The sequence below is a fragment of the Acinonyx jubatus genome, chromosome D2, assembly GCF_027475565.1.
Source record: "Acinonyx jubatus isolate Ajub_Pintada_27869175 chromosome D2, VMU_Ajub_asm_v1.0, whole genome shotgun sequence".
NCBI classification, from domain to species: Eukaryota; Metazoa; Chordata; class Mammalia; order Carnivora; family Felidae; genus Acinonyx; species Acinonyx jubatus.
The window spans coordinates 72,461,210-72,532,680 of NC_069393.1; the positions used below are offsets into that span (position 1 = coordinate 72,461,210).

At 49.9% G+C, this 71,471-nt stretch overlaps 2 long non-coding RNA genes across 2 annotated transcripts in view; both read left to right on the forward strand.

Annotated features, from left to right (window-relative positions):
- The first annotated feature begins 18,752 nt into the window (after positions 1-18,752).
- Positions 18,753-32,615, forward strand: LOC113600310 (uncharacterized). Its single transcript, XR_008292191.1, has 4 exons — positions 18,753-19,872; positions 20,975-22,706; positions 29,708-30,462; positions 30,685-32,615. It is a non-coding gene; the product is annotated as an uncharacterized LOC113600310 (long non-coding RNA).
- Positions 32,616-61,403: 28,788 nt separating this feature from the next.
- LOC113600312 (uncharacterized) overlaps positions 61,404-71,471 on the forward strand; it is a 13,527-nt gene continuing 3,459 nt past the window's right edge. Inside the window, exons 1-2 of the long non-coding RNA XR_003421320.2 lie at positions 61,404-64,805; positions 65,700-71,145. This is a non-coding gene — a long non-coding RNA (uncharacterized LOC113600312). The remainder of the gene's footprint in view (positions 64,806-65,699; positions 71,146-71,471) is intronic.

Below are 71,471 nucleotides of genomic sequence, written 5' to 3' on the forward strand. Positions count from 1 at the left end.
TCCTTTGGTTTACAGACTCCATTTCTCTCTCATTCTGTCATTTCATCATATGGTTCCTCATGTTGTTATGGAAGTTTCAGAGATAGAGAACAGTTGAAAAAAATTACAGTGGACACCCCTATACCCACTCCCCGGATTCTATAATTGGAAGTCTGCTCTACTGGCCTTGTGATATAGCTGTTCATCAGTTCACCCCCCAGTCTGTCAATCTATCGTATCTTTTGTTATGTTTCAAAAGCAAGTGTTGACATTGGCATAAGTCCCTCTAATTCAGCAAGAATATCACCAAGTAGAGTTTAATGTTTGCTTACAGTCACTTTTTTTTTCCTTTGAGGTAAATTTGCCTACAATGAAATACACGAATGTTTGGCGTACCGTGCACCATTTCATGAGCTTTTCCCAAGAATTTACCGTGAGAAACTTTAACTACACAGCACAGTTGCAAGACTTTTATGGCAAGCAACTGTATATGCACTACCCATATTTTTCCCATTGACATTTAGTAGTGCTGACTTTCTCACAGCTGTAACATACTTCTCTTGGGGTAAAGTTCAGATGCAATGAAATGCACAAATCTTAAATGTACGCACACACTGCGTACTACCAAAACACTACCAAAATACAGAATATTGCCTCAGAGAGTTCCCTCATGCCCCTTCTCAGCCCATCTCCACCCCATTTCCCTGAGGTAACCGCTACTGTAATTTTTTTTTTCACATGGGTTGGTTTTGCTAGAACTTCATAGAAGTGGAATCACGTAGTATGCATTCTTTTGTGTAAGGCTCCTTCCACTCAGCGTGCTGTTCTCGAGGTCCATCTTTTTTTATGGTCTTCCACTGGAGGACCATCCTACAGTTCATCCAGTCACTCTCCTGTTGATGGGTTCCTGGGCTGTTCCCAGGTTTTGACTATCATGAATAAAGCTGTTAGGAACATTCTTGTGCCCGTCTTCTTTGACTGTTGAGTTGCAGGGTCGGTGCCTGCTTCGTTTGACACGGCCAGAACTTTTCTCTGATTGTTGTATGATGTTGTACCACAGCCAGCAGCCTCACAAGGTTCCAGTGGCTCCATATCCTTGGCAACATGGCGGTGTTGTTGGTGTTTCTTAAGTTTTGCCCTTCTGGTGGGGGTAGTGGCCATCTTAGACTCTAAAAGAAAATTGGACTCGTGCTCTTACCACATTTTGGTTTTGGCTGAGGCGCTTGTCAAGAATTGTCTTTGGCTGTTTTGTTAATGTTTCTTCCATGGCACGTTTATGTATTTCTTGTTTTGTTTGCTGTGTTTCTCTTCCCCTTGGGGAGGGACGCACACCGACTGCACATCTCTTGTTGCCTAATTGCTATACCGTTTCTTTTTACTTAGCTCGTGCCTGAGCAGCTCTCTCCAGACATTTGTTTTGATCTAATAGAGTAGGCTTGGCTTCTAGACTTTCCTTCCCTCACACTTGAGGATCGCTCCATTTTTCTCCCCCCCTCCCCCGGTTACATTATTTTTTTTAAGTCAGGGTATGTCAGTAACGAGTTATGAGATATTAAATGATACACACGATCCGGTATGATACATACAATACGATACGGCAAAATCCATCCTTTTCCAGATGTACAGTTCTACGAATTTTGGCGATTTGGGCAAATATGCATAGAGGTGCCCTAACAACTAAGACAATATGCCGTTTCTCTCACCTTGCCAAGTTCTATCTTTTCCCCTCGTGGTCAGTCCTAGATCCCCACCCCCCATCTCTGGCAACCACTGCTGTTTCCTGTGCCTGTACTTTTGGGTCTTTTAGAATGTTCTATAAATAGAACCACACACCGTGAAACCTTTGGGATATAGCCTTTTTCACTCGGCACAACGCTCTTGAGATTCCTCCACGTTTCTTGCAGGAATCAGTAGTTTTTACTTGCTATTGCTTTGTTAGTATTTATTTATCGCTCAACTTTTTATTGAGCATCATGCCACTGTATGGATGTACCACAACTTGTTTATCTGTTCAGCGGTTGACGGACAGTTGAGTTATTTCCAGTGTTGGATGATTACAAAAGCTTCTATAATTGTGTGCAGCTATTTTTGTGGGCGTTTCTGTCCTGTGCTATATTTTGAGGAATGGTGTTTCATATCACAGTCACATATTCTCCTCTAGCACACTTCCAATTAAGAGGGGTCTGTGAGAGACTCCCACTTCTGAAGTTTTGCTAAATGCCCTCTCTCGGGCTCACCCCACCCACTTTGGGGTGTATACCATTCCCACAGAGGTCCTCTCGGCTTTGAATCATTTCCCCCAATTACCACAGAAGCCTGGCCCCCGTGTTTCTGTCAGAGACAGTCAGGGCCCTGATCATAACCCCATTTTCCTCTCATTTCTTTCCAGCAGCATTTTCTACTCTTCTCCAGTCAACGGAGGGGAAGTTGTGAATCAGCCTTCCGGCTTCACTTTAGATCTGATGGCACGAGGGAACATTCCCAGGATTTTGTTGGCCCCTGTATTAGTCAGCGTTCTTCAGAGAAACAGAACAAATAGGAACCTTATACTTATATCTATATTTATTATATGTGATAATGGAGGCTGGGCAGCCCTATGCGGTGCCATCCACAAGCTGGAGGCCCGGGCAGGCTAGTGGTGCCATTCTAAGGCCTGAGAATCAGAGAACCAGACTGCTAATTCCAGTCTGAAGGCCTGAGCACCAGGAGCCCTGAGGATAAATCAGTGTTTCAGCTTAATAGGGAGAGAGAGAGAGAGACAGAGAGAGAGAGAGAGAAAGAGAGAGAGAGAGAAAGAGAGAGAGAAGGAGAATCCCCTTTCCTCCACCTTTTTCTCCTAGTCAGGCTCTCAAAGGTTGGGATAATCCCTGTCCACACTAAGGAGGGCAGTCCTCTTGCCTCTGTGTGTCTGTTCAAACGTTAACCTTTTCTGAATCAGACACACCCAGAAATAATGTTTAACCAGATATTTGGGCATCTCGTGATCCAGTCAGGTTGACACGTAAAATTAACTATCTCTGCCCACCCACCCTCCCCCAAATGTCTTCTAGGGGTGTTGAGAGTGAGGCCAGACATCTTGCCGCACTGAATCATTTTACTCTCCTCCGTAACTTTTTGTTTCTTTCCTCGGCTGACGCTTTTGAAGTTTAAGGCTTTGGGCCGAGCCTTTTTCCTTGATCCCTGTTTTTTTTATTTTTTATTTTTTATTTTTTTATGCAATCAATTTCATCAGCGATTCGGGGAGGATGGTGCCATATGCTTCTATGAGCCATCCTAACTCAGAAATCTCTGTTTACCATTAAAAATCGCGCAGCTCTTTTTGACTTGTGTTTCCGTGTCCTAACCTTTCCTCTGGCCTCATCCTCCTCTTCAAGTCTGATTTTCCTTCCTGCAGATTTCTACTTTAAAATTTTATTGTGCTATATATAGGTTTACAAGTTGCTTCAAATGCTTTTTGGAATGTAGTGGGATATAAACAAGTCCAAAAGACTGAGCACGTATCAGAAACGGTCAAGGGTTACCCAAGACCTGTTGGATTCAGGAAGCAATTCCAGCTGAGACAGTGTTGAGAGGGGCCACAAATGCAAATGCCTCTGGAGCAAGGGAGGTCCAAATAATTAGTGAAACAGGCTGGTAGGGGCAATAGGGAGTGGTGGGGACTGTAGCAAACCAGGGAACGTCTGGCCTGCCTAATGATGGCTTCTTCTCCTCAGCTTTGGTGGATAGGCCAGCATGTGGGCTAACCTTGCCAGAACTTTTAGATATGAGGCAATTGGCTAGGCACATGTTTTGAACACCCACTCACTGCCTTCCACCATGAAATCCTTCCTTCAGACAAAATCTCAGATGGAAATCAAGTACCGATGAGAGTGAATGTGGGGCAGCTTATTTGGTTTGAGTGTGGCAGCCTGAAGCAGCGACCTTCTCAGGCCCCTTCTCGAAGGTCTCAAGGCTCTGGGAATAATTTGGAAACCTTCAGACTAGATCATGGGCAAGGTCCTTCCTCCCAGCCCTGATCTTGTCTTGTACCTTATGTATCCATGGGAGTAGTCACTCAGTGGCCTCCGAGCCCTGGATGTGGTGATTTGGCACATTACTTATTGACCTAATTAACTAACTTTGGGCATATATGTGCTTTGTAAGTGTAGAAATTATTTTCAAAGAGTGTTTTGCATCCAATGGACCAAATGCTGAGTGTGTGTGTGTGTGTGTGTGTGTGTGTATGGCAGCACATCTGTTCCCTGGGCTTTTATAGTTCCATGAAGGCCAAGTTGATCTTATGGAGAATGTCTAGATTTAGTGATAATTCTAGAACAAAAGTCAGCAAACTACTGCCTGGGTATCAAATTCCACTTGTAGCCTGTGTTTGTACATGATGTGAGCTAAGAATGCTTCTTACATTTTTAAAAGGTTGCAAAAAAAAAAAAAAGTGAAAGAATACGGGACAGAGGCCCTCTGTGGTCTTCAAAGTCTAGAATATTCTATCTGGCCCTTCACTGAAAAAGTTTATGGAACCCTGTTCTGGAATATCTCTTATGTTTTCATTTAGTCTGAACCAAGCAGTCCCAAGACTTTAACTATGCATCCCCTGTAGAAGCTGTATGTACGTGCTGCTTTTTCTGCTCCGAGAAGTCTGCGGCTGTTGACTTGTTCACTGTCTCTCCTACTGACCGGTGTGATCCTCCCTGTAGACAAAGGCAGATGAGGGTTTGCCTCCCTGTAGACAAAGGCAGATGAGGAGAACAAGGGCTACACCCCACATGTCTCTCCAGGCCTGCCCCCCTAAGAACCAGATTCCCCAAATGGCTGAAGCTGCCACAACCATGTTTGGGAACCTGCTGGCCTCCAGCTGCCCGAGTGGCAGCCATATGATGCACTTGCACGAGCAAGTCTCCAGAGCAGGGAAGACGTGGCTTCACGATCGAGTTCAGACGGTCCAATTCTCTCTGAACTCACTTGGGTCCCACTGATGTTCTTTGGGGGTTAGTAAGGGGCTTCTGGTGCTACAGGGGCCCCATCGATGTTGTTTCCACTTCTAAAACTCTGGAAGGCACTCTTGGGAGCCATTCCAGCCAGCCACCGAGCCTGGGGACCCCCACGTACGCTTCCCAGGTGCTGGCTTCAGGCGTTGCCCATGGCATCTTCCCCCCTCCAGAGGAAGTCGTTCACATCACTTGTGGCTCTGACTCATGGTCACCCCTTCTGGGTTCCAGGGGGACAAAACCACGCTCTGGTCAGAGCATTGCATCCAGAGTCAGCACATCCTTGTCCAAACCTGGTTTCAGCTCCCGCTCTCACCGTGCCAGTCATATTCCTTCTGGGGGATTCAGTTTCCCTATTTGGAAAAGGTGAAGAGGGGGCTAGATCCCTGCTTTTCAAATGGGAGTTTTCAAACCAGTGGACAAAAATCTTTAAGAGATACTGCTTTTTTTTCTTATTTGCATTTTAGAGACAGAGACAGAGAGCGCATGAGCAGGGAAGAGGGCTCAGCCTGGAGCCCGAAGTGGGGCGCAGTCCCACGACCCTGGGATCACGACCTGAGCCAAAATCAAGAGTCAGATGCTCAACTGACTGAGCCACCCAGGCGTCCCAAGAGATAGTTCGAAATATCCTATTTTTATTTTACTAGTTAGTCAAAATCATGGATGTACAAATTTTCTGGCCCATCTGGTTGGCCACCTTATACCCGGGCATGGCCATAAGATTTTAGTGCCCGAGTGTTAGCTGTGTTCAAGAGGATGTGGGGCCAATCAGGAGTGCACGCTCCAGTTCTCACAGACTAACGAGAGCAAGAGTGGATGTGGCTGAGTATTTGCATCCACCGAGGGCCCATGATGTCATGGCTTCTCTGAGAATGGAAGGTTTTTGCGATGGTGAGAAGCGAAAACCAAGCAGGAAAATTGAGTCATCACGCGGCACTCTCAAGGTCAGCCTTGCCAAGGATGAGCACGTCTGCACCCCCAGCAGCCCGTCCTGCCCTGAACAGCAGTGACTCTGCAGCAGCTGCCTCATTTTAATGTCATTCATAATTTTACTGTTTTTGTCATTTGGTTGGCATCCACTCCAAGAATGTTTTTTAGTTTTCTAGTTGTATAAGAGCTAACAGCTTAAGATGCTTATATCTAACCATACGTATATACGTGTGTGTGTGTGTTTAAGTAAAAACTATAATCAAAGTAATTTTGGTCAAACTTGGGGCCCTGTGGACATTTTTTTTCCCTTTTCAAAGCGATGTGCACCTTACCCCAGAATCAACGGTCTGGCACAGGGGTTGCGAACCGTCTGTGAAGGACCGCAGGTCGACATTTGGGATTTGCCAGTCATGCTGTCTTTATTTTATTGGAACTACTCAGCGGGAGTGCACAAGAGGCCATGGGGAATAAGTACGTGGTTGGGCATGGCTGTCTTCCAATAAAACTTTATTGACAAAAACAGGCAGTGGGCCGGATTTAGCCATCAGGACCTACTAGCTTACTGACGCTGGTGTACAAGACGGCCGAGGCACCTTCCTTCTCAGAAACTTGGCAAAGACAGGTTTTCTCCTCTGGTTTCTCAAAAAAAAAAAAAAAACAAACAACACAACAACCCTGCTTTCTGCTGCATAAACTCCCTGAGGCGCTCCAAGGTGAGTCGCTGACTGCCCTAGTGAGGAGGTAAGCTTCCTCCTCCATGCCAGTCCTTGCTTTGGCCCTGGGCTCCCGCTCCAGGACAGGACCCTGACTCAGCTGAGACTTTTTGCGTCTCTCCGGGTGGCCGCCTCTGCACCTTTGTCAGGGAATCATCCCGTTCCCCTGGCACATACACCTTGCCAACATTTGGATGCTGTTATCGAAATAATCCTGCAGCCAGCCTTAGGAAGCTGGGCCCTTTTATCTTTCTCTATAAATCACCCTCTCCCTCCACTTAATCCTGCCTGGCCTGCTCCTCTGAACTCTCTCCAATCTGTCTCTGGTGAGCTGGTTCTGAGCACTGCTGGCTGCAGGCAGCCAGGTGCAGCCTTGCTGAAGCTTCGGGAAAAGGGAGGGGTCCCTCTTCCATCTGCCAGGGATGGGGCTTTGCCCGCAAACCTCCGCACCTTTTCTCTGCTCTCTGCTGAATGGGGCCCAAGTAAGCAGTTTATTCAACAGTCGCCCAAGGTTTATTTACTGGGTTCCCCACCCAGTGTTAGGTATGTGCCAGGCACAGAGGGCACGGCAGCGAAGGTGATGGTGGTGCCAGGCCATCTTGGGGCCAGAGTGAAATGGATGAACACATGCACAAGATGCTTACGTATTTTCAAAGTGCTGTGGAAGAAACCGGTGGGAGTCGAGATGGACAATGGGGAGAGGTAGAGAATACAGGGATGTCTGCCCAGGGAGAGGCGTTGAGAAGATTCTGCAAGGTGGTGACACTCATGCCTAGGCCTCAACGATCAGAGGGAGCCAACCATGAAAACAGTGGAGGGAGGAAAAGCCTATACAGAGGGATCGCATGTGCAAAGGTCCTGTGGTGGTAAAGGGCATCTGGGCTTAATTACGTGAGGAGCAGAAAGGAAAGTGTCTGCTCAGAGACTCCTGCCTCAGAGATTTTAGGGCTGTTTGGGGAGATGGGCTCAGGAATGCCCTGGGCAGTGCGGGGAAGCACATGTACAGGCAGATGTGAATAACATGTGAATACTATTCACATAATGGCCTAAGATTCACATAATGAGCTAATAATCGTCATTATAATAGCTTCTCCTTAACCATGTGCTCGACACTTTGTTGAATTTATTGCATTTAATATTTAGGACAACCATTTGAAGAAGTTACGCTCTCTCCTGAATTTTACAGATGAGGAAACTGAGGCCCAGAGAGGTCAAGTAGCATGTACAAGGTCACACAGCTAATACGTGATGGAGTTGGGATTCTAACCCACAGCAGCCGGACTCAAAACCCCTGTTTTATTATCACTTTGATTCACTTTTTTTTTTTTTCTATTACCTTTGGAAATAAAGTCTCCTGCTCATTCATTCATACCCTAGGCAAGGTGCAGGCAATACAGAGATTTAACATCACAATATTTGCTCTTGAAAGCTCACGGTTTAATGGAGGAGACAGGTGCCCTGCTGGGGGTCAGCAGAAGGGACTGGGGACAGAGGGGGGTTGCCTGGTCAAGGAAGCTGAGTCTTAAAGGGAAATAATGGAAGAACGCAAAGTAATTTGGGGCAGAGCGAACGGTAAGGGGGAAGGCTCAGGGGTATAAAAACATCTTCCGTGTTCAGCGGTGGTCTTTGTGTCCTTTGGCCTGGCTGGAGCCCTGGGCGTGGGTCCAGGGATGAGGGTGCTTTCGGGGAGGTTGGTTGGGCGCACTAGGTCGGGAAGGGTGTTCTGATGCCAAGTGTATCCTGCCCCCGAGGGTAGTTGGTAGGCAAGGCTGGGGTCAGGCTGCCTGGGTTCGTACTCCAGCTCTGCTATCCAAACCTGTGTGGCCTCAGCATAATACTCAACCACGCTTTGCCTCAGTGTTCTCATCTGCAAAATAGGGATGGTAACAGTACTTCCTCGACAGAACCGCTGGGAGGCCGAACGAGCCAATTTTAGGCAAAGGGCTTGGGGCCGGGACTGGACACCAAGTAAGCCCTGGAGAGCATTAACTCTCGTTACCATCACTACCATGGTCAGTCGTGATGACAAGTGTGCCCCCTACGCGGCTCCGTGCACGCCGGCCTGGGGGCAGCCTCACCAGAGGCTGGAAGGCCAGTGAGGGGCTGCGGTACGATTCTGGGGAGCAGACAAGAGCCTAGACCGGGCTGGGGGCAGCGGGCATGGTGAGGACGGGCCTGTTCAGGAGATGAGCTGGAGGCTGAGGTGCCAAACCCAGAGAATCTCCAGAAGCCGGGCACAGGGTTGGCCGAGGGGAGACTAGGATCGGGCCAGGGATTCGGAGCTTGCAGGCTGGGGAGAAGGTGTTGCCAATCGCCAAGGCCAGGGGCACGGTTGGGGAACTGGGGGCCGTGGCGAGTTCAGTTCTGGGTAGGTAGCTGTGACGGGGCACCTGGGGGACACCCATGAGGGTGTGTGTTGGGCCCGAGGAGGTGAGACAGGCCGCACCGGGTGTGACGGCTGGGATGCAGCAGACCAGGCATCCGGTCTGGTCTTCCCACCGCCCCAGTTCGCCCGGGATGGCTCCCTCCACTGACTGCTCTCAGGGCAGGCACGCAGACTTCTCGGACTCTCACATGGCCTTGACTGTGGCCCGCACCCCAGCTCTGCACCCCTGGACCACTTGGTTACAGCTGAGTTCCTGGCCCCTGAGAAGGGGGAGCCCCCAGCAGAAAGAAAGGCAATTCCACAGCCCCTCAGAAAGGGCATCTCCAAATCACTGATGGGCCACCAAGGCCATTTCACAGGGAGGTGGGCAAGTGGCCTAGAACTCGAGTGAGCTAAAAAGAGGGGTGGGGTGGGTGGGAAGGGAGTCAGTGCCACGGGGGCTGGGGAATGTTCTGGTTTGTTGGGCTCCCAGGGTTGTACTTAACAGGTAGGACTGTGGACCCTCAAAGAACACAGACGTCCCCCAGCCCCAAGTTCACCATGTCTCCCTTGGCAGACCCCAAATGCACTGGGGACATTCAGAGCCGAGGGCGTGCGGAGAGCAGCTGTTTTTCACTCCCTCCTTCTATTGTCCAGTCCTGTGCTCGGCGCCTTGCACACACGATCTCATTTGCTGTGAGGGTAGCTGCTCCTGCGGCTGCTTTATAGGGGAGGAAACAGAGGCTCAGAGAGTTTAGGTAACTGGCCTAAGGTCACACAGCCGATGGACAGTAAAAGGTAGCCTCTTTGATTTGAAAGCTCGTTCCTGTTCTACTTCCCTGTTTCTGTTTTTCCGCTTCATCCACTGCTTCCCCCGGTGGCTAACTCCCCCCCTCTGAACCTCGCCCCTGTGGCTAACTCCCCCCACCCCACCCCTGTGGCTTCCCCGGGCCTGACACTGGTTGGTGCTCATCTGCACGTACAACCTCGGGCTTCATGCTCCCTGTGCCTATTTGTGCTTCTGACGGCAGGTGAAAACCGGTGCCTTTAACATGCCTTCGCCAGGCACCTGGCTTAGTGGGAGGGCCCAGAGTCTGTGGATTACGGTTGGCATTATTTTGGATTGGAACCCCCAATGGCTCAGGTGGTTCCTGCTGAGCCCGCGGGGCCGGCATCTTCAAAGTCCCTCTCGGTGCTGAGCTTACAAGTGGGGAAGAGATGCCTACTGCGTGCGGAGGTTCAAATCCACCGGGAGCTTGCCCGGGAGGGTGCTGCCGTGGGCGGGGCAGCCCAGAGAGAGTGGGCCTCTGTCTCCTCGTGGCCTCGGCCGGGAGGACCCGGGCCTCCCTGCCCCGCCTCCCACCTGTCTCCCCAGCTCAGCCGAGGTGCGGAGCGCGGGGGGCCCCCGGGAGGGCTGGGAGCTGAGCTGCAAATGTCCGGCCCCGGGCTGCCCTCTCTCAGCACGTGTGATGCATTAGGCCCCGACGGCTCCCCGGGGACTCCGTTCCCATCGTCTCCTCCGCAGCAGCTCCGAGGTGCTGGGAAGATCAAAATGAGCGCATTCTCGGATCACGTGCTGAAGGCTTGTTGGACTTGGGCCGTCCCGGCTGGGCCGCAGGGAAGGAGGTGACATTTGAGGTCTGAGTGAGAAGAGAGGTGAGCCCAGGCAGAGTGGGGCTCGCAGAGGTGGAGCGAGGGGGGCAGGCACCCAGCAGCCGTCAGTAGCCCGTCAGGCTAGCGTGCGGGCTCCCAGGCCTGAGCGAGGCCCCGATGGGGCTGCCCGCGTCCCTCGTCTGGGCCAGGGCCCGGCTCCCTGGGTGCCAGGCTGTGGATCTGCTCCCCAGGAGGCAGGGGTCTGGCTGGCTGGGGCAGTCAAAGCCAGCACATTAGGGACCTGGAACGATCTGTGGAATCTTGGGCACTGATGGCATCTGAGGGGCCACAAACAGCCTTCCCCATTCCAGACCCCATCCTGCCTGGGGTGCGGCCAGGCCTTTCCTGGGGATGGAGACCACAGGGCCATGGGGACCATCATGGCCACCAGCTTTAGCTCATGCCTGCCCCCAGGCTGGACACTGGCCAGGTTTTTCTGTGAGCGATTAATTCTTTTACTCCTTTATGTTAAAAATGTACGGGCCGGGGGCGCCCGGGTGGCTCAGTTGGTTGAGCGTCCGACTTTGGCTCAGGTCGTGTTCACTCGGTCCGCGAGTTCGAGCCCCGGGACGGGCTCTGTGCTGCTAACATCTCAGAGCCTGAAGCCTGCTTCCGGTTCTGTGTCTCCCTCTCTCTCTGCCCCTCCCCCGCTCATGCTCTGTCTCTCTCTCTCTCTCTCTGTCAAAAATAAATAAGCATTAAAAAAATGTATGGACCATTCATTTCACGCTAAGCGCAGGGGAGATAGGCAAATAAGTTTCCATTCTTGCCCTCAAAAGAAGACAGATGCATACATCAGGACAAAATAATAAGCTAGTTAGAGCACATCTTCGTGTGAAGCATTTTTGGGGCACCCCAAATTCGGCAAATCTCCCCTCACAGCAGACAATATCCCTAACAAAATGCAGTCAGGCTCACTCAATCCCTTCTGATCCTTAGGAGTCTATAAGCATGGTGCTAAATGCATTTTGAGTTAGGAATCTCTCCAGCTCTCCTCTGGGTTCCCCCCCCCCCCCCCAGTGTGGCACAGCGTGCCCAGAATCTCTAGGGCTGGGACACGGCCAGGAGCACGGAATGCTGCTTGAGTTGAGATGCGGGTGCCGGGCGGTCGGCTAGGTGCGCTACCTATAAAAACATAGTTCTCACGGTCCAGCCCTAGAAAAATAACAGAAATGCAGCAAAGCCTCCTGGACTACTGGCGAACAGCTCCAGACAGCTGCGGTAGGGGCCCTGCACGACCAGCTGTCTCCGAACAGCTCAGCCTCGTATTCCGCTGCGGTTCTGTCCCTGGGGCCTGTGCACACAGGTCAGCTTTAGTATACTTCTTTATTTTTTTTAATGTTTATTTATTTTTGAGAGAGAGAGAGAGCACGAGCAGGGGAGGGGCAGAGAGAGAGGGAGACACAGAATCTGAAGCAGGCCTCAGGCACTGAGCTGTCAGCACAGAGCCCGACCTGGGGCTCGAACTCACCAACCGTGAGATCATGACCTGAGCCTAAGTCGGACGCTCAACCGACTGAGCCACCCAGGCGCCCCTAGTATACTTCTTTTTCTCAAGGACCACCTCCTCTCCTGGACAGGAGAATTCACATTTGAGGGGAGCCACGGCCGGACAGGGGCCCTTAGGAGAGCCTTGCTTGGTGGGGTCACTCGTGGGCCTTGGCCTCTTAGCTTCTGGGCTTGAGGAAGCTGTGTGTATCCAAGCTCTAGGAGCACAGCTCTCATGAGGGCCGTGAGACCAACCCCTGCCTCCACTTGCCCAAGGGAGGCAGGAGTCAGGAGGGCCTGCTGGACCCCCCGAGTCAGGACTGTCCACTTCCTGTCGGGTCACCAGGCCTTTCAGCTGTGATCATGATCCATGGGAAGGCCCAGAGGAGGGCTGAACTCATCTTCATGGAGAGGGGAGAGGGCAAGCTTCATGAGAAACCCCACATCGGGGGCACCCTCAGAGGAGAAAGCTCAGGTCCCCTCTCTGCAAACCAGCCCCACTCAGACACTGTGCTCACTCCAAATGGCTGCCCAGTCTGTGATCGTCTGCTCACACCTTTTTCCCCAAAGCAAATGCCAGGCTTGTTAGAACCCTCATTTACATTTCATTAGGAGGTGTCAGGCTGGGTGTTAAAGAACAGAGCTGTTCCCTCCCGGAATCAGGGTAGCACTCGGCAGTAATTCCCCAGCCACCACCTCAGGGGACTCACCTCCCCTTCCCAAATCAGAGCCTACAATCATAGGAACCAAAATACAGCCTCCATTTACTGTGCGTCGCGTTCGGCACTGGGCCCTTTGCCCATGTTTTTGCCCGTTCTCAGAACAAACCTGAGAAGCGGGTACTATCATCTCCGTTTTGCATGAGAGGAAACCAAGGCCCAGAGAGGTAAAGTGACTACTCCAAGGCCACACCGCTAGGAAATGGCAAGGCTGAGCTTAGGCAAACCCGTCAGCCTGCCTCCAAAGTTCATGTCCTTTCAGTTTTCCAAGCTGACTCCCGTCTGAAGGGGGCTCAAGTGTGATACTTGCCTGCATCAGAAGATCTTAGTGTGGACTCTTGAAAATGAAATATGAGAGAGAGGGAGGGAAGGAGGGAGGCTGTGTGTGTGTGTGTGTGTGTGTGTGTGTTCGGGAGATGTTCCTATGCTTTCATCAATTTCTTAATCCCCCCCCCCCAAATCATGGAGCTCAGTGGTGGGGTTCTTGTCTCAGAAGGCACCATGTGAAATTGCCAAGGTGTCCCTCACCATTCTGTGGGAACACGGAGACCTCTGTGGGATACATACCTTCTAGAAGGAAAGTGCCACACGGCCAGTCTTCTACCCTGCCACAGAGGGCATAAATAGTTGGGAATCTCGTGGAGTAGAGGCGCCCGTGGCTTTACGTCAAAGATAGGGACCAGGGGCTCAGAGAGGAGGGGAAAGATCCCGTTCTTTCCTCTTTATTCCTGGGGGCTGGCAGAGACGGAGCGGTGAGCGGACTCGAAGGGCCGCGCCGGGCCTCTCCTGCCCATCCTCGAAAGCCAGTCTCTCCTCAGGTTCGTAACAATTTGTGCTTTATCCCATTTCCACACGCAAAATGTGTTTTGGCATTTTTCATTAGATTTTTAAGGCTCAGATTGATGAGGGCGAGGTGAGAGCCAGACACGGGGGTAGAAGAGACAAAAGTTTAGTAATGAGTTCGAAATTTACAAAACACAGAAGCCAATATGGCTTCAATACACGATGTGACCCTTTCTAAGGCTGGAAATTACTCTTCCAAAATCGTTCTGGCCTGACTTCAGAGTCGAGTGGATGCTGGGATACCACAGATTGACTTTGAGAAGTGGGTTGGCATTGCAAGAATTTTTTAATTTCCTGTAACTCACAACAATTTTCTCCCAGCGAGACTTTAGAATCACCCCTGCAATGGTGCGTCGACTGCATTTTCTGAAGGATCTGCTGCTCGAGCCGGCTCCTGCTGGAAGAGAAAACCCAGGGAAGGCACGCCACAAATGGGATTACCTGCAGAAAATCGTTAAAAAGTTCAGAAAATGTTCCCAGGTAAATGAAGGAGCAGCTACATAAGCTTCTAGGTTTTAAAAAGCCCAGCAAAGATGGCATCCTTTACACTTTCTGAGCTGAAAAGAATTTGGGAGAAGCAGATTATTAGTAATGATTTTTAATAGCTTCTTAATTAGGCCTTCAAACGAGTTTTTCAAAATCCCCAAAGGTGTCCAATTTGCATGACATGTTTTTACTTTTCTGTGCATTTCATTAGCGGGCCCCCCACAACTTTAAAAACCTAACAGCAAGACGGCATTGCAATGATTTCAAAAAGGTGGACAAAAAAAAAAAAAAAGAGAGAGAGAGAACTTAATTATTCCTCTAAAAAAGTCTCGTGCGTCTTCTTCCGGTTCAGCGGGGTCCCGCCTGTATCTCGGGCCACTCATTACAGCTTATCTGCCTTTCACAAATCACTAAACAGATCGGCGAGGGGGAAGGTGGTTGTGGAGGTTGGGGTCTGCTGGAACAGAGCCGCAGGGCGGGGGAGGTATCGGGCTGACGACCCCTTCTTCTTTCCAACAGCAAATCCATTACAATAATGGGCTTGGGAGCCATCAGCGGGTGAACAAGCGGGTCAGGAGGATCTCGACGTGTGGACACTGAGCCATCCGCACTCGGCTGCTTTTTACAATGTGTGAAGCGAGGCAGAAAAGCGGCACATTTGATTGAGAACAGAGGAGAGGGGCCGAAACCAGCCTCGCCTTTGCTCCGGTTTCCGGGGGGAGGTTGCGGGGGGAGGGGGGGGTTGGGGGGAGGCGGGGGTGGATTTAGGGCTGGGGAGCCCGGGACCACACTTGGCAGCTGAGGGCGTGGGGCTAAAAGGTGGGCCTGAGACCCGGAAAGAGAGGAGGGGGAGCTCATTAATGTTTGGCCCTGTCTGCCCCCGCACTCCCCTTTCCCTTCCCCCACCCCTGCTGCCGACAGGACGGCCGTAAGAACAAATAGCAACAGTATCTAGAACTTGCTTACCATGTGCGAGGGCTCGTGCTAAGTCCCCGGCTTGAATTTTCTCCTCTTTGCCCTGGCATCAGAATAAGCCCTGGTCTTAGCTCCATCTCACAGATGATGAGAATTTAATAGCTAACTTGTTAAGAACTTACCCGTGCGGCAGGCCCTGTACTGTATGTGTGTTAAGTCCCTGAATCACCGCAACACCCCCCGGGGGGGATTGGTTCTCTTGTTGTGCCCATTTAACAGCTGGGGAAAGGGAGGCCCAGGCCGTGGGCACACAGCTGGTGAATGGCAGCAATGAGATTTGAGGCCCGGCAGTGGGACACCACCTGCTGTCCTTCAAGGCCTCCTTCCTGCCAGGAAGGCTTCCCATGGATCTGCATTTCTCTCGTTCTCGGGCCCTGTTTTGTGATATGTGCCGTCTTCGGAGATTACGAAGCCCCCGGAGATCAGGGGCCATGTCCTTTCCCCACGGTATCGGCAGCATTATTCATCCAGCCCAATGTCAGGCATGTAGGAGGTATCTAAGACACATTTGTTGAACAAAGCGTATAATCCAAAAGCAGCTTTAGTTCTGAACGTGAGCGTCGGGTCGGACTGTACTTTATCACATATGACGTTGTTAGGAGCTCAGGGACGGGTGATTCGTTTTTTGGTGTCAACTCGATGGGGCCAAGTGATGTCCGGAAAGCTGGTGAAACATTATTTCTGGGTGCGTCTGTGAGGGTGTTTCCAGAAGAGGTTGGTGTCCGAACTGGCACATGGGTAGACATGATTGCCCTCATCAATGTGGACACCATCCAGTCTGTCGAGGGTCAGAATAGAATAAAAAGGCAGAGGCGGGGGTGAATTCGCTCTCTTGCTTGAGCTGGGACATACATGTTCTCCTGCCCTTGGACGTCAGTGCTTCTGGTTCTCAGGCCTTTGGACTCAGATTGAGACTTACCGCATTGGCTCCCCAGGCCTTGGGGTTTGTACTGGGCACACTGGTTTCCCTGCACTACCGTTTGCAGAAGGCAGATCATGGGCCTTCTCAGCCTCCAAAATCGCATGAACCAATTCCTATAATAAATCTCTCTCTCTCTCTCTCTCTCTCTCTCTCTCTCTCTCTCCCTCCCTCCCATATGTGTGTGTATACACATACACACACACATGCATGCATCTATATAGTCCATTGGTTCTGTTTCTTTGGAGAACTCTAATATAGGGCCCGATATTGCTTATTAGATTTCAAGGTGATTCGTCTTTTTTTCTTACCTACTAATGGAAACTTCTCTTCTGAAGTCACGCTCATTAGCACTCAGAGTCTGCCGTGGCAAATCTTTCCAAAATAGCCCCAAGTATATTTGTGGGAGGGAAAGAAGCTAAGTGAGGTACAAACATATTAAGGCTCAGCATGTGGCGGGGCCTTGAAATAAAGCAGGGGGGGCAGTGGCAGCCTTTCACCTGTCCTGGAGTGAGGATGGGGCATGCCAGGCCCTAGAGGGGTTGGGTAGATTTTGTGTTTAGTGGGAGAGCAGCGAGGAGAACCAAAGAGGAATGAGTCAAAGTCAGGTGGAAATTACACGGTGTGGGTTTGTCTGTTTCCTTCGGGGCTCTCTCCTCGTTCATTTTATTTTATTATGTACACGTTTTCTTCATTTTCTCACCTTAATTTGTCCACCAGCCTTTGAGGTAGATATAATTCCCATTTTGCAGATGAATAAATTGAGACCTAGAAAGTGTCATTCCAACTGCAGTCACACAGTAAACTTGGATTCGAATCCAGACTTCCCGATGCAGAACCCACGGACCTCATGATGCCACTGCTGTTGCTTTAAGCCTCCTGGTTCTACCCTTTCTTCAGGAACGAGAAGGGATGCTGGAGGCTTCTGAATGGGTTCAAAATGTCACACGTTCCCCAACTGGGTTGGCTGCCTAAACACCTACCAGATAGCTGACATTTTACTATTAAGGAGATGCCTTAGGGTTAAAATATCGTCCACGGTAGTTTCTTGCTACAAGACCCAACAGAAATGCTCTGGACTCTGTTGGCAGATATAGTCAAAAGCCCGAAAAGGGGAATAATGAAATCTCCCTCAGAGGGTCATGTAATAATTAAATGAAATACCGAACGTAAAACTCTGGCACAGCGCCATCATCATCGTCATTATCATCACCATTGTCACCGTCACCACTGTCGTCGTCATCATCATCATCACCATTATCAACATCATTGTCACCGTCACCACTGTCACTATCATCCCGGTCATCGTCATCACTGTCATTGTTACTATCATCACCACCATCACCTGTGTCATCACTATCATCATCATAGTCATCGTCACCACCATCATCACCATCACCACTCTCCACATCACTGTCACCAGCATCGTCATTGTTATCGTCATCGTCGTTGCTATCACCTCTGTCATCATCACCACTGTCATAGCCATCATCATCATCACTGTCATCTCCATCACCACTGTCATCGTCATTGTCATCACCAACATCGTCATTGTCATGACCACTGTCATCATCATCATTGTTATCATCATGTCACCGTCACCACCATCATCATCATTGTTGCATCACTACTGTCATTGTCATCATGATCATGACCATCGTCGTCATCACAACTGGCATCATCATCGTGGTCATCATCGCTGTCATCAAATGTCACCTTCTACAACCAGATGTCCTGACCATTCCACCAAGTAAGTCCCTCCCTTATCATGTCAGCCATGTCTCTTTCATTTGCATATGTATTTGTTTACTAGCTGTCTCTCACAGCAAAATGTAAATTTCATGAGGGCAAAGATCATACTATTTTGCCCACTACCTTGTGCCCAGTGCTTGGCTCCGTGTCTGAAAGGAGGTTGCGGGCGAGGAAATGAGCTCAGAGAGGAGAAGTGGCTTGCTTAAAGCCACACAGCAAGCAGACAAGGTAAACCTGACCCCTGGTCACCACCCTCCCCAGTAATTACACCTGCTTCTGAGGGCCATTTAGATTGTTGAGGAAACTCAATGAAATAATCGTGTAGGCAGCTCAACACAATGCCTCATCGCTGGGACTCAGTGACGATCGGTAGTAATGATCTCTGGTGTTACTATTATGTTGTGACTCCCTCCTCTCCTGCGAAGAAACTCTGAGCCCACAGTTGGGTCCTCTATGGGGCCAGACTCTGGGAAGATGGTGGCTTCATGATCTGGAATCTTCTCTTGCCCCACACTTCTTTCCCATGCCTTCTGCCTACCAAGTCCCCACCCTCGTCCCCACTCTGACAAAAGTGCTTCTGGAAAAAGGACTCAGCACCAGGTGAAGAAACCCTACAGGGCATCTCAGCTCCTGCCCTCTTTTCACCAACAATATACTGAGGCCCACAGAGGTTAAGGACTCGGCTACACTCACATCGCTCATCGGAAACAGAACCCTTCGTGTATATTGTCACTGTGCCTCTTCTCTCCAGAAAAATCCATCATGTCTAGGGGCAAAAATACCATGGGTCCTACCAAAACAGTGGTTCTTGATCCGGGATGGTTTCTCTCCCCAGGGGACATCAGGCCACATCTGGGACATTTTTAGCTGTCACAACTCTGGGGATGGGGGTGGGGTGGGGTGGGGGTGGGGATCTGCTACTGTCATTAGGGATAGGGGCAAAGGGTGCTGCTAAAAACCCTACATTGCTCAGGACAGCCCCCATAACAGGGATTCTCCTACCCCAACTGTCAATAGAGCTGAAATCGAGATATCCTGTACTAAATGAATTTCAGAGATGAGAAGGGAAATTCATTCTGGGGTCAACCATTCTGCTCCCCTTGGAAGAGACAGAATAATAACGACCCAGACCAGGAAGTCTATTTTACAAAGGCAAAGGGCTGTCACAAGCATTGTTTGATTCAAGGCTCACAATAACCCCAAAAAGATAGATACGATGATACTAGTACCGATATGGAAACAGAGACTCTGAGAGCAGGTAAGACCCTCCCAGGGTCACAGACGCCGGAAGTGGGCGGGGGCAAGGCCGGAAGCCAGATCTTCCGATTGCAAGGCCCTTGTCATCGACACTCCAGCTTCTCCCGGTTCTGCGGCCAGGCCCTGGAACGAGAGCCGCCTGAATCTGGGGAAGGAGGGACCCATGACCGTTTAGATGAGAGACAACCTCCCCGCTACCTAAAATAAATTAGGCACTAAATCCCACTTCACTGGGTCTCGCTGATCAAAGGAAAGGATCATCAGGAAAAACAAATCCTGGGGCTTGGGAACCACTTCAGCATGAGTGTGAAATTTTAACCGAGAGTGTTCCGCTGGGCAGATGGGCGGCAGTGAGCGAGGGCGGTCAGCTCGCGGCTGACACCAGTTGACAAGTTTGTGGACGCTGGGGATGATCCGACAACTTGCTCAGAGTTGAGACTATGTTCGGTTTCTCCTTGAGGAGAAAACAGTCTTCTTGCTGCCCGTCCCCAGGTGCCTACAGGCAGTGCGTAGCTGGTTTTCCAGCAGAACTGGCAAAGGACCGTGAGCTGCTACCTCCCAGCTCCTGGCACTGGGGTGACCAGGCCCAGAGGGGCCTGACTTAGCCAGAGGGTTCGTAACGTTCCATTCTGTGAGGTCTTCTGCAGAAGCGAAGGGTCAATCCCATGCCACCTTCTCTTCTTCATCCTCACACTTTGCCAAAAGACTTCCATGTGCGTGCATATTAACTTTGAGTGTAATTACAACTGGTCTTATGAGGCTAATTGAGTCATTATTTGCCGAACACCTGCCCTGTGCTGGAGATGCAATGGTGGGCAAACCACACAGGCCCCAGAACTCACGCAGGTTATCATCTGAGATGTGGGGAGGGGAGGGTGGATACACAACCAGTATGTCACAGGTGACAATGGCATCGTGGAAGATAGATCTACTGGTGGCTAGAGCATCAAGGAAGGCTTCCCGGAGGAAGGGACATCCGAGCTAGCATTTAAAGGATGTCTAAGAGTTTGCCAGTCAGAGTAACTTATCCTACCCTTAGAACCTCTTCATTCAAACCCCTCCATTAAGGTTCTCAGAACACAGGACAGGGGACCACTGGGTGGTGTGGGCAGAATGGCTTCCCCAGATGAGCTGAAGTTTCCTGTAATTTCTCCCAGAGGCCTGGCTTGGAGTAGAGGCACGTATGTGAACGGAAGTAAGATTTTGCTCATTTATCCACCGGCCAGTACAAATAAACCAAGCACCTACTGTGTTCCCGGCACCATGCCAGGCAGGCCCTGGGTTTGCAGAATGAGGAGCGCCTGTGCAGCTGGGGAGACAGATCATGGGATGATTAGAACACAGAGGGAGGTGGCACCCCTAGCGTCTACATGGGCACTTTTCCTGCCCTTAAATATGTGTATGTAGTAAAAGGCAACGCATTTATCAAGGAATGAAAACGTTAAGTAGTAAATGCTGGTAAGTAACAAGTAATAGTCACTAGCTAATGCTGTTCCCTGAGCCTAGATTCTTTTCCCCCCACTGAGTGGCCTGCTTTGCCCCTTCTTGAGTGCAGGTCTGTCTTGGGTGAAGCTTTCCAAGTTCCTCGGCCCTCACCCTGGCCCTCCCGCAGCCTCCGCGGCAGATAGCACAGATTGCCATCACACGTTTGTGTCGTTACTAATCTATGTCATCCTCCCTCATGAACCTGCAAGGTTCTCGAGGGTAGAGACGGATTCTGTTTTGCATCCCCAGGGATGCCTGGCATACAGCAGGTGCTCAGTACGTGTCTGTTGGACGAATAAACAATACATAGACACTGCGGATATGACCACGGTGAGAACGTTGAGTTGTTCAGCCTCCTTCTCCCTAAGAAACCATTCAACGTATTCTGAGACTCCCCTTGCCTTTAAACCTTCTAAACATTCCTACAGGGCTGATGTGAACAGCTCCGATCTTCGGGTGACGAGATCAAGGCCTGACACTCCGGGTTCACCTGTCAGCGGGGCTCAGCTGGGCTGAAGATGCCACTTTCCTCTAGTTCGTGAGTTCTGTGCTTGAGCGGCGTCTTAGAATCACCCGAGGACCTTTGAGAAATGCCAGGGTCCGGGACATACCCCCAGAGATTGCGATTCAGTTGCTGGGATGGACCTCGGCATCCGTGTTGTTACAGCGCTCCCAGCGGATTTCCATGCATGGCTTTGGTGGAGGACACAACTCGAGCTACAGCCAGAGAACCAGAGGGCTGGGCTCTACTTGAATTTTACCTAGGAGGCACCAGAAGCTCAGAGAGGGGTAAATCTCACGGAAGGTCACACAGCAAGTGGGAAGCCCAGCCTGGATGAGCCCTCTAGAGTGCCTATGGGGCTGTTTCCTTGGGCACGGGGAACTTTCTCTTGAAACCCCTCAGCCCATCAACTCGAAGGCAAGATACCTTTTAGACAGAGGGAGGGTGGCCACCCAGGCTGAGCCTCGGAGCCCCTGCACCCTGCCCACCCTGATGGAGGGACAGCCGGAACTTCCTCCAGGCTCACAGATACCTCTGTCTCCCTTCCACTCTGTGCCCTCACGACCCCTTTGTTGGAGCATGGCTGAGTCGCCGTGGCCCATGATGGAGCTGGGGCCGCTTGGGGACAAGAGACCATCTCTGAGTCTGGAACCTAGTCATGGGCAGCCTCTTCTGGATTTGAGTTTCTGGAGCCTTGTGGAGAAAAGGCCACACTTCACAGCCCACAGAAGCGAGGAGAGGCCTCAGTTATCTGCCCCGGCATACCCATTCCTGGCGGGGGATTAGAACACTCCCACCCAAGTGGGACTCCATGATGGATGTCGAGAAGCAACCAAATGTCCCTCATTAATCACCAGCCCCATCTGGCTCCCCGCCTGATGGTTTTCAGCTGACTTGAAAAAGACCCAATTAGATGAAAACATTTTGACAATTTATCTTGTGGCATGAACAGGTCCAGATTGAGGCTATGATTTCATCACTGGGGAGGGAGGAAGGGATCGGGATGTGGGTCATGCACAGAGCTCGGGGGGACGTGGGGGTCTCCCCCAGGAGCCTTCCTGTGAACCAGAGTGCAGTCCGCCTCCCGCTGGCTGCTGGCCGTGTCAGTCCCGGGGCCGGCCGGAACCGCAGGAGGAAGAGCGTCCTTTGGTTCGGGTGGAAAAGGCCCGAGAAAATGGACAATCGGAAATAGTCGAGCAGCTTGGCCTGCGGGGGGCTTGAACGGGAAGCAGAAGTCGGGATGTGACCAAGGCCGGGCCTGGTCCAGCCCTCACACGAGCAAGGTGCCTGGGGACCCAGCCCAGAGACAGGTGACTCAGATTTGGCCTCCTTGAGGTGTGCCTGGCAGAGGCCCCCGAGATTCCCACACCCTCCTTGTAGAGCTGGGAACGTGCCAGTGTCTCCGGAATGGCCCATCCACGGCGGGTGATTGTTTCCATGAGATCACAGCTCTTCGTTCTTCAAAACCGTGTTTCCAGCCGCCTTGAAGGTCCTTGTGGGTGGCTCGCCAGGAAAGCCCCCAGCGGGCTACCTACCGCCCCTTGGAACTTGTTCATGCCCTCTCTCCTCTGCACGGGGGAGCTGCCTGAGGACAGGAAAAGCAAACCAGGGTGTCTCTCCCACCAAGTTCATGTCTGCAGCCTGCAGGCCGACAGGAGGTATGCTTGCACACGGTGGGGGTGGGGCGGGGGGCGGGATTTACCTCTCTGGGCAGGACTTCTGCCGGTGGCCAGCCTGCCAGGCCCGGGAGGGCCTCTAGTAGGCCAGCCTGCCGCTCGCACTCTGGGAGGCGGCCTGGGTGGGGACCTGCCCTGTGACTTGCCGGGCAGGGCTGGCAGGGAGATGGGCTTCTCCTCCGGAGCTGCTCGCCCCACTCGGCACTCATCCCTCCCTACCCAGCAAGCACCCGGCACACGGACGCCCCACCCCCTCACTTGCACGGGTCGAACCAGACTCTTCTCTTTCACGGCTTGGTTTGTTGCAGGTCGGCGCGTACGTGCGCGCATGCACACACACACACACGCGCGCACACACGTGCACACAGCACACACGCACACACACACGGAACAGCAAGTCACCCAGGGACCCCATCTCAGGCGCCTCTCAGTTCCTGTGCACGCGTGCGCTCACATTTGCACACACACATGTGTACTGCGCATACATTACCTTTCATCCGGACATACAGCTGGTTGGGGGCCAAGCCTGGCAGGTGACCAGACACAGCCACTGTCCTCGGGAGAGCCTGTGTGTGCAGGGCAGGCCAGCGGAAGCCTGACCTGCGGAGTCCACCTCCCAAATAGATCTGTCAACAGGTCCCCCCTTGACTCCAGGCTGAGTCTTATTGGCATGACTTCCGGAGGCGGGGGGGGGCTCAGCAATGCTTGTTTTGTTCGTGTTTTGGGTGGAACCAGCCTCCATCTTTGAAAAATGGTGATAATCTTTGAGAAACACTGGCTTACGTGATCACCGGGAAGTCTTCCGGAGCTCCCGGTCTACGAGCCTTACTTAGGTGTCACTGAGATGTTACTCATGCGCCCGGAAAGAGCGCCCAGCTGCAGCACCGCGTTATCGGGTTTGGTTGATGCATTACTCAGGTCCTCACCCCCTCCCCCCTTTTTGCAAATAACAGAAACCCACCTCAAACAGGCTTGAGCAAAAATAAATCAATTGGTTTAGGCAATTGGGAGGATGGGGAAGAGTGCTTCTGGGAATTTGGACGGCTCTCAGATGACCTCTTCACCTCTCCACGGATGTGTCTGTGTTGGTCTTGTGCTCTTAGACACCTGCCCGATGGCCAGCGACTCAAGAGACAAACCCACAGGCTTTGTTGTCTTAGGAAGAAAAGCTAGGCCACCTCTCTTTCCAGTTTGGGGGGAAAAAATGAAGGAGATCTCTGATTGGCTCATTTGGAGTCAATGTGCCAGCCTTAGGCGCAATCACTGTTTCTAGGTGAGGTTCTGTTGTGATTGGTCTACCGTGGGTGTGACCCCACCTCCCAGGCCAGAGTGTCAGTATCTTTCTCAGGGATTCCCCGAGGGAGAAACAGTAGGGAAAGAAACCACAGGTGTTTATTACAGTCGGCCTCTGATGCCCCCCAACTCCCACCTCCCCATCCCCTCCAGGATATGAGCAATAACAGGCAGTGAGTAGCTGGGGATCTTTTCTTGGGATAATTGTCCCAATTTGCAAGCTTCTTGGCAAGCTTCTGTTCTAAGACCTATCCTTCAGGCTCCTAAAAGAGGTATCCCTCCACCCCCCCCTATTTCCAAGGGACATGGGGGACTGTTCTCGGGACACACCCAAGAGGGAACTACATGGAACCCTGTTTACAAATTTAGCTGGAGGCCAACCTCAGCCTCCGAGCCATTTCTACATGTGCACTCCCAGAAATACTGGTGCAGGCTTTGGGTTTCTGCCCCCACAGGACCCCGCTGTGTCATGAGCTGAGCTTGTCAAGTATCACGTCTTAACTAGTCGGTTCAGGGGTCAGCTGGGCACAGAACTCCCCTGTCCTTTTTTGGATCTCCGTGTGCACTCATTGGCCGAGGCTCCTCATGGCAGCTGTCACTCCTTCGTTGGCCAAGTTGGAAAGTGGTCCACGTTGAACCCACCCTGGAAGCATGAACCTCTCCAGCCCCCAGGATCCTGATGGATGACCTTACGGTTGAGTCAGTTAATACAGGGAAAGCGTTCAAAGTCTTTGGACGTGGGATCGTGCACCATTTGACCCAGGGGATTTTTTTAAATATAATTTATTGATTGACAAATTGGTTACCGTACAACACCCAGTGCTCATCCCAACAAGTGCCCTCCTCGATATCCACAAATACGGTGGCCCCGAGGATTTTTATGGCATTTCTGGGTGAATTGGCTTGGGCAGACTACTAATTGGATTAATAACAATAATGCAAATGGTGGTGGTGGTGGTGGTGATGATGGTGATGACGATAAGGATGATGATTGTATGTTATCATGATGCATGGTAATTATATCAGCAAGTTCTGTCGCTTTTAAGCACTTCCCATGTGCCAGCCACTGCATTTATCCCTTCTTATACAGTGTCATTGAAAACTTAAACACCAGTCTTGTGAGGTTGCCATTTGGCAGACATGGAATCCAAGTTTCCGAGAGGTTGAGGAACTCCTTGAAATTCACACAGCTAGTCCAAAATTCGAATCCACGTGTGTTTGATTCCAAAGCCTCTGCTTTTGACTCCTGTACCATATACTTCAAAGAGCTGAAAACTTGAAACTACCCAAATGTCCATCAACAGGGGGGTGATGATATCCAAACCATGGAATATTAAGTAGCTGCTTAAAAATCACGTATGCCTGTATGTCCTAATATGGAATGATTTTGAAGACGTGGGCAAGTGAGGAAAAGCAAGTTGAACAAGATAAGTAGAGGATAGCTTCATTTAAGTACTCTCCAACCACACAATAGGACAGTGGAACTTTCCGTGTTCGTGCACGTGGACGGAAACAGGCCAAGGAATATGCACCACCTGGGGAGTGAGGCTTGCTGTGGGGAGGGAAGTGAATTTGGGTGAGGGCCAAGGGTTCTTTGGCTTGATCTGCATTTCTGGGAATTTTTAGATGGACCTGGCTTCTTGCATTCACTGCATAATTAGAGAGGAAAATTGTGTCCTGGCTAGGAGTTTGTCTGGATTTACCTCCTGGCTCTGTCATTATGAGCTGTGTGACCCCAGGCAAGGCACTTATCTCTGTTTCCGCATCTGTAACATGAGAATAACTGCCAGGACCACCACCATCAAAACAATAACAACAACTACTACTATAATAATAATAATACATATACCTGTACATATCTCAGAGGATTAATACAGGGTTTCCCAATCATAGCATTGCTGATATGTTATGCTGGGAGATTCTTTGTTTTCAGGGGCTGTCCTGTCCATTGCTAGATGTTTAGCAGCATCCCTGGCCTCTCCCCGTTAGATGCCGATCGCACCCTCTCACCCCAATCGTGACCATAAACATGTCCCCTGGAGGGTGAAATCACGGCAGTCGAAAACCACTGGGTTCACGTGATGGTAAAATGAGTTAATCCGCGTTAAGCGCTGAGGACAGAGCCCGGCACAGAGTAAGCCCCGGGTAAACGGTAGCTCCCACTAACCCCAGGGAGAGAGAAGGTGAAGGGGACGACTTTCTCCTTCAGCCAAGCGTGGGTGTAGGGGAAGAATTCCGGGCTGGAAGTCAGCTGCCTGGGGTCTGCATGTGCCCCTGCCCCTCAGTGCTGGGAAACTTCGGGTTCACCTCTTGGGGCCTCAGTTTCCTTATGTGTGGTAAATTCAGGTCCCCAGGGAGCACCTCCCCTCCTCCACCTCTCAGGGCCCCCTACCCTCTTCCCTGCATGGCGGCCTAGGCTGCTGGCTCGGCTGTCTGGGAATCCAGCTCCGACGCGGCCCCCTCCCTCCGTCCACAACTGGGGAGCAGATGCCGTCCGTGAGGCTGTTGCCCAGACGCAGGTGGTACCACCTGCCACAAGTTCCTTGATTCCTGATCGTCCTACAATCACTTTTGGCCCCGAAACAATTTGCTGGGTGAAGGGAGAGAAGGGCCTGGAGGGAAGGGAGGAAGAAAGGGAGGGAGTGGGGGGTGGTTCAGGGTTAAGAGTGGCCTTTGAAGTTTGCAACCATCTTATATAAAACATCCTCAGTCACTCTCCATTTGGATGATGTCAGGAGAGCACATTACCATCCCGAGATCAAATGCAACAGCAAGAATCACTTGTTGCTCACCAGGCTACAGTCATATATCAAGTATTCCAGGCACACGCAATTCGTAACTTTCCCCGAAACAGATTGATATTTTCCTCTTCCACTTTCTGGGAAGAAGACATCTGACTTTGCTTTGAGCAGACTTTGGGAGGCGGTGGGGAAATTAAACCAGCGCCCATTGTCTTTGCACGAGGCTGGCCATGCAGCTGACAGCGCGGTTCTGTTTCTTCTCTCCTCTGTGTTCACTTGGCCATAGGCCGTTTGCTCTCGGCGCCACGCAACGGACAAGACATCCAAATTATTTGCTCAGGCCCTCGAGAATCTGACCCAAGTGATAAATAGAGCAGGAGGAGTTGTTTCCTCGTCTTCTTTTTTAAATCTCCTTCTGCTATGTTCTTGTCTTTTCCTTTTTCTCTTTGGTTGTTTTGGACTCGTGTTGTCTTCCTGGTGTGGAGGTCCTCGAGTCATCAAGTCCCTCCTGAAGAAACCGTAAAACTGGGCGAGGGGATTTTTTTTTTCCCCTCGGTTTTGCACCCCAGAGAACTTCAGACTGCCAGAACCGGAAGGCCCCTTACATATCACCAGGGGCAACCCTTCCGCCTTACAGACGAGGATATCGAAGCCCAGAGAGGGGAAATGATCAGCTGAGGGTCACACAGCCTTGACCTGGAGCGATGTGCTCACTGTCTCCAGGTGCCACTTTTCTGATTTGTCAACAGGGAGAGCAGTAAGAGCTCCTTTCCCAGAGGTGAGCGTTAGGAAGCCAGGAGAGAACGGAAGGCCTTTCAGCAATTGTGAGGTGCCGTCCCAAAGCGAGGCACTCAGACTCCTGGTTCGGAACGGTCAGGAGCTGAAATGATGAACTGAAGTTGAAATGGACTTCCCTACTTTTGTGGCTCTCTTCCTTATTTTACAAATCTGTGATGACCGCACAGAGCCTGAACTTGGAGCAAAGGCAGGCAGATTTCGGAGACTCCTAGGTGAGCTGGGGTCACCATGTGTCCCGTGCAATGAGGCAGGCGGGAGACTGAGAGGCAGACTGGGGTCCCTGAAACCAGCTTGGGGAAGAGAACAGGCCAGTGCTGACCTCACCCCGAAGGCTTCAGTTATCCGGAGTCTACATCGTCTCCTTACGGAGAGAGATGAGTCATTAGAATCGGTTCCTCTGTGCCCTGTAGTCACACGTGGAGATATGTGCAGCTGCCCTTGAGACAAGCCGAGTGCATAGGAGGCAGTGGGGCCTCAGTGGTTTGCATGTGGTCTATAGCCAGTGGCCTGGGTTCAAACCCCGGCACGATCAATTACTAGCTGTGTAAACCTGGCTAAGCTTTTCAGCCTCCCTGAGCCTCGGCTTTCAGCACTTAAATGTGTTTTAGAAATCATAACTTAATGCACACATAAAAGAGGACACACAACATGCAAATGAGCGATGAATCCCTGTGAACTCACTTCCCCAAAATACACCTTTCCAATATCTTTGTATCCTGGATGGCTCTCTTTCCTTCAGTCCCCTCCTTCCACCACAGAAATAACCATGATCCTGAAAAGTGTCTACGGTTCCATTACTTAGAAATGAAAAACAATTTTTTTATTATTTACGTATGTACCGCTAAGTAACATAGAGCTTATTTTTGCTTGTGTGTGTGTGTGTGTGTGTGTTTTCTTTTGAGCTTTAGAAAGGTTGTATCACACTCTCGGAGGTCTGTGGGACTTGCTTTTTTTCCTACTTGAAATTATATTTTTAAGATTCATCCTTGGTATTGTGCGAGGCTGTGTTTCATCCATTGTCTTTGCTAGACACTATCCTATGGTCTGAATATAAAATAGAGCACAATTTATTTATCCAGTTTCCTTCTGATGGGCATTTGAGTCTTATCCAGTTTTGTTGTGTTTTTTAAACAACTGTTAATACTGCTTCTATGAACATTTTAGTGTGGGTCTTCTACTGCACCGTGTGTAAGTTTCTATTGGATGGATCTATAGAAATGGGATTGCTGGGTCTTAGGGAGTAGAGATTTCAACTTTACGGGATGGCAGTGGGTGGGCACCGGGGCAGCTGAGCCCCGGTGGAGGGCCCGGCTTAGCCAGGCTAGGGCACAATGAGACGCAGCCCAGCCAGGGAGCAGGGCCTTGCAGAGGAGCAGCCTGTGAGGTGGTAAAACTCGCTCCATTGTGTGAGGCCGGCTGTTCTCCAGGAACTCTCTCTAGGACTTATAAAGAGTTGCTCACGGGCGCCTGGGTGGCTCAGTCGGTTGGGCTTCCGACTTTGGCTCAGGTCGTGATCTCGCGGTTCGTGAGTTCGAGCCCCGCGTCGGGCTCTGTGCTGACAGCTCGGAGCCTGGAGCTGCTTCAGATTCTGTGTCTCCCCCTCTCTCTGCCCCTTCCCGACTCATGCTCTGTCTCTGTCTCTCTCAAAAATAAATAAACATTAAAAAAAAAAAAAGAGTTGCTCAGGTCTTATGAGGGCACCAACCGAATTGGGTGGCCCCAACTGCCTGGCCTGGTCCCTACCAGGACGTTCCGAAGAAAAATGTAGGGAAGCAGCTTCCCATTGCTGGGGTCAGGACTCTGGTTTTGGGTTAGATTCCCATTTTTCTCATCCATTTTATCTTGGAGCCCAGGACAGCGCTGACCTGACTCAGCTTCAACGCCCATCTCCAGCCCCAAAGCTCCAAAGCCGACCGGCAGTGTATGGCTGCAGAAGAGACCTTTTCCTCTTACCCCAAAGCCGCCCCCTACCCTGTCCTGTCTCTAGGTAAAAATAATGACTTTGTTTTTCAAAGCCAAGAACTTCTTGGGCTATCCCAAGCACAGGGCATGTCTTCAGAACGTACGTGTGACAAAACTCGTGTTCTCCTGTGAGCTCAGCATGTTGGGCTTTGGAAGATTTAATTATTATTCTTTTCTTTTCTTTTTAAGCGGCGGCTGATGCTTTTCCCTCCTCTCTGTCTCTGCCGTTGACAGCCCGACACCCAGGAAAGCGTGCAAACCCAGTTATCCACAGCTGTTGCCAAAGATATTTATCACTTTTCAGCCCTCCACGTGACTCCTAGATGAGACACCCAAATGCACCTAAATGGGGCCCTTTTCGCTTCCCGTTTGAAGTAAAAATTTCCAAGCAACATCTGACATCAGGATAATGATGACTCAGACTTTCCGACACTTAAGCCCAGATCCACATGTCCAAACATCTAAGATGATGTTACGTGGTATATGAGTTCTGCCCCTGACTCCAACAGGCTGTTCACCTTGTGGCATCTCCAAGGTCCTTACACGGTGCCGTGGTTCTGGAGGTCTCGCTTACGTGCCGCCTCAGTATGGAGTCGTGGAAGGGACTCTAAACTAGACTGGAAGAGTGCAGATCTAACCCAGAAATGCCAGCAAGGGGTTGCGCTGTCCCAGGCACTCTCCTGGCCTCTCGGCATTGCAGTCTGGTCATTTGAAAAATAGTCAGCAGTTTCCAAGCATTTTGTAAAACAAAGATCCCTTTGGCCAAACCAAATCTTAAATGGAGCCCCAGTGTAGGGCAGATAAATGCCGCGCTGATTTGGTTGAGGCAGGACTGGAGCCCCAGAGTCCTACTCGCTCTCCTCCTTCCCGGTGCAAGAAGCCTGAAGGTCACTCTAGGAAGCTTTAGGGCTCCATGGAACACAGTTGGAAAACCACTGAACTAGGTAAGCCCACAAAGTGCTTTTACCGCGGATGGTCTCTGAAGCGGTGGTGAGATGGCCTGGCTGGGGATGTGGAGAGTTTGGGGCTGAATTGTGTCCCTCCAAAGTTCATATGCTGAAGTCCTATCTCTCAGGGCCCCAGAATGTGACTGTTTGGAGAGAGGGCCTTTAAGAGATAATGAAGTTAAAAAAATTTTTTTTAATGTTTATTTATTTTTGAGACAGAGAGAGGCAGAGCATGAGCAGAGGAGGGGAGAGAGAGAGACGGAGACACAGAATCCGAAGCAGGCTCCGGGCTCCGAGCTATCAGCGCAGAGCCCAACGCGGGGCTTGAACTCACGAGCTGTGAGATTGTGACCTGAGCTGAAGTCGGACGCCCAACCGACCGAGCCACCCAGGCGCCCCAAGAGATAACTAAGTTAAAATGAGATCACGAGGGCGGGCCTGATTCCCATATGACTGGTGTCCTACGAAGAGGAGATTAGGACACAGACACACACAGAGGGAAGACCGGGAGAGGACACGGCGGGGAAGGACCGCCACCTAGAAACCAAGGAGAGAGGCTTCAGAAGAAATCAAACCTGCCAAGACCTTGCTCTCGGACTTCTAACCTCCTTGACTAGGAGAAAATAAATTTCTGTTTAAGCCACCCAGTCTGTGGTACTTTGTCAAGGCTGCCCTATGAACTAATATCATAAAAGCGGAGGGGAACAATTTCCCCTACGGGTCACCATTTTAAGGAATCCTACTTATTCCACTCTAAGATGACGAGGAAACATCGTATATCTCCTCTCAGACAGTCTGGGTCCATGTTCTTCACAGAAGAGACGCACCTGTGGTCTCCCAGGGACTACGTCCCTGTCTTTGGGAGGATAAGTGGCCTGTTCTTGAGTCTGGCCATGTCTAGTTGGGGGGGGGGGGGTCTGAGTTCTGCAGGCATCCACAGGAATGGTGATGCTGGGCTTGGTGACCGGAACGTCAGGAAGACCTCCCTCTGGCTCCTGGTCTGTCAAAGTCTGGCCACGGGAACATTGAAGGCCTGCTGGGAATATAACCCAGGTTTTATTTTTTCCTGAACAAACTGTGCTAACCTAGTGCCCAGAGTAATAATAGTTATCGGTGGTGGAGGTGTGTGAAACTAGCAATTTTCACTTCGCAGGAATTTGGGAAAATCACAGTTTTTCACCTTTGGAAACTGCCATTTGGTTTCATGAAAACTTCTAGGTGAAAAGAAATGTAAGAGAATATTTTCCAGTTTTCGTGAACTGGATTTTGGCAGAGGTGGGAACTCTCGTCAATCTCAATGGCAAGAGGGTCCATCGTGGCATAGGACTGCAAAACAAGTTGGTGGAAAACAAAAGGGGTGTGGAGAGGCCATGCGGTGCCCTTAATGTCCTTCCAAGGGCCTCTCTGGAGAAGGGGCAAGGCACGGCTGACACCAAGCTCTGGAAAAGCAAAGAGGGATGTACGACTTTGGGACAAATCACTGTGTTCTTTGGCATCTTGCCATGGGGTGTGAGGGAAAGGGGTAGGCTTATTTATCATCTCGTTTATGAAGGTCTCTTACCTTCCAATCTCAGCGATTGGCTGTGTTTATGTGGCTCATGCCTCCTTGGGGTTTTAATCATGTGGGGTTCATTCATTCAGCCACCTGCGTAGTTTCCCTTGTACATCACATGCGTGTGGTCACAATAGACATTGCACAGGTGTGTGTGTGTGTGTGTGTGTGTGTGTGTGTTTTGGAGGTGGGAGGAAGATGGTAAAGTGGAGACAAGGCATACAGCAGTAGAATAAGACGTCACATCTTTATACGTGAGGAACTGGAAGTCTGTTGGAAGAGACAGAATTCTTGCTCAGGAAATAGCTGGAAAAGAGTGGTGGGGCAGGCAAAGATACAGGACTAAACAAATGATGCCTGCTGAATTGGACAATATGACCCAAGAGCCTTAACATTGTAATTGCTCTTCTGAGAAACTATCCTAAGGAAACAGTCAGAAATGCAGTCAAGGACATTAAGATCTTCTCTGTGCACTTATTTACGAATAGTACGATGGTATCCAACTTGGGTATCAGCCTAAGCTGTAACAGTGAGTGGGATTGGTTCAATCAATGATGATCCAGCCCAGAGGTCGGTAAACTATGGCCCTTGGGCCAATCTCGCTCTCCCTCCATCAGGTTTTTTTTTTTTTAATCTTTTCTTAAATTTTTTTAATGTGTATTTTTGAGAGAGAGAGAGAGAGAGAGAGAGAGGGAACGCACAAGCGGGGGAGGAGCAGAGAGAGAGGGAGGCACGGAATCCGAAACAGGCTCTAGGCTCTGAGCCATCAGCACAGAGCCCGATGCAGGGCTCGAACTCACAAACCGTGAGATCGTGATCCGAGCCGAAGCTGGACGCTCAACCGAATGAGCCACCCGGGCACCCCACTCTCCATCAGGTTTTGTAAATAAAGTTTTATTGGCACACAGTCATGACCATTCCATTATGTATTGTCTGGGACTGCTTTGGCACCCCAATGGCAGAGTTGAGTAGTTGCCACAGGGACCACATAACCTGCAAAGCCTAAAATATTACTCTTTGGCCCTTTCATAAAACATCTTCTGACTCCTGGTCGAGCCATATGAGAACACGCCAGGCAAGCATCAACAATGAATAAAGACTTTTTTATTGTCACGCATATGTCATGATGTTAAGTCAAAAGAAAGTACGTGATTTTTTGATATTAATAATAGTAACTAACATTTGTTAAGTGCACATGAAGTTCTCAGTACTGTTAAAATGGTGTTTACAAGGACTTCTTAATAACAGGAGAAAACGCTTATGGTATAATACCAGGCCCCCCAAAAAAGCAGGATGTAAGATGTTGATATCAGTAATAATTATATTTATTAAGCACATGTTAAACTCCAGGCGCTGGGCTCATCACTTGACATATCATTTCACGGAGCCTTCAAAAATGCCACTTGGAAGTTACTGTTACTTACAAATCAAGTACGGAGATACACAGAGCTCAAGTGGTTTACTTTAGGGACCTACCTGGTTAGTGAAGGAGCCCGAATTCAAAGACAAGGAGTGTGCCTCTACACAGAGAAAGGCCTCGAAGGAAATGGGGCAAATGTTAGCATGTGTATGTGTGAGGTGGGAGGAGAGCTGTAGAGATGAGGTTGTCTTTGGCTGGACGTCGCCGAGAACTTGGAAAATATCAGCTCGGGCACGTGCGGTGTTGCTTTCTCGCATAAGCAGGAAATCCGGGGGAGGCAGCCAGTGCTGCATCGGAGGCTCTCTGACCCCACGAGCCACCCGCATTCAACCAGCCTGAGCATGTGAGTTTTGTCCTCAGGCTTGTCACTGGTTTGTCCGGGTGACTGCTCCACTAGGTGGGTCATTTTCTGCATTCAAGGCAGAAAGAGGGCTCGGGGCAAGGGGCCAAAAGTGTAAGTTGACTGAGAGGTCCCTTTATTGAAGGGCTTTCCTCTAACTTCCCAATAGTAGCTTTCGCTTCTGCCTCATTGACCGGAGTGCGGTCACATGATTACCCACAGTGGCAAAGAAGGCTGGGAACTGGTTTTCCAGCCAAGCACACTGCAACCCTGAACAAAATTGGGATTTTGTGAGTAAGGAAAAAGGGGAGCGTGGAAAATTGGGAGTCAGCTTCCAGTGTCAGCCACATGGATGGATGGTGGCCAATTTTCCTTTATTCTTTCTGGAATTTTCCTGGATAAATCTTGCTGAGTCTGAAGGCAGGGGGACGGAGGGGAGGTGGGGAGAGAAAGTGATGGGACAGACATGGTGTCTTAGTCCATCGGGGCTGCTACAACCCCATACGATAGACCGAGTGGATTATAAACTAAAGAAATCTATTTCTCACAGTTCTGGAGGCTGGGAAGTTCATGATCAAGTGCTGGCAGATTTGATGTGTGGTGAGACCTTCCTGATTCATGGACAGCTGACTTCCCCCCGGTGTCTGCCCATGGCAGAAGGCATGAAAGAGGTCTCTGGAGTCGCTTCCTATAAGGACAGTAATCCCATGATAAATAAAGACTGTGCCCTCGTGACCTCACCAACTTTCAAAGGCCCTATTTCCAAATACCGTCTCATTGGGGGTTAGGTTTCACCGCAAGAATTTGGGGGGGGGGCATACCCATTCAATCTATAGCAAGTAAGGAAATCAGGGGAAGCTTCTCAAGGAGACATATTTTATGGGGTGACTGGTGAAGTTGGGAACCTCCAGCTTCCTTTGTTATGCAGGAGAGCCTTGAGTTTTGGGGATTATAAGAGAAGTCCCAAGACAGTCTGTTTGATCGGCTTCTCCCACCTTGGGTAGAAATGTGGACCCCTGGGGGGGATCAACCCTGCCTTTCCCCCTACCCCTCCCACCCCCACCCTGCACAGGCCTGTGGGCGGGGCCATAGCACATGGACTCAGAAGCCATGGAGACCCACTGATAAGGCCAGGAGGCCAGGAGTCCGGTCGGGCCAAGGGGACTTTGGAAACTATAGTGGGTAGAATTTCACATGCATTAAACGATGTAGACTGCACGAGTTCAGTGAGGGGTCCTTCAGTGGAAGCTTCTGGATTTGAGCCAACCCTAGATCCTTGCTTCGCATGTGCACCATTCAAGACTATATCCCAGCCCCTTCCTTCCAGATGTCGGCCCCCTGTGCCCTACAGACCTTTCTGCCCTGAGGTGTAAATGGCTGTTATCAGATACTTTCCTGAAAGCAGGTGCTGAGAGTTTAAAGGTGGGGACTGAGGAGGGAGATCCCAGAGGTTGCTGGCGCTGTGAGGGGGGTGAGAAACCTGGCTCTGACACTTTCCAGCTCTGACTCAGTATTCCCACCTGTCAAATGGGAATATAGTTAAAGAAAGACCAGAGGTGGAGAGCCTGGCAGGCAGCCTGATAACAGTAGGGGCTAAATATGTCTGCTCCTTTGTTCCCTTCCATCCTTTGCCTGAAGGGAGCGAGAGTGAGGGCCTGCACGTGGAGATGGGGGGCACGGGTCCCAAACTCAACAGATGTTCCCAAGGGCCAACCTCACGGCTGGGCCCGGAATTCCTTTCCTGTACAAAGCACCAGGTCATCAGGGCTCACCATTGACTGACTCGGGCCGTGCAACCTAGTCTCGGGACCCATCCTCAGGAGGGTAAGGGGCTTGTGCAGTTCCTGTTAAATTGCTAAGTAGCCGCTTGGAAGGCCCTGCCGGTGTTTGCCGGGAGAGCCCCGCGGCCTCCGGGCTGCCGACGCCGGTGAGCGAGAGGTTTCGTGCGCTGTAAACAAAAACTCAAGGTTTCTTCACGTTGGCTGAGTCTCTCGTTCATGCAGAAAATGAGACATGATATCAAAAGCACATGGGGCTCAGTGGTATTAGGCAGCTTTTATGGGCCTGTCAAGTCCTGGCTCAGAAGAGGGGGCACTTCCTTTACCTGATATCTTTAGTAACTTTCGGATGATTAGGGTTCCTGGGGCCCAGGCCCCAGCAGCTTTCCAGGGACACAGTAACAACTCCCTTTCTAGACAGGGCCAGGAAGCTAGTCTCTTCTCTGGGGCGGCCGTGTCCGGGGTGGGCGGGCGTCTAATAATGTCTAACGGTGGTGCCCGCGTCCCCGACTGGGTCATCATCCAGGCGTGCAAGAGTCTCCCCGAGCTTGGATACACGGAGAGTGCCCACTGTGCCGTCGGGTGGGGTTACAGCGCTCTAGTCCTCCTGCTCTGGCACGGACCTCAAACATGTCCCCTGTAGACAAACACATTGATCGGGACGAGTTTGAGGCTCTATCTCATGCTGGTTGTCCAAGTGAAAGCCGGGGAGCCCGGCCCCCCAGGACCTGAGGTTGAGACAGAATAGCTATTTGGAACAGTTTCCATCAGAGTCCCACGAACCGTATCAAGGTAGCTGCTGAACTCGGCAATGTGAGTCGGTGAACGGCCATGTTCATTGGTGGGATTTGCCTGTGTGCTGGGGTGGGATCTGACCTGTTTTCTCCAGGTAGAGCTCGGTTCAAAACGGAGGGCTTTAAAGACCCTTAAATGCCTAACAAGGAGACTTTTGTACGGACGACCCCCGGGGGGCTCTGAAGGGTGGTACACTGCGTTCGCCCAGAGAAGGGCTGCATTTTTTTAATGCACACAAAGCCGTGGTCCTGGCTGGCACCCTGAGATGCTGGCACAAAGGGTGTTAATAGAGGAAACCCTAGTAGCTAAGTTGGAATGTGCACTCCTCCTTGCAAAGCTTTTCTTTTTTCTTTCATTTAAAAATTTTTTTAATGTTTTTGAGAGCGCGAGAGCGCGCGAGAGAATGTGAGCAGGGGAGGGGCAGAGAGAGAGAGACACACACACACACACACACACACACACACAGAGTCCGTAGCAGGCTCCAGGCTCTGTGCTGCCACCATGGAGTCCGACACGGGGCTCGAACCTATGCCCTGTGGAACTGTGAGATCATGACCTGAGCCGAAGTCGGATGCTTAACCGACGGAACCGCGCAGGCGCCCCAATCATTGTAAAGCTTCTCTGTGGGTGCAAGCAGAACTCCAAGTCACTCTTACCTTCACCTGCGCTTGTAAGATACTGTCTGTGGACCTCCTGCCAGTATTCTAGAAATATGTGCGCTCTTTGATACGACTTTTTAGTTCTCAGGTATTTTCGTTGCCGTTTGACAGATCAAGAAATCGAGGCTCAGAGAAGCTGTGTAACTCATCTAAACACCTGACGCGCCACAGGTGGGCGTGAGGATTGGCACCCACAAGAGACAGACGCCAAGGCCAACTTATTGGAAGCCTTGGGCTGGCAGCTTTCCAGGGTCCCTTGAACAAAAATGGCTCACAGATGCTGGGGCCACCTTTTTAAAACACTAAAGATATATATGTAGATGTAGATGTGTACATATGTATATATAATTGCGAAACACAATTTACGTATAGGAAAGTCCGTAATACATACACTTGACATGCTAACGAATTACTGTAAGTTAACACTCACGTAGCTTCCACTTACGTTCCCGTATGAATACCCCAGAGGCCCCCGCCCCCCCCACGTCTCCTCCCAGACACTCTCACAGCCCTCTGGTACAACCACGAACCCGATTCTCCTACAGAAGTCACGTCTCTGCTCTTTTTTGTTTTATCAGCTAAGCAGATGTGCGTAAGCAGCGCAGCTTTGTTTTGCCTGGCTTTTGAACTTCATAGCCCTGGAATCACACGGCGTAGACTCAGCTGTGTCTGGTTGCCATTATCCAGCAAGGTATTCGTGAGAGTCATCTAGATTCCCAACGGTTTGTGTATTTTCCTTGCGCTGCCGTATTTTATGATAGGACTATTCCGCGGCGTGTTTGTCTCTTCCTCTAGCGACGGACCTTTGGGTTGTTTCCAGTTGGGGCATTCTGAGGCTGCTGCTGTGAACGCGCTTACGCGTGTTCCTACGTCTCCGTTGAGGGAAATCTCAACATCATGGGACACACATGTCCTAACGTTGGCGGATACTGACGAAACGTTTCCTGAAGTCAGGTGCCCGTTTACACACCCAGCCGCCGTGGGTGAGACGTCCAGTTGGCCGACGAACCCACCAACTGCTTTGTGCGTCGGTCTTTTGGACTCTAGCCATCTTGGTGGGCGTGTAGTGATAGCCCGCTGTGGTTTCGGATATATTTTTTACGATTCTATTTGTTCTGGTGAAGCCCAGGTTCGTTTTCTTCAAGTAGACGCAGGAGGAGACGACCACTGAGGATTTCGGGGCTGAGCTCCGTGCACCTGGAAAAGAAAGTGGTCTTGAGAAGTTGCCCTGTGGAACATCCATGTGGGTGTTGGGGCTTCAGGATCAATGGGCATGTGGGCACCTGGGCGTGGAGGACAGGCTTCCTTCTTGGTGGCCCTCTGCTGGCTCTCTCCCCTCGCCCCAGCCATTCCTGTCATTTCCTTGTCCCGATGCCTCTGAGTCACCCGAGATTTCTGGGGGCCGCCAACAGTCATAGCGGCTGCTTCCTGGGCTGCCCCCTGGGCTTCAGTTTCCTCAGTGGAAAGAGCGGAGCTGGGGAGATCGAATGCGATGATGCATGCTCGCCTGGCACCGGGACTGGCACAGAATAGGTGCTCGGTTACCAGGCTGAGACTATGCTGTGGCACGTGAGGTATGTGGGGTGCAAAATGTAAGGCCCCCGCCTCGGATGCCGCCCCTGCACTTGCCCCACCCCCAGAGTGAGTGCCTCCGCACGTTTCCACCTTGGGCATCTCACTTACCTCCTCCTCGTCTGGGCCCCGCTCAGCTGTGAGGCCCCACTGATCCTCGGACCTCGGCCGCCCGGAGAACTTTCTCTAGAGCGCGCTTTTCAGGCCACTCATTATGAATTTCCAGCGGATTCCAAATTTGAGGATGTTTTACACAGCACTCATAAAACATGGTGTGGAATAGGACAGAAAATATTAAAGTTCATCCTCTGTCACAGGGGTAAGTGCTGATTCAGGGACCTAGGTCTCGGTGATACGTATGTACAGGTGCACCAGGTCACGGTGTATGACCCATGGGTCACCGTGAGTCACAGTAAAAAGGGGTTTTGAAAAATGCCACGTTGTCACCTCTGCACCGTTGATGGTGCCCGGGACACCGCCCACTTCTCCTTCTGCCCCCCCTCCTTCACCTGGCAGGTTCTGGCTGCCCCTCAGACATCCCTGCCCGAGACTCCTCCCCTCTGAAGCCTGCCTTAACTTCCCCATCCGCGGTACCTCTGTGCGCCTCAGCGATGGTCACCGCTTGATGCTCTTGGGCAATGAGGTTGGCAAGCGGAGGGGGCCTGGAACCTCTGGGGTGTGAGGGCGAGGCAGAGGACACAAAGGCTTGTACGGCCCTGTTTCTCTGTCCCTGAAACGTTGTCACTTAATGCTGCACAGCTAGGCCAGACTTCACTGGAGAGATGGGAGTAAATAACAGAAATTGCAAAACTGGGAGGGGATGATGCGCAATTCATGGGATTCCCACAAAGGTTGTCCAGAAGAAAAGCACCAAGATGACCGTGCATAGTGGGTATGAGCTCCTAGCCGGGGTGGCTCCGTCTTGGGATCCTCCCTGGCCTGAGAGCCCGCCTCTACCTGTAAACCTTCTAGATGAATTTCCGCATGTCACAAGGGAAGCTCCGCGCTCTGCTGGCGGGATCGGCCCGGCCCTGGGATTCACCCCCTCCTTTCGGCAGCCGGTCCTTGAGCTTCCATAATCCCTGAAGCTCATTCCCAGGACCCGGGTGGTTTGGTCAAGTTTGAAAAAGACACGTGTGTACGCATGTGTGTGCATGTGGGTGTAGGTGTGTATGCGTTTGGTAGAAGCCCAGAGGGACTTGAACGGGACAGTTTGGGACGGGGTTGGCCACACCAACTCAGGTCTTGCCCACCGGGGGAGGCGTGAAGGGATAGTTCTTCCCAGTCATGCTGTGGACACCTGGGACAATATCCCCCCAACCCCCAAACATAAATACATCTGCGAATGAATACACACACACACATACACACAGCAAACACTACCACAACGACACATGTATAATAGATGTGTGCATCACACATACATCTATGCATATGCACAAACTCACACACATGTAACCACATGTACACACAAATATGAGAACATAAGCAGACCACACACACACAGGCACACACACACCTGTATCTCTTTCAATGATAAATATTAATTCTCAGAGGTCAAAACAGTCTAGAATATTCTAAGGGGTGCAGACATTTCCCCCAAGGCAACCTCATCTGCACGGACTCCTGTTCTCCAAGGGAAAAGCCTTCTGGGCGTTAATCAAGGTGGTCTCAGTTTCCTTTAATCCTTCTTTGGCCAGTCCCAGCCTGCCTACTGGGATTTGTCTGTGTAAGGAACTGGCACCCGTCTCAGGGCCATGTGCACTTAGAGCTTCACAAAGACCAGGTAGAAGTTCAAAATTAACTCTAATTTGCATCCCAAAGCAACTCATCTCCTGAGCAGGGCATTCTCCCGAGAGTGGAAGGGAAGGAGGCAACACGCGGATTTATGATCCTCCTGTACCAGCAAAACCCTGGAATTTCTGCTTTTATTACGCAGATAGTCATGAAAGCTTAGACGAATAAATGAGCGAATGAATCACGTAACAGAGGTTTTGGAATCCAACAGACGTGGGCTTGACTCCTTGCTCTATATTTGTGTGGATTTGGGCAAAGCACTTAATCTTTATGAGCCTAAGATCCCCTATCTGTAAACAGACGTAATAATACTGCATTAGTTAAAGACGAAGCTATCGTCGTAAAACAAAGAGCTGTCAAAATAACAGCGGCCCCCCCAAAAGTTATGTCTACTTCCCTCTCATGCATCGCTCCCGGGTGAATGGCCACGGTTGATAGGCAGTTTTGCTCATGTGGTCATTCCAGGACCTAAACACCTTCCATCTTGTTGCTCTGCCTCCTCTGGGCCATTGTTCCCATCCACGTGGTCAAAACCAACATGCAGGGAGGAGAAAGAGAGAGAGAGATAAGTAAGGGGCTTGCCGTTGGAGTGAAAAAACATGACACAAAAATCGCACAAATGACTTGCAGTAACATCCCACTCATCTGAATGTAGTCACGTGACCAGACTAGCTGCAAAGGAGCCTGGGAAATGTAGTTCTTCGGCTGGACAACCATGCGTTTGGCTACAATTCTCTTTCTATGGAAGAAGGAGAGATTGCTCTTTGGTGGATACCTGGCTGTCTTACCACAAGGAGCCATGTCGGAGGGCTGGGGTGAGGACTGAATCAGGTAATGTGAATAACGTGCAAAGCACGGGGCCTGACATACAGTCTGCCCTTGAGAAATGGGAGCTATTAGGTAATAATTTCAAAGGAATTCTTTTAAAATGAATGTTATAATAATGTAATCGGGACGCCCATTTACTTGGTCCTTTGGTGGGGCAGGGTGGTACGGAAAAAACAAAGGGTCCAGTCACAAATGTTTGGACGAGACTCAGGGAGTTTACGGCCTAGAAGGCAACATCAGGTACATCTCAGGGTGGAGTCTTAGAAGAGGTATAGACAGCCTAGAGACGTCCCTCAGATAGGAGGGTCGAAGGATTTGGCAATGGCGGGAAGCCACGGCGATGAACGTCGGGCAATGTGAATTTGTTCTCATGCCCTTGCTAAGTGCTGCTCGTCCCAACCAGGAAGTGAGTTTCCAGGCCCGTGAGGGAGAAAGCCAGCGGGACATGCGTGGTCAAGGGGAAGGCTGCATGGTGGAGGGGGACACCTCCGTTCTATGGTTTCATCCCCGCGCAAATCTCCTCGCCTTGCGAAGCTTCGTTTTTGCCCACGCACAAAATAAGGACCCCGACAATGCTTCCTCTCAGGGGTGGTTATGGGTCCAAAGCAGGATAATGGGTGTGCTGTAAATTCTGAAAGCCTCTACAGATGTGAGGAATTAGGGTAATTAAATAAAAGTGGGGGAAATCCATCACCCGCAGTCAGGTGTGTCCCCAGCCCCGCTCGGGCTCATGTGGTGGGTGGGTGGAGCCCGCTTACCTGTCCAAGAGAAATGCCTTCCCGTCCCCCCCGGGAGTGGCAGCAAAGCCGTCACTCTCAATCAGAATTTCCTTTCTGGAAGCGGCTTCCTCTGTGTCACAAACTTGGCGCAGTTCAAACCTCTGCTTCAAGAGTTATTCTCCTTGGGTTTCGCAAATCCTCTTTTACCCGGAGGAGACAGAAAGCTCCACGTTTCTCTCCACCTGGAAATCACCACGGTTCTAAGCCTGTCCTTGTTTCCCTGCTAAAGACATATTTGTGTGTCTACACCCCACAATTCTCCCATGTAACTTTCATTAAAGTTAATTGGCGTCACAAGGTTAAGGCAGGCAGCGAGAGACAAAGAAGTCAGTGCCAAATTGCGCCTGGCCGGGGTGCCGGGAAACTGACAGGCTTCGGGGGGGGGGGGGGCAACAGCAAGTGGGAGTCCCAGGCTTTGCTTTGGGGGGTTTCCGGAGAAGGGGCTGCCGACGTGCATTGTGGGAAGAGCCACTGGCCAGGGTTCTTATGTAAGGTTAGGATTGGAGACCCCTTCTGTAATGCAAAGGGGCTTGGAAGGTGTTTTGACCCCTTTCTCTTCTTTACGGTGCTTGGCAATGGGAAAACGTTTTTACCGTCGTGATAGCAACCGTTCACTGGGGTGTCTAATGTGCTCCTCTCTGAGTCGGGGGGCCCCTCTTGCACTTGGATTCTCATGGCCACTCTATGAAGGGTATGTCTATGTGCATGTTACAGATCAGAAAGTGGAGGCTCAGAGAGGTTTCGCGATTAGCCCGAGCTTTGACACAAAGACTCAGGAGTGGAGATAACGTTCCAGTTGTTGTCATCTGACTTTATAGCAGGACAGCGGACGGAAAGTGTGGTGGGAAAGAAAGCCTTCCCTCCTTCGATCACTCCCATTTGCTGCCACGTCACGTGGAGAGACCCTTCCGGGCAATCTTGGGGCTGGCGGGGCGTCTGGGACCCGTTCTCTGCGGGGCTGACGTTTGCAGCGTCTGTAAAAGCCTGGAAGGGGGACGCCTGGAACTCCCAGGTAGCCGGGATTCAGCGCCTCCCACCTTCTGCAGCAGGCAGTGGGCTTCCTGGAACCCAGGATCCACCAAATCCACTAGTTCTAAGCCCTTTGGCAGACAGGGGCCCATTTAACGTTAAAAAAATGCAAGATATTTTTAGTATCTGCTCACTGAAAAACAAAATGATAAAAAATGATGATACTCTCATTTTAATACTATTTGGACATATGTCTGTATTTTATTTATCACACCTCTGTAAATTAATAATGATACAGTTGGGGCGCCTGGGTGGCTCAGTCGGTTAAGCGTCCGACTTCGGCTCAGGTCACGATCTCGCTGTATGTGAGTTCGAGCCCCGTGTCCGGCTCTGTGCTGACCGCTCAGAGCCTGGAGACTGTTTCAGATTCTGTGTCTCCCTCTCTCTGACCCTCCCCCGTTCATGCTCTGTCTCTCGCTGTCTCAAAAATAAATAAACGTTAAAAAAGAAAGTTTAAAAAAAAAGAGGAAAAATAATGATACAGTTAAAATAGACAATTCACAGGGCAAATGCAAATGACCAATACCTATGTGAAAAGATGATCAATCTCACTAGTAATCAGGGAAATGCAAATTAAAACAACAACGAGAATCACTGTACTCACCAGATAGGCAAAACTAAAAGTTTGATGCTATCTGGTATTGTCTAGGGTGTGGAGAAATGGTTACTTTTATCTATTTTGCGTTCATGGGAGTAGAAATTGATGCAGGGGAATCGACTTGGAGGGAAATGTTAAAATGTAACGTTGTGTGTGTGTTTGTGTGTGTGCACACGCACACACATACACACCCCCACACACATTGGGGTCACTTCTTGGTGACTCCCTCTAGCGCACAAGAAGAGATGAACATTGAAGCACTGTATGAAGTAGCAAAACATTGGAAATAAGCTAAATGTCCATCAGTGCAGCGATGATTACCCAAAAAAATGGGATATTTATACCATGGAATGCCATGCAGCTATTAACTGGAGTTAGCAGACAATATATACTGAGGGGGAAGGACTTCCAGACACACTGTTGAGTAGAATGAACAAGCAAGCGACAGAAAGCTAATGCTCCCTGTGATATTATATGGCGGCCATAAGAAGGATCCAAGTGCATCGTCGATTGAGGATCCTAGTTGTTGCACTTTCAGCTCCATCCCTGTGTTTGAGTCAAGGCCGTGCTCTCCATGGGCTGTTTCCCTGCCGTGACTAGGTAGAGGAAGAATACTAAAATAAACCTGCTCCCGGGAGACACGGGACTCCTTCAATGGCCAGCTTTGCTCAAGGACTCCTCAGCAGAAGTCTAGGCTCCTTCCACTTACCCTTCTCTCCTTTCCTTCCCTGGGGTCAGTCTTGCAATGTTGTCCGATGGTTTCCCCAGAATCCCTCCTAATTCCACTCTCTTCCCTTCCTACATCACGCCTGCCCGATAGTCTCTCCTCCAGGGACCTCCCTTAATGAAAATTGTACCCGCTTAGCCCTGTTTTGGTATCTACTTCCTGGAATATGCATTGCGCGTTATTAGTGCAGTGGTTCTCAAACTTCAGCGTGCCCTCGAATCACCTGAAGAACTTGATGAAACACACGTTGCTGGCCCCAGCCCTGGAGTTACTGATTCAGTGGGTCTAGGGTCAGGTCTGGGAATTCGCACTTGAACGAGTTTCCAGGTGATGCCGATCAGAAAGGACCACATTTTAGGAACCATGCTCTTAACATATAACACACACAATTTGGAAGATATTTTTATGGGTTTGCCTATGTTTGTAAACACGAGGAAAATATCTGGGAGGCACCCCAGTGAAGTGACACCAGTATCTTTCTCTGTGGAGGTCAACAGGATTGAAATCAGTATGTTGTGGTGGTTAAGAGCATGGCCTGGGTTGAGATCCCAGTTTTCCAACATGGTAGCCGCACAGCCTCAGACAAGTTCTTAACTTCCCTGTGCCTCAGGTTTCTCATATGCAAAATGTTGATAATAATTGTAGCAATCCCTTGGGTTGTCGAAAGGAGAATATAAGTTAATACATGTAAAGTACTCAGAATAGTTATCCGGGACAAGTAGGGACACAGCGTGAGCTTTTTTATTCTTTTTAGATGAAACGAATGGTGAAGGGGTCTTTCATTCCAAACTGTTTGCAACAAGACTTAGGTGTATGACTTGTATATTTAAAAAGTTTTTCAATAAAAAGAAGAAACCTCGTTGTGCATATATGTGCGTTTGAGGCACATCCTGTATTGGGTCTGTATGTGATATTTGGTTAACAATGGAAGGCAGAGATTTCTTGTGAGATTTTTTTCCCCATCCTCCACCCTCTGAGGGTCCCAAACTCATAAGTGATGAACCTTTAAATAAGTCAACCCCCACTGCCTTGTTGGCCAAGTTTTTAAAAATTAGTGTAACCCAAATAGTCATCAGTCCCTATGTGACCCAGTCTATATAGGATCATATTTACAGAAGCACGATCCATCAGCCAGAACTAATTAAAAAGGAATTCCAAATTTGACTTACAGCATCACAAAAACATGAAGGGGGAGCCCCTGAATACCCTCAACAACAGGTCTTAAAATGCCCCTTTCTCCCTCTCCCCAGGGAAAGCCGGGGGGTTCTTGCGTGTTAACAGTTAATGGTGTTGGCCCCTGTCACACTGGATTCATCAAGAAATCAGTTTAATTAAGTCTGAGTGTTAACAGCCCTCCTGTTTTTAAAGTGAGCGGCTGCTACCATAAAAGGTTCCCTTTCCCTGGGCAGATAATCCTATTTGAACATTGAGCTATTGGCCATGAAACCTTCCTGCATTAGGCAGATTATGAAGTAAATCATGCCCCACTCGGCAGAAGAAGGATGGGTGTCAAGGGGTGAAAAGGTGGAACAACCTTCCTTTTTGTTTTTTGTTTTCTTTTGATTTGTTTTTCCAAGTTTCTTTATCCAAGCACTTATTTAACACCTATCTTAGACGTATTATATTCTGGATGTGAAGGTGGAGGATGTACATCCGTTATCTGAGTTCATTCTCACTCCTCCACCTGTGACTTAGGAAAGATTTCCATTTTTCTGATGAGTCACCTGAGGCTTAGGGAGTCAAATAAAAAGTCACTGAAAGTCCCTGAGCTCCCCAGTGGCTGAGCTTCTGGGAGGGTTTCACTGTAGCAGCTCTTTGGCTGAACTAGAACACAGCAAAGCAAAGCTCCGTTGTGCTGTTCACAATCCGTACGACGTTGAGAAAATTTCTCAACGTCTCTAAGCCCCGGTTTTCTCATCTGTGGATGAGATCATCAGTACCTGGCGGAGGGGATTTCTGTGGGAATTAAATTAGATTCTGGATGTGTCTTCCTATACACGGTGGGTGTATTGTGAGCCTTACAGTGTACGGGTTCATTTTTACAAAAGGAGAACCATGGCCCACGTTACCGTGGCCGATTCAGGGGATGCGTTCGCTTAGTATTCCTCATACCCCCCCTTCCAGCTTCTCTTTTGGTATGAGAGATGCTGCACAGCTAAAAGCAAAACCACACTTTGCAGATTCTCTTGCAGCTAGGAATCTGCGTCTGATCCGGGTTCTGCCAAGTAGACGTGCCACCCAAATCCTGGAAGTGAAGAGAGCCACAGACGTTGGTGGCCGCGCACGGGAGGATGACACGTGCCGTCGAGTGGAGTGCAGGCACCTGTATCTGGACCCGGCTGCGGTGGAGCTCGTGGAGTCCATCGTTCAGTATCGTAGCCTCTGATGAGTGGGTTGGGTAGCAGAGCCATCGTGCGGTGTGGCCATGGCTTCTCCTAGCAGAGTGGGACCTTGGCTACTATGTGTCTTGCAGCATCTAAATCTGCTTTTCTAGCTCTCCTTAGACGTTCTGTGGACGGCTCAATCCTCCTGAATAAATTCCTTTCTGCTTAAACTAACCAGAGCTGGTTCTGTTCTCCAGAAATAATATTCGAAGGCTGACGCGGCATTCACCAGGAATAGGCTGTTGGAAGCGTCAACCTCGAGGGTTCAAGTTGTTCGTGGTCATGTGGCCGGCGCTCTGAACTAACATAATCGTAAAGAAATAATATGTTTCCAGGTTGCCCTACCAAGGAAAAAGAGAAGGTTAATGGGGACCAGAGATAGTTTCTGAATCTTCTCTTGATTTTGCCGATAAATTCTGTAGTAATTTCAAACTAATAGTGCAGATGCACTCAGAGATGCTGACTGTGCATATAACACAGGTATTTTAAAATCTAAAAACAAAGGTATAAAAAAAAAAAGAAAGTGGAAACTCACGTTATAATTCTACAAAACAGTGAAGGAGACTTTCATGTCCCCAAGCAGCAAACCATATGTATAGTTAATCTTTCATATTGTTCTAATTGCTGCTTTTCAGTGAAAAACCAAAACATGATCTTTGGGCGAGATTAACAGGGATTCTGCATGACAGAGAAATAGTGTGAAACATCTCACAACAAACCAGAGCAGAGACAGAGAACGGGTTCTGCTGTCAACCAGCCCCAGATCCCAATTCTTCCGCGTCCCGGGTGACCTTGGACAAGGTCAGAATATCTACCTGGCTTACTTTATTGTCTGGTAAGAATTAAGCGAGACAGTGTATGGGAATGGGCCCAGCACGTGATAAATACCCAACTCATGATAGATCCCTCTTCTTGGCTTCCTGGTACCTATTTATTTTATTGTAATATAAATTATTATATTTATATAATATAGAAATATATTCTAAATATAATATATTTATATTTATAATTTATGTAATATTTAATTATATTAATTAATTATATTAATATGACTTATATGATTTATATATTATATTATAAATTATGTATATTACATATTATATGAACCATATAAATTATATAAATCTATAAATTTATATATTTATGAATTATATAAATTTATATAAGTATATAATTTATAAGGTATATATAAATTTATAAATTTATATATACCTTATAAATTATATGTTTAGATATAATTCTATATTCTATATTTATATATTTATACCCTTATATAATATATAAATTGACAATTTGGCTAACATACAGTGTGTAAAGTGTGCTTTCAGTGTTTGGGGGTAGATTCCCGTGGTTCACTGCCTATACACGACACCCAGTGCTCACCCCAACAAGTGCCCTCCTCAATGCCCATCACCCATTTTCCCTCTCCCCCACCCCCCCACCTCTTACCTATCTGTAAATAGATATAACACAACCAGTTGCTATACATCTGAAATATAATATGTGAATCGAGTCTTGGACTATCAAATCCTCTTGACATATCTATCTATCTATCTATCTATCTATTTATATATATATTTGTGTGTGTGTGTACACACACACTCACAATTGTGGGGGTTTTTGGCTTCAAAGAATTTAGATAAATATATGATAAGCAGGGGACCTTCCACCTCTGCGTGTCCGGAAAGGGTCCTTATCCCCGTATTAGTCCCAAGCCTCAAGCCTTCACATTGACTCCTAATTGGTGCCTTTCTGGTCTACTAAGCCAGGAGGCCACGGAGCGGATGGATTGTACACGCTGCGTGGCCCCTTGAGCAGATCCCCCACTCCGGGTGTGGGGTGCATGGGGGAAGGACTGAGAGATCCCTGGCACGGCCACCACCTGCGCTGTATTTCTTCCTTAGATAAACGGAGTTGAATCTCTGTCATTGTCTCTACAAGCCCTTTTTAACAGCAGTGCTACTAAGTGAACGCTGAGGGGAAATAAAGGGAAGAGAAAGAAAGCGAGAAGGTCAAGGGTGAGTGTCGTAGGTGACCACATTTTGCCACTTAGGGGTTGCCCCGATTTTGCAAAACTCTACCTTCCTCCTTGGGTTGGCTGTTTCTACCCTGGAACAAACAGATCTTTCTAAAAAACAAAAGCTGAGTAAGAAGCTTGGCTGAATTCTTAGACCCAAGTTTTCCGCGGGTTAGGCTAGCTAGAAATTAACCAGTCTGCAAAATATATAAATAAATGAATTGCTTTGTTCCGAGCTACAGTAGGGCTCCGGCTGCTTGCTATGAAGCCGGGTGGACGTTCCACTGCCCAGTGCTTTTATAAATACTAATGAGTGACATATTGAGAAAAATTGTACCTACAAAAGCAAAGACTTCTTCCATGCAAATCAGGCCCCAATTCCCCACAGATAAGGATCTTTTTGATGGAACACATGCAAAATCTCCAGCTCTTAATTCTTTCATTAGTATTCCAGGCAGACGGCTGCCAAATAACAGAGAAAACTGTCTGAATTGCTGTGTCTGAAACCTAATATTGATTTGTTTAATAGTGTCAGGAAGTCAAAATTCACAAATCTCCTGTCGATTGTTTATGAGGCAGTTAGCAGAGAATTGGTTGCCCCTGCTTAATTAATAACTCATTACTGAAATTTGATTATATGCTTGAATGCTTTAAATGGGTTCTAACACAGCGTCTGCAAAGTGGCGTAGCCACAAGGTAAGGCGGCTCTGAGAGCTTCCCTTTTGAGGCTTCTGCCATTAGGATTGCCCGACAGTCACACGACACAGGCCTCTTTTGGCTCTCTTTCCGCGGTCAACCTCCCTGGTGTTCATATGTTCCTGTAGAAGGTGTTCCGGGATCATGTGAACTGAGTAGAGGCTGGGTGGAGACATTTCTCGAAAAAAGAGCGGACAGGAGCCTAATATATTGGTCACTTGATCAGAAGAGACATATACACGATATTGTCTGCAAACGCACGCGTTGTACAGAAAGGAGCGATTAGGGGGCGTTGTCTCTTGCGGGAAGATCGGAAATGCTCTATCCGTCAAGTGTGGTTGTTTCAAAAAATAGAAATTCCTCGTGGCTAGTTGCCACCCGTAGACAGCAGGGCAGGGGCAGGGCCCAGGGGGTCCCGGCATGGTCTGACCTTGTGCTCTGAGGCTGGGGGTTTGCAGGGAGGTGCTGTTGGGTGTGGCCGTGGGCCGGGGACAGAAGGGGGAAGAGTAGAGCCCCAGTTAAGGTAACATCGGCGTGAACGGGCGTCTCTGCTGTATCTCTCGATTAAAATAATGCCTTTGGGAGAGAACCTATCCAAAGGCTGGGCTCGGGCAGGCTTGGGAGGCCACGCACAGACTTGTGATGGAGGTACCGCTCCTCAAGATCCCTACCATAGAGCCCCCACCCCCACTCCTGTTCCCCCGGCTGTCAGGGGTCGGCTCTGGCCAACAAGAGTTCTCTGAGCCCCCTCTCTTTCTGTTTTAGGTGCAACCGGCCTGACCTGATCAGGGGAAGGCAGCACAAGGGGAGGCGATTCCTAGCCTTGCCCCGTTCCCTACCCCTCCAGCCGCTGTGACAGGGCGTGGGTGGGGGAAGCGAGGGGAGGGAGTGTGTTTCTCACCAAAGCACTTCCCTCTAGTGGATCATGGGGTCAAGTTCCTAGGCTAGCCCGTGGAAGGTTATTGAGCTCACAGTGGATTAACACTGGTAACTGGAGTGTGTCTGTTGAACAGCACCGCAGTTATGTTCTAGACAAAAGAGGACTTTGTGGGCTAGCCCCCGGCCTGGCCCCCTCCAGAACGTCACTGCATCGTTTTAGAACATTGTTATTCTGGAAAAGCAGAAAGAGGACATTCTAAATTCCCAACAAGTGATTCACAAATAAATGTTTGGAAACCAATCCTTTGTCATCCAGGGCTGCCCGTTTGCAAGCCCACACGGGGGTGAGAAAGGGCTCCGGATGTGCTCACAGAGGCCCTGTTCTACTGGGAGGCTCCTCAGGGAGCTTACAGTCTGACTGCTCCTAAGAGGCTTAAGAGCTGCTTAGGGCAGAGCTTAGAAGATGGCTGAGTGAGGGGACACACAATATGGCTGCAAGATTTCGGGGGAAGGAGAGGTCACGGCCGGCTGGTTCCACCAGGGAAGGCTTCAAGGAGGAGGTGGGCGTAGAACAGGGCCTTGAAGGGTGGTCAGATTTCATGGCGGGGAGGTGATGGCACATTCTGGGCGGGCACAGGAGTAGGCTGGTCAGAGGTAGGTTTTGGGGACCGCGACCGGCCAGACCAGCTGGCAAGGTGGGTAATATGACCGGCCCGTCTCCTGCCTGTGATCTTAATTGAACCAGTCAAGCTTTCAAAATGAACAGTTGATCATTTGATTAAGAAGGGCCTTTGACTCTTTCAAGACCCACGGAGACTGATTTTTATCAAAGTGTAGCAGAAAGGTTTGCACGGAGGAGTGCTCACCAGATTCAGGACGGGGGTCTTTGCGGCTCCCAGGGGCGGGCCCGAGCCACTCCCGCTCACTGAGCGCCCCCTCAGTCTGGTGGGGGTTCAGGTCGGGGCCGGAAATTACCGCCCAGGGTGGTTGGGTCCCACGGCCACCGCGCCTCCTGCCCGGGACAGGAGTTTTTAGCAAGTCCCTGCTTCAAAGGTAAAACCTGGGTTTCTCCCAACAGCCTCTGATCAGGACTGTCTCCAGACGGCTGGGGCTTGGTTATTAACCAGCCCCAGTGCAAGGCGAGTCCACCAGTGGCTGCCACGAAGCTGATTTGTCAAAGTGCTCTGAAGGATTTTCGGTTATCCAGAAAAAAAAAAAAAATGGAGTCCGCTTTTTTTTAAGTTCTAATTTATTATGCTTGATTACGCAGCTGGAATGGGAAGGTAGCCGCTGTTTGTAGTTAAATAACTCCTCACAATTTCTTAAAGAAATGATCTTCAAAGCTTTAACGGGTCAGTGGCTCAAGTACAAAGGAAAGATTGATTTTCATCCTCCCACCTTTGTTCCCAGAGTTTAAAACAGACACGTTTGGGTAAATTAGTTTGTCTATGTTATTAATGGAAGAAGTTATTAAACTCCCATAAATATACGGTGGTATCTCGCTTAAGATGTCAGATTTGCTTTAAGGAAGAAAAAAAAAAAAACAACTCAAGAAGAAAACATGGAAAAGCGCAGGAGGGCCTCCTGGTTATTTTAAAATTGCATTTCTAGATATGGATTTGGATCAGGAAGCGAAGGAAGAGGGCTGGCTCCAGATATCCCCTGTGCTGGGGGATAAATGCCCGAGGAAGGAGACCCTGCACTTTTTTTTTAAAAAAAGAGTCACTGAATTTAATGGAAAACATTCGGAGGCTGGATTGCAGTCAGAGTGGGGGTGCGTGTCGGTGGGAGGGTGCAGGAAAGATATTCTTTCCACCAGGAAGGGGATGATAAAGGACCAGCCAGCTGTTAAACACGAGGGGCTGGTGAACATTTGATGGCTGAACGGGGCAATGTCTTTGCTGCTCAAGGGACCCTTTGGAGAGGGGGCTCAGAGGTGACTCCCCTGAGTGAGGGACGCAGTCCCCAACCGAGATCCCGGGCCAGAGTGTGAGAGAGACACAGCCACAGGACTCACGCATGGGGAACTCTGTCCAAAGAGGTTCAAGCCTCCAGTCTGCTTATGCAAGTAACGCACCCCCACCCCCACCGCCTGGTACAGCTTTTCACAGTTTAGAAACCCCTGACTTTAGTGTCTCCTTTGAAGCTCGAAGTGACCCTGGGATGTTGCGATCCTGATTTTGCAGGTGATGAAAGCCAAACATAAAATATTCCTGCACCCCTGAGTAGAAAAGTAAAATAAAGGAAGATCATTTGAAAAGTAAAGAAAAGAGTAAAGAAGAAAAAACAAAATCGCTGTCAGATGATATTTACCGTTTTGGAGTTTTTCTTTTTGGATCTTCTCCATAGCCACACACACACACACACACACACACACACACACACACTCACACATGCAAGCGAACTGTGTGCCAGGCACTATTGTAAGTGCTCGTTACATATTAATTTCTTTACTCTTCAAAACAACTATTGCTTTCATTTGCAGATGAGAAAACAGAGGCACAGAGGTTTTGACTTGCCTGAGGCCACACAGCGGCAGTGAAAGGTAGGACTTGAACTTAGGCTGACTGCTTCTGCCACCTGTCCTATGTCCCAACCACTCTGCCTGCGGCCTCTTTGTACGTCTGTAATATAAGTGAAATCATGCCGTACTTACGATATTGCACCCTGCCTTCTTCCCATTCAGTATTGTCTTGTGAGCATTTCTGGTGCACGTCCATCTCAATTCTCCTAACGTGATTTTCGGCGCTGCACCCGAGACGGGGAAGTTTTGGCGAGCTGGAATTAGCTAGCTTGTGTGGGGTCCTATACGCTGGGACCGGAGCTGGGGTTCTCAGGCTCACAGTTCAGTGCTCTTCCCATTATGCTCCGTGTAGAGATAGTGACAACATGGAAGAGAATCTGAAAGCCATCAGGATGCATTGTCAGATTCAGAAGTGGTGCTGGGATCTACAGGGGCTGCTGAGGCAGGGTGGACAGCCCTGGGATAGGACTATTTTTTCTGTCACCTAGGTGTCCCTGTATTCAACCACGTGTGAAAAACTCACTCTTTAAATTCAAGACTGGAAAGAGCTCTGTATTCCCCAAGAGGCTACAATGCTTCCTTACTTCCCTCCTTCATAATCAGTTTTCCCTTTTCCCATTTCCCTGTTGCCACCAGGAGGCTCAGCGTTAAATCTGAAGACAGATCAGAGGAACCACGTGATCCCTTATGACCTGCAGGCTCCTCTTTGCTTTAGTCCTTGTCTTGATGGTCTCTGCTTTATTTGCATTTGGTCTGTTTCCGTTTTATGTTTACACGTTGCCATGACAAATGTTACAAAGTTTCCTCCGACAGCAACCTCCCTTGTGCAACCTTCATCTGCTGGGGACTGGCATCTCAACACCATCGGGAGAGCTGAGAACAATGATCTCGAACATTTCTAAGTGAAATAGGTCAGTCAGAGAATGACAAATAGCATATGATCTCACTCCTATGTGGGACTTAAGAAACAAAACAAACAAGCAATGGGGGAAAAAGAGAGAGAGAGAGAAACCAAGAAAAGACTCTTCGCTGCAGAGAACACATTGCTGGTTACTGGAGGGGAAGTGAGTGGGGGGCATGGGAAAAACAGGGAGTGAAGGTTAAGGAGTACGCTTATCATGATGAAATGAAATGAAATGATAAAAAATCTCAGACATTCAACTTTGTGCTGGGTCACTATTTATAAAGCTCATGAGCAGCCACGATCCCAATTACTCATCCCCCCAAGCATCCTGGGGTGGGGGCAGGGGGAGCATGACCATGCTTAGCCTCATTTTAGAGCTGAAGAAATTGAGGCTTGCTGTGGAAGTGGCTTAACCAAGGCCACGTCCAACCCTCCCTCCACTCCCTGGGACTTCTCGGAAAGGCGCCACGCATCCTCAGCGCCGAAATGGGAATTTCTTTCCCTTCCCCTCTCCCAGCCCCACGCTTCCCTGTGCGTGGGCTCTTCCCATATGCGCTGTGTGTCATGCTTGGTGCCGTGCGAACCGACTGGAGGTATCACACTGAGGAACATTTTTATGTTTCGAAGGTTGTGTATTTGTTTTAATGGGTTACGGTGAGTGGAATTGGTTTTTTATTAGCAATACTAATGTGATGCATTGTTTTAAAATGGATGTATTAAAGTTATCAAGAACAAAGCAAATCAATGTAAAGTAAAATTTTGAGTAAATGATAAAGGACAGTCGTGCAGATATGGCCAAAATGGCGAGACAGACTTATTCTTGGCTCACTGCCGACCTCGGACCAGATAGGACACTAGTGTCGTAGGTAAGACTCTAAAAGACCAAATGGTTCTCCAGATCCATTGGAACGAGTCCCCAGCATAAGAATTCCAGGCCAAGGGTGCCTGGGCGGCTCAGTTGGTTAAATGACTGACTCTTTTTTTTTTTTTAATGTTTTTTATTTATTTTTGAGACAGAGGGAGACAGAGCATGAACGGGGGAGGGTCAGAGAGAGGGAGACACAGAATCTGAAACAGGCTCCAGGCTCTGACCTGCCAGCACAGAGCCCGACGCGGGGCTCGAACTCACGGACCGTGAGATCATGACTTGAGCCGAAATGGGACGCTCAACCGACTGAGCCACCCAGGCGCCCCTAGTGACCCACTCTTAAATTTCGGCTCAGGTCACCATCTCATGGTTTGTGAGTTCAAGCCCGGCGTCAGGCTCTGCGTTAATGGCACAGAGTCTGCTTGGGATTCTTTCTCTCCCTCTCTCTCTCTCTTTAAATAAGTAAATAGATAAATAAATGGAAAAAAATTCAGGTCAGCAGGAAGTGAGATTCCTTAGGTCTAAGGCAATCCGTACTTCAAATCCAATATCCAAGGACCATGTAGTGGCAGGAAATTCAGGTAAGGTTCCCTTTAGCCACCACGGCAAGCCAAGTAATCTCACTGCACCGCCATTTGTTCATCTGAAAAATGGGTGATCTCTGCCTGGTCAGGTTAAAGTTGGGGCTAGCTCCCCCCAGACAGCTCACACTCGCTTCACCCAAAGTTGCGATGTTTCGCTCCCTTTTCCTTCGCGGCAAGCCCGGAGGTCTGAGGTGATTCAATCTCGGGTGCACACGCAAAGGGCCAAGAAGAATTGGGTCTGGGAGACACCGGGAGCTGTGTGCACACTTTTGCATGCCACGGGAGAGTGGTCTGAGCCTCGGTTTGCTCATCTCTAGGGTGCAAGGGGAGGGATTAAGTCAGGTCTGGCAAATGCGCAGGAGCAGCAAGAAGCACTGTGTGTAGGAGAATTTCGAGGCCCCACCCAGGATCCGCGGAAGCAAGGCCCAGTGAGTAAACTAGCATATAGGTGGCGGCTTGATTGTCCACATAGAAACAGCCCCAGCAGGCAGGATCCTCCGGACCACTCAGGTCTTGGGGCCTATGACCATGGTCTCTAATTCCAGTTGTCTCTAGTTGTTTTAAAAGCGGTTCCTAGGGGCGCCTGGGTGGCTCAGTCGGTCAATCGGCCGACTTCGGCTCAGGTCATGCTCTCGAGGTCCGTGAGTTCGAGCCCTGCGTCAGGCTCTGTGCTGACAGCCTGGAGCCTGTTTCAGATTCTGTGTCTCCCTCTCTCTGACCCTCCCCCATTCATGCTCTGTCTCTCTCTGTCTCAAAAATAAATAAACGTTAAAAAAAAATTTAAAAAAAAAAAAAGGCGGTTCCTAGAGAAAGCCTGCCCACCTGTCTTCCTTTGGTCCCTTTTCCTAGCCCTGTCTCCATGGTGATTATGTGATCTCCATCTCTCAGGAAGGCTGCTGGACTCATGTGAACCCTTTGTAGGGATCATACAGTTTATCATCCACTTTGAGACGCCCGTGCCATCAAAAGGCCATTCTCCATGATTCTCCTGGGACCATGGCTGTGACCCGGGACCCTCCTGCAGAACTGGCATTACTTAAGGCCATCGCGCTCAGACTTTACCACGCTCAGGATGGCCGGAGGGCATCCTCGGGCCCTGCCTTAAGCAATTCCGATTCAGCAGGGTTAGGGCCTGAGACTTTGCATTCTAATCACTTCCCTAGTGATGCCAATGCTGCAGGTCCACGGACCACACTCTGAGAAGCGTAACTCGGAGCATAAGTGCTCAGCGGTTCGCACAACTGGTCGACAACATATTGACCCAACATTCGAATTGATCCTTACAAAAAGCCCAGGAAGCCTGGAAAGTTGTTATCCACGCTAAGCTACGGAAATGACACTCAGAGAGGTTCCGTGATTAGCCCGAGGACACCCAGCTCCGGGGGAGAAGCCATGTGCCAGCTCCCAGGCCCTGCTTGGCTCGGCAGATGCAGAGCCTCTCAGCTCACAAGCTGGTCCCTCTGGCTCTGCGGCGATGTTTGCTTCTCAACAAATGCTCCTGGCCCAGATTAAAACGGGCTCCTTCTGCTTTATAAACACACTTCAGGTCAGCCAAGAGGTCAAGGATTTGGTGTAAGGAATTACATTAGCAATGCCTTTGTCTACGTTTTAATTAATATTTTGGAGTTTCAAACATTTGGATGCTTGGGATCAGAAGAGTGCTCGGCAAGTCCTGAGTGTCCATAAATAGCAGGTATTCATTTTTTTGTCCTCTGCGGGACACCCATTCGATTCCCCCTTTCAACTTTGTTCGTCATTTTTATACCTGCCCACCCGTGCGCTCTTTCCAAGTAGAGGTATCTTTTCCTTCCCCACTTTATCCCCCCAACTCTTGCTTGCACACAGTAGGCGACCAAGACCTACATACTGAAGGAGTGCAGGGTGTAACGTGCATAGAAATTTCAGGGACTCATTTCTACAGAGGAAACCCATAAAACCTGAAGCCCTGAGCACTGAAGTTTTGTGGAGGTGGGTGGAACAGCCCAGCTTGGCCATGACCCAGCTTCCCACATCTCGGTTCCAGCTGCATGGAACGTGTTGTGGGCTCCACAGCACTGTTCCAGACACGAGGCCCCACAGGCTTTCCAATGTGAGTTCCACTCCAGGTTTCGGAAGGCCCGGAATCCGTGGATCCAATGGGAAAATGGAAAATAGGTTGTATAAAGTCTCAGTCAGCTCTGTTGGCTGCTGATGCATCTGGGAGGGACTGGCATGCTCCTCTGGATTCCTGGCTATGAACAGAAAGAAAATCAGAAACAAAATCAAGGCAAGCATCCTGGTGGATGTGGGATGTTTTGTGGCTTGGTCCAAAATCAGAACCAAAAGTGGGAATGAATCTCATGTCCAATGGTCATAGAGTTAGATCTTTTTTTTTAAGTTTATTTTTTATTTATTTTGAGAGAGAGAGAGAGAGAGCAACTGGAAGAAGGACAGAGAGAGAGGGAGACAGAATCCCAAACGGGCTCCGCACTGTCAGCACAGAGCCCGATGTGGGCTCTGTCACAAACCATGAGATCATGACCTGAGCCAAAACCAAGAGTCAAACGCCTAACTGAGCAAGCCACCCAGGCACCCCTCACAGAGTGAGATGTTTTAAATAAAAATTCTTTGTTGGTTGCTCAGTGAGCAAAGGGGTTTCATGATACTCAGGGAGGGGGGACAGAAGGAGCACTATTGAATCTTGCCTGGTTGATGGGTTTCGGGGAGCCTAGCAGAAGCTCTCACATAGCCCTGAGAGATAACCAGTGAATCAAAGAAATGGAGGGCACAACAGGAGTAGATTTAGATCATAGGAAAACCCGTCTGACTCACAGAGCGTGTCGTAGTTCGTGCCCGCTGAGAAACAAGTCATTTGCAGGTAGAGTGACTTAACCACCCTTTATTGGTGAGTCTATGGGTCAACAAATTCGGTTGGGCTCAGTTGGGCTGTCTTCCCTCCTGAGTATGCATCTGTGCTGAGCTGTAGGTCAACGAGGTGGCGTTGCTTCTGGAGGTTGGCCTGCTATTAGCTGGGCAGTGGGGACAACTGGGCCACTTAGCTCTCATTGTCCAGCAAGCTAGCCGTTTAGATGGTGGCGGCGGGATTCGAAAGGATTCCACGTCTATTGAGACCCGCTCTTAGAAGCGGTATGTTGTTTGTTGCACTAGTCCACCAACAGTGAGCGGTTAGGGGAGCGAAGCGGATAAGGAATCACATGCTGACGATGAGCGATGCTGAGGGTTTGGAAAGCCAGACATCCCGCTTAGCCTCCCGGCCGCCTGTGAGGAGCAGAGACAGGGCTGAAGAACAGGCCTGTGGGGGGGATGGTGAAGGGGGTGAGCTCGGGACCCTGATCCATCGTTGTTGAGGCATGTGGCTTCAGCGGAGGCAGTAAGTACATGTTAGCCTCAGTTTTTCCCATCTGTAAGATGGGATCACAGTTTCTACCTCATAGGGTTGCAGTGAGGATGAAAGATGCCTTTGGCCTGGCCTGGGGTAGCCCTGGAAAAACAGCCACAATGATGAGTCGCATATGATATCAATCAAGCATCCAAGAGCAGCATGTACCGCGAAAGATAATGAATAATTAGAATTTCCCCCCGGCTAACGAGTTAGGAATCGCTTACCTTAGGAGGCAGAGAGGCATCCCAGGCTTACACTGGCAAAAGCCGGCATCTCCATGAGGCAAATGCCAACCTGGCTACCAGAACTCGCCCCTAGCCACCTAAGGCCTCCATGGTGTCAGGCACCTTCCAGGGCTCTGCGGGATCTGGGGATTTTGTTCCTCATAACAAGTGCCCACCAGGCTCTGGGTAACACAGTAGCCCCGGGTTTGACCTTGACCCCGCACCAAAAGGCCAGGTACTGTGAGGAAAGGTCTTACTGGGGAGGCGAGCCAGCCTCTTAATGGGCCCAGGGAAACCTCTCTGGTCTTGTCCTTGGATCCTGCTGAATGCCACTGTCTCTGGGCAGGGAAACATCAGGGCAGAGAACAGAGAATTATGTAGAGTTTTAGACCAACGCTCTTGAACATAGTCTGTACCTGCGCTATCCAATATGGCGGCCTCGGGACACATTTTGAGCACTTGAAATGTGGCAGTGCAACAAGAGACAGAAGCTTAAATTTTAATTAATTATCTATAGAGCCGCTTGTGGCTAGTGGCTACCATTTTGCACAGTGCAGCTGTAGTTGGGTGAGCCTCTGAAGAGAAAGGGCTTTGGGGACGCCAAGCCACACAGCCATCGGGCCTGAGGGGGCTGGGGATGTCATCCGGGGCTGTGCGGGAGCCAGGCGAGGGTCCGGGGCAGGGTGGGTGGGGCTGCAGGCCCTGGTGGGGCCCCTGGCTACGCTGCTTCGGTCCCCCTCCACACCCCTAAGTAGGGCGGAGAAAAGAGGGAAGCCTGGGACTGCAGAAATTCAGAATCCAGCACAAATTTGGCCACTTGGTCCCCTTGCTCTGCTCTGTGTGGGTCCTTGTAGCTCCCAGAAGGGCCTTGGTTCTGTATACAGCCTCATGTGTCCTTGTGCCAAGGAAAACCAGACCTCAGCTGTCCAGTCGAGGAGAAAGGGGGGCACCTCCCAAGGAGGAGAGAACGGGCCTTCCCACATGGGTGATCGCTTTCTAAGAAGAGGGACCACGTGGTCCAATGTGGCTTTTGAAGACGTTACATTAGCTCTCGCACCCACGCACACAGACACGCAAATACATATGTACACACACATGTACACACACACACACACAGTTTGTTTATGAAGGAAGTTACTCTTGAAGAGTTGGGACAGGAAGCCCCGTCTGGAAAAATTGGAGGTTTTGCCTCCTCTTTAATTGGGTTCAAAAAGATGACAGCCCAAGTCTGCCTCAGGGTTTGCTCTCGAAACTCACATTGGAATTTATTTCAGGACCTTCCCCAAGTCACAGCAGAATGCTGCTTGCCCAACCAATGGCGGCATTGGCCTGGACGTTTTTTTTTTTTCTTACTGCCTTTCAACCCCATCAGGAATAAATGCCCCAAACCAATCATCGTCTTTGTACAAAAGCTGGATGAAAAGACTGCTCTCTGCCCACCTCACCCGTCTCTCAATCCCCTGATATTTCTTTAAGTTGGGACTCTATTGCGGGCAAGCATTCTAGTGTCCTTTAAAGCACAGAGGCTTTCTGGATCCTTCGATTAATTGACCGTGGTGGAGACCAGCGGCTCCTGCATGGGCTTTCTGCAGTGGCACGGGAAAGATTAGTTTTCTGCTATCACCGTGATTTACAAGGCTCACATAGCCATGTAACGACTTGGTGATTACATGGAAAATATCGTATAAATACATAGTAATTACAAGTTCATGCAGATTCCTTGGTATATACATTTGAAGTTGCCGAGTAGTTCAAAGATTAATTAGCCTGTAACTGGCAGTATTTAAATCATTTTTTCCCTCATAAACGAATACATTGAGGCGGACTTCAAGGCCGGCGAGGATGGGGACGTGATGAGGACGATCTGAAAAGAAAAAATGAAATTTGACAGGCATGGATTATTTAAAGCATGCATATGTGAGCCGAGCAACCACGACACTTTGATGCAAATCGTAGGGGAAAGAGCAGGGGGATGCTGTGTAGAGAAAGGTGCTGAACAAAGTAAGGATTTCCTGCTGGCGACTTGAAATTTAAACAAATAATCATTTAAATGGCGGCCCGGCATTACGTTCCGAGTTGTGTGCATTAATGTCAACATCTGGTACCAACATTTTGACAATTCTATTAAAATGCCCCAGCATTCCCTATCTAACACCTGTTAGCTCTAATTTTCTTTCCTGAGAAGCACACCAGTAGACAGGGTAGATTCCAAATCATTTATCACTTTTAAAGTGCTTCCATATGTGTGTTGGACCCAGCCTGGCCCTAGGCAAACGTTTTCTGAATGCATTAAAATTCAGGACTTTTTTTTTTTTTTTAAGTGTAGACACCAATGTTTCATTGAATTCATGTCTGGTAATTATTAGCTTAAATTATGGCTCACACATGACTTGACAAAGTGGACCATGAATTAAAACGCGCGCACGCACACACACACACACACACACCCTAGAACTCTTCAATAGATGTACCCAACTCCTACGTTGCTCGTTATTGAGATGTCAGTCAGTAATCATTAGGCAAACACTCTTCATGGAGGGAACTGCTAAGAGGCCCAGGAGTCCCAAGAGACGATCTAAAAATGTCAAAAATGTTACAGTATAAATGAATGACACCAACAGGAGAACATGTGTTAGAGATGTGAGCAATTAGTTAATATATTACAAGTTTCAACCTCGGAGCAAAACAGGCAACAAAAACTTCCGCCTGACAAAAGGCTACAGATAAGATCAGCTTGATTCCCAGACAATATGATCTGCCTGAATTGGGGCAACCCTCCAGCAGGCTGGGAGGGAGGGATGATCCCGGGATTCGGGGCTTTGTAGGGTTGGAGCCCCCAGACGAGGTCGGTCCCCGCTTTGCCTGGAAAAGCTGGCTTGGCTGCTGAACTCTCCCAGTGGAGACAAGTAGGGTCTAAAATGAAGGAAGATATCCTGTGCTCCATGGATCCGGCTCACCAAGCTAAGCTGCCTGCTCCCTGCTGGAGCTTCAGAAGGAAATTTAGAAGGTCGAAAGAAATCATATTGCTGTTTTCAAAGGAAAAGAGATGCCTGCAAAAGGTGATGAGGGGCGGGGGCTGCTTTATGGGCGACTGCTTTTCCTTTGCTTGTCAGAGATTTAAAAAACTAAATATTGTACATTGTATAGTTTCCCTCTCTCTCTCCCCCTCTCTGATTCTTTCCCCTCTCTCTCCCCCCACATATATGTATATACACTATCCATATACAACACACACACACATGCACACATACAGAAAAGATGTTTTAAGCAAAAAATTCCTCCCACATATATACATGTCCAGAAATACATTTTAAGCCAAAGTACACATGATGTGTACTTGGGCTAAGGATTTGAATAGGTCCTGTGGAAATCCCAAGGAAACACCGAGAATACAAGAAAAAAAGAAATGAAAACCTGAGTTCACCAACTCCATAAATGTAAAAAACAAAAAAATTTGTAGACAGTTAAAAATGTCCGCCCGTGTACACACGCACACCTACACTTTCACACTTCCTCTGTTTACTAAATAACATTTCAGCACAGTTTTCATCTTATAAGGAAAGTGTTTGAAACTTGGAATAAGTGCACTTAATTAAAGGAAGGCTGTGAAAATGTGCACTAATCTGATATGACTAATAGCAAAGTGCATGAAATTGCTAATTAGAATTTCATTAAAGGTGCTGCTTTATCAGACTGTGAATATCACAACCTTTAAAATTCTTTCAGGAGAGCTTAATTCCTTTTCAAACAGAAATATTCTTTAAAGACATTTGATTTGTTCTGAAGGAATTCGTGGCTTAGGCTGGAACTTAAAATGTTCGGATATTCCAGGAGGTGCTATCAGAATAGGAATATAGATCAGGGACTTTGTTTCATTTGCCTGATGAATCCCTTCCTCCCCCATCTCTATGGATTATTCTTCAAAAACCCAGTCATGAAAATAGAGTTGAGTCCTTGGTTTGATCCACTTGTCATTTGTTTTCTGCTGAGGCCAAACGGTTATTTTCCGTCTCACACACAAAAGGGAAAAATGACTTTAAAAAATTTTAAGCCACTGGAAATGAAAGCAAACCTTTTAACTCACACATTCATTAAAGAAATGAAAGAGCACAGACAATAAAATAGTTTTTTAAGGGAAAAGGCCATTCACTAAAAAAATGTCAGCAGCTTTCACTCTTTAAAGAAAAAAAAAAAACCTCTTAAATACTGATAACATTTCAACCACAAAATTGCATTTTTAAAATTAGGAAAAGCCAGTGCTAACTACAGCAAATGCATTTTCACTCCTTTTTTGACTTGCTTTTTCTAGGTCATAAGTTTTCTTATTTCACATTCTAATTATTCTCGGCACTAAATCTGCATTTCAGCTTTTCTTTATTTTTTATTTTATTTTACTTTACTTTATTTTATATTTTATTTTATTTTATTTTATTTTATTTTATTTTTTTGCTACTCAGATTTAAAAATTCTACCTTTCTGGTCATCTTTTCTGTTCTCAACCTTATTTTCTGTGACTCCTCTTCATTTTCAGATGCATCAAGTTGCTATAGTATGTTGTTCTCCCTGCGCACAACTCTGGATGTTACCAATTGTATTTCTGTTATTTGCTGTCTTTCCTGATGGTTCGAGAGTTCTTACAATTGGTAACTGGGCTCTTTTCAATATTCAGGCTTGATTGAACAGTTACATTTTGTTACTGAAAAACTATTAATGCTAATGGAAACTACAGCTCACTCGAAGCGGCAGTTTACTTTTACAGAAGTTGTTAAAAACTCAGCCTGGCTTCAAATTTGCTGAACACACAGGTTCCCGGGTGATGTAATTTTGCAGAATTGAATATTTTAAATACACTTGAAAAGCGTTGGTTTAAAGGCTAATCAGTCATGTTTACCTGCTGACCAGATCTGAAAGGGGGGGAATGAGAACAGAAGTAACTTTATTTGAGGAGCAGCGTGATTTCTTTAGACATTGAAACAAATCTCAAGTGAGTTAATTACGGTTTGCTCTGATTTTAGGTCCAGCCAGTTCATGGCATTTAGATAATTTATCAATTGGGCTACGTAACAGATAAAAGGTTACGTTTTCCTTTCCAACATTTGGGAGGTGCATTTGTACCGTAAATGCGACGATTTTAAAAGATCGGTCTAGACTTAGATGAATGAAAATGAGGCTCGTTAACTGTAATGTCTGGAGTCCGAGGTGGGGCGCAAAGCAAGCCTTGCTCTCCGTGGGCCGCCGTAGTCCAGCGAAGCTGCTAATTCGAATGTTTCAAGTTTCGAATTGAGAAATATTGTTCTAATAGGGCAACAATGGGGCTGTTGTCCCGGCCCCTTACAGCTTGTTTTCTGCAAAACGAATGGCAGGTAATTGTGATTTAATTCTTTTCAAGTAAATTACAGTGAGTGCGTGACACAAAGCCGCGGCGGACCCTCCTTTCTCTGTCAGTAGTTGAATTAATGGTGGCAGGAGTAAAAACAGCGATTGTGCACAACAGCCCTCCCCGGTCCCCACCCCTGCCAAGGGGGGACCTGCCAATCAGGCCGCGCCACCACGAGGCCGGCAATCGTCGGGATGCGGAGGTTCGCGGATGGACCCTCCTGGTGTCTCGGCCCGGGGGTCACGGAGCCCGGGGCCGCCCCCTCCCCCTCCCCCCCGGGGCCGCCCCCCGGGGCCGAGGTGCCCGCAGGGGTCCGCGTCTGCGCGCTACGGGCCGGGGCGCCCCCCGCTTGGGCGCCCTGGGCTCCGTGCCCCCCGGGCTGGCCTGTAGAGCCGGATTTGCGCGGCAGAGTTGACGGCAGAAAGGGCTCCCCGGTAACCCGGCGGTGCTGGCCGCCCCGAGAGGCGCCCCGAGGGCTCCCGGAGGAGGCGGCGTGGCCGAGCGAGGAGTGCGGGGAGGCCGATCTTTGAGCCCCGTCTGGGCGCGGCGCTGGATGGCTGGGGTCTGCGCGCGTCCCTGCGGTCGGAGGGGCCCGAGACCAGGGCCGCCGCGCGCGCACAGCGCCAGGTCTCGTCCCCAAACCCATGGTGCCCGGTCGGAAGGGAGGCGCGGGGTGGGGGTGGGGCGAGGGGATGGGCCCAGGAGGTGTGTGTGTGTGGGGGGGGGGTGGCCAGGGTTGGGGGGGGGGCGCCGGTAGTGTCTGTCCGAAGAGGGGCCCCTGCCCAGTGTCCTGTCCGCAGGCTCACCGACGGCAGCCTGGTGCACAAGAAGGCTGCCAATAGTCACTGACCTGACCACTGACATACTATGTGAACTGGTCACTTCCCTTTGGACTTGAACAAAATCCCAGCTCCTTTCCGAGGCCCACGGGGGCTGTGTTCTCCAGCTCTTGCCTGGGATCTCCTCCAGTGAACTCTGGATGTGGGATGTCCCCGGGTGGAATCCTGCCTGCCCTGTCCTCCGTGGGTAACTCTGGGCAGGTTGCTGAACCTCTCTGGCCTCAGCCTCCACGACCTAAATGGAGTTGCTAATGGAACCCTGCCTTCAAGGGTCCTCAAGGGCACTTAATGAACTGCCAGTCGAGTGCCAGCATGGTGCCAGGCACAGGGTGCCTACAAATGTTAGCGGGTCTCACCCCACCCCTGCCACATACATGTTTTCCTTTCCTTGGACCTCCCTAAATGAGTCCCTGCCCCAGTGCCTTTGCACTTGGAGGTGGAGCTCTTCCCTTGTTCCCCCGGCTTCTGTTTCAGACTTCAGCCTAGTGGTCCCCTCTGAGACATCTTCGCGACCACCTGCCTTTCCCATCCCACCCATCACTATTGCAAAGCTCTTTGTTTTCTTCCTAATGTTTATCCTGATCGGAATGTTTTTCTCTATTTGCTCTGGGTTTATTGTCTGTCTCCTCCTCAAAGCAGAAGTTGTAGGAGATGGGGATCTTGTTTGTCTCGTCCTCTGCAGGTGCCGGCACCTTGGCCAGTGTCTGCTATGTAGCAGGGGTACTCTGTAAAAACTGTAGATGGGTGAACGGAGTCGCATCTCCCGGCCTGCACATCAAAATAGTTGAACCACCTCGTGTCTAAGTGCCTACTTCTGTCGTTCAATGAGAGGAATTGTCAGCGTATTAGTTAGATTTTTTTTTTTACATAAAAATAAAGACAGTAATTTTCTGAACGAGGTTCAGGTTTTCGAGAAGGCTGTCAATTAGAGACTTTACTCGGTGTCCTGATCTTTCCACTGTGACTAGTTTTGACCATGAGGCTGGAGTCGGTTCTTTTTTGAGCTCTCCCTGTGGCCCCTGAACCTGGGAACGGACGGAGGGGCCTTCTGGATTGGCTCCCCAGTCCTGACGTCTTCCCCGATGGCCCAGGACCGCTGTATACCTCCACCCCAGGGCGCAACTCAATGTTGCCTCATCTCAAGCTACCCGCTGCATCATGGGCCACGGGCCTTTTGTCCTCAACCTCCCCCCAGTCAGAGCTTTTCTGCTCTTTTGATAGCCCCTCTTTGGCTTTAATCGCAGATTCACACCTGTCTTTCGTCCTCCCCAGAGCCAGCGCCTCTATTAGACGGGCTCCTGCTGGGCTTGCCAGGCCACGTGAAGGAGCCAGTGAGGGCCGAGAGAGGCTGGGTGGGGCTGCCTCGGCATCTCAGCTCATGTTGGGGAGATGAGTCAACTGGCTGGGGTCACCGTGTCTCCGTGCCCGAGCTGGAGCCAGGGACAGAGTATTTCTGGTAAGCCCGGCCTGGCTCCCCATCTCACGCTATTTATTTCCTCGGTGAGGTCACGATAAACCATGAGTATCTCGGACAAGGTCACCATCCTTGGCGGCCAGCTCCCATGCCGGGGTCGCGTCTTTGGGAAAGACTTTGAGGACCGCTGGCTCTCCGGAGAGCGGAGGGGGATGGTCTCAGAGCACACACCGAGCTCACCAAGGTCACACAGCCGGAGACGGATGGGGTCTGAACCCGGAACTAGAGCCTGCACTCCTAATCACCATGCTGCGCTGAACCTCTGTCTCAGTCTCTGCCCTCCAGGGTCACGGAGCATCAGAAGCAAAGACAGGAGGGGGGTGAGGGGCTGTGGTTCCCCGCACAGGGTGTCAGTAGTGCTACGTAATGGCTCTTCCTAGATCCACCAGGCCCTGTGCTAATCGCTCTCCACACATCACAGCACCTTAAGACGCAGGAAGTCACATCGCCTCCACTTTACGGATAAGACGCAGAGAGGTCCTGCAGTCTGCCCGAGGTCTCAGGGCCGGTAAATGGCAGAACCCCCAGAGCCTCGCTCCGGGGCCCCTGCTCTGATCCCTGCCGGGTGTAAGGAAAGCCTCAGCCTCAAAGTCCCGGTGCCCAGGAGAATGCTGAGCCCCTTCGGTGTCACCAAAAACACCCGGCATTTGGAGCCAGAGGACTTGGCCTCGAGCCCCGGGGCGGCTGCTTGCTAACTGAAACCCCTGGGGAGTCTCCATTTCCTGTAAGATGAGGGTCATGAGGCCAGCTCTACCTGTCTTCCAGGGCCACCGTGAGGATTAACGACGATAATGTCCAGGGACGTGAGCCGTGAAGCGCAAACTGCTGGCCTCAGAAAACATTCGGTTCTGTGGGCGCTGGTCCGCGAGGTCACTGTGGGAACCAGTGACTGGCCTACCTCAAAGATCCTGCCACACGGCCCCGGGGAAAAATGAAGGGGGGGTTATTTTCATTGCGAAACAAATGACTATAATGAGGTGTCTCGTTTGGTAATACAGATGATTAGAGAATTAAGTCGGTTACAGTCGGGGACTTTTTGTTTGTTGGGTTTTTTTTTTTTTTAACGTTTATTTATTTTTGAGACAGAGAGAGACAGAGCATGAACAGGGGAGGGTCAGAGAGAGAGGGAGACACAGAATCCGAAACAGGCTCCAGGCTCCGAGCTGTCAGCACAGAGCCCGACGCAGGGCTCGAACTCACGGACCACGAGATCGTACCCTGAGCGGGAGTCGGACGATTAACCGACCGAGCCACCTAGGCGCCCCTGTTTGTTGGTTTCTAAGAGGACTGTATTCAAAGGCCCCTGGGCCCACACTTGGATTTATTTGGCTTCATGCCAGACCCTGTGCTTGGTGCTTCCTGTGCTCACCCCCCAGGCCTTCTTATAGTCCTGTGATATGAGACTGACATTGTACCCATTTTACAGGCCAAGCAACTGAGGGGTAGAACAACTGGGGCTAGTGAATGGAGGGGCTGGTCCTGAATCAAGTCGGGCTGACTCCTGTGTCGGCATTTTTGCCACAGTTTCACAGGTGCAGGTGCAGACCTGACGTGGGCGGCGGTGGGGGGTGGGAGGGGGTGGTTCCCTCGGGTCCCCTGCTTCTGAACGTTTGGCCTTAGTTCTACCTTTGTCTGGGCGTCCACGTCCCTTAACCTCGGTGCTTTCCTATCCTCCACCCCGCCTTCCTGAGTCTCGGGGTCCGCTGGAGGTCAACACCTTGGCCTCGTACAAAGCGCAAGGCAAGGGGACGTGCTCTCCCGTCCCCAGGGCCTCGCCCTGTGTGAAACAATACCTCAGAGGGCCAGGGTAGCTTGAGGAGTCGTGGTGTTGCCTTGGTTCCCCTCCACGTCCGCCCCAGATCTGCTCCTGGCCCCATTAACCGAATTTATTTTGGCTTAAGTGAGGCAGTGGCTGGAGACCGTAAAACACCTACCTTCGTGAAACCATCAGGAGGCTCGAATGGGGTTGTGAAGGGGATGCAGCCATCTTCCACGGGCTGCTGGGCTCGGTCGTGGCTGGTGACACTGCTGGTGTGTCCATGTGTCCTTGGGCGGATTCCCACGGTCAGGCTCTGACTTCTGAGGGAGAGGGGGGCAGGCCTGGGCTGCATGGCGGAGGCACGAGAATGAAGGAAACGCCTTCTCTGTTTGCCTCGACTTCGTGGGTGGCCTCGAGCAACCGGATGCTGAATGAGTGCAGGCACGGGTCGGGGGAGGGCACGCCCACAGAACTAGTCACTAGGGTCGGGGTCCCTGTGCCCCCGCTTACTAGCTGTGGGGCCTTGGGAAAGTTGGCTAACTTCTCTGTGCCTCCATTTTCTCATCCATCAAGCTGAGATAACAGCTGGATGAATCTTACAAGGTCGGTGGGAGGAGCTCATGATGCAATGCGTGGAAAAGCCTTCTGAATGACGTCTGGCGCAGAGTACGTCCGTACGTGTTAGCTGACCCCAAAGTACCAGCTCAGAATGATCTTCTCCACTCACATTTGCTTTCCCACTCAAAATGCGTCAGGCACGAAAGGCACAAAACAGAGTGCCTTCAAGACTGTATGGTGACAAGAGACAGGCGTGAGGCGTAATTCTGGGCTCCACCGTTCACCCCCGTGTGATCCTCTGTAAGTGGCTTAGTCTTGCGACCTTCGCTTTCCTTCCCTATAAAATGGATATCAAATAAAAGATCTACTAAGAGTGAGGACGAAATGAACAATGTGCATAAAGTTAATGGTATTTCTTCTTCTTCTCTCGATCTTTCTCCCCCCCCCCCCCCTCGTTCAAGTCCTTTTTGAAAGGCTATGTGTTCTCCAAACCAGTTTTCCTGCCCTCCTGGGTACCTAGGAAGACCACATTTCCCAACCTCCTTTGCAATCAGGGGTGCCATGTGACCGAGTTCTGGCCAGTGGAATGTGGGCGGGAGTAACATACGCTGCTTCCAGGCCTGGCCCCTGAAGTTTCTTGTAAGATCTTTCATGCACATTTCCTCCCTCCATCTGCCAACTGAATGTCAGTGCTCAGGGTGACCTGGGAAGCCCCATGCTGGAGACGGTGGAGCTCCTGTCAGCAGAGACCTGCTCTTTTTTTTTTTTTTAATGTTTATTTTTATTTTTGAGAGAGAGAGACAGAATGTGAACGGGGAAGGGGCAGAGAGAGAGAGAGAGAGAGACACAGGAGACACAGAATCCAAAGCAGGCTCCAGGCTCTGAGCCATCAGCACAGAGCCCGACGCGGGGCTTGAACTGCTGAACTGTGAGATCATGACCTGAGCTGAAATCGGACGCTTAGCATCCTGACCCCGGGCACCCAGCAGAGCCCTGCTCTTCATCACCTACTCTTTATCGGTCTGCTGGGGCTGTGACATGTTGCATTAGGCCATTGAGATGCAGGGGTTGTTACCGCAGCTAGAGGTTAGCCTATCCTGACATATACAGAATCTTACAGAACCTCTACCTAACGTATACCCCTCCATACATTCATACAGGATTTTGCACGTATTTGAGAGTCTTTCTGGGTCCCAGCTCCCCTTCAGCTGGTCCACGTGTCCACGTGGCCCAAGGTAAGGACCTCAACTGCCTCCAGGAATAACACCCAGCAGAATGTGGTGGTGAAACAGTCCTGGGAACAACTTCCCGGCTTCAGGGCCTCCCTGCAGCAGAGAGGTTCTGAAGGCAACTCCCTACTTAAGGTGGCTTAGTGGCAGCCTAGGGTCTCAGGGCAGAGGTGTCCCAAGAAGGCATCACTAATCATACAGGCGCTCTCCTTCATGCCACCGATGCCAAAGTGCTTGCTCTCATCCCCGTGGCACGACCAGCAGCTCTGATGGATCACAGGTGACAGATCGGTCAGCAGCTCCTCCCGGCTGAGTCTCTGGGACTTTGCTCAGGGCCCCCGTGCCTGCGGCCCTGCCCTCCTGCCCTGGAGCAGACCCGCTCCTTCTGTCCTGCCCCCTCCCCTGTTAAATTGAGCGCCCCCTGGAGGTCGGGGCTGTGTGGCAACCCTCGCCTTTCTCCTCACAGCGGCTGCAGGGTTGGGGGGCGGCAGGTGTCACTTGTTTTGCACAAGGTTGTTGATTCCAGGGGTCAAGGACCATCGTCATGGCGTGCTAGAAAAGTAAATATTCTCAGCTTGGGCGAAGGTTATATTAATTAAAAATAACATTATTATAACTATATTGAATGTCTGTTCTGTTCCGGGCCCATCTGTTATTTCATTAAATCCTTCCCCATAATCCTATCAGGTGAGTTTTTCATAGCCCGTGTTCCAGGTGGGGAGGTGGAGGCGTAGAAAGGCCAGACCCGGGGTCCACAGCTGCACGAGGTGGTTTACGGGCTCAACCAAGGTCAACCCAAAGGTAATGGGAGCAGACTTTTTCTAGGCCCCCAACGTGTGCTAGGGACCACGTCTCTCAAGTGCTTTTGATGAATTATTCCATTTAATTCTGATAATTTCTTTACAGAGTGGGGACTATCGTTATTCCCATTCACAGGTGAGAACACCACGGCTCAGCGAGGCTAATTTACTCGTTTCCCCAAGGTTTCATGGTTAAGAGAGGAGGTGCCCGGATTCAAATTGCAGTCACTCTTTACAGCCTGTGCCGTCCCTCACTGGGCACCCGGCAATGCCTCCTTCTACCGCGTGGCAAGCACAGTGAGGACCAGGTAAATACTCTTCCAGGGGCTGTGACTTTGGGGTGGGGAACCACCCTCTGGGCAAGTCGACAGCCTGCTTGGGTCAACACCTCCTCTGTGTTGCGCAAACTCGGGCCCTAAGCCCCGCGAGGAAAGCGAGAGAGGCCCAGTCTCAAGGCATTGCCATCCCGGTAGAGAAGAGAGCTGTGTGCGTGCACCTGCTGCCTGAATAAGTCAGTGCGGTGGAAAATGTGGACGGTGCAAACCTCAGAGGACAAAGGGCACCCGGGTAAAGGCAGGGATGGCTTTACCACGGAAGTGGAATTGAGATGAGCGTTGTCTACTTGGATTTAAAT